The 72,089-nt window shown below is 38.4% G+C and overlaps 1 protein-coding gene across 4 annotated transcripts; it reads left to right on the forward strand.

The window, feature by feature from the left end:
* Window positions 1–2,461: 2,461 nt before the first annotated feature.
* On the forward strand, window positions 2,462–59,492 carry HNRNPR (heterogeneous nuclear ribonucleoprotein R). Of its 4 annotated transcripts, none has more exons than XM_061393574.1 (11): window positions 2,462–2,587; window positions 5,702–5,870; window positions 8,118–8,236; window positions 8,782–8,889; window positions 10,564–10,677; window positions 23,806–23,982; window positions 25,541–25,676; window positions 27,126–27,331; window positions 30,891–31,040; window positions 33,182–33,303; window positions 33,421–59,492. In XM_061393574.1, the coding sequence occupies exons 2-11, from the start codon at window positions 5,714–5,716 to the stop codon at window positions 34,031–34,033; spliced, it is 1,902 nt and encodes a 633-aa protein (XP_061249558.1). In that variant the 5' UTR covers window positions 2,462–2,587; window positions 5,702–5,713; the 3' UTR covers window positions 34,034–59,492. The 4 variants fall into 4 exon arrangements, with proteins under 4 accessions (XP_061249558.1, XP_061249564.1, XP_061249572.1 ...); XM_061393580.1 differs by having other exon boundaries at window positions 5,705–5,870; XM_061393564.1 differs by lacking the exon at window positions 2,462–2,587 and adding an exon at window positions 2,623–3,045 and having other exon boundaries at window positions 5,705–5,870.
* The last annotated feature ends 12,597 nt before the right edge of the window (window positions 59,493–72,089 follow it).

The following is a 72,089-nucleotide window of genomic DNA, read 5'->3' on the forward strand; positions in this document are numbered from 1 at the left end:
AAAATAGGTTAAGAACCCTCGAGCTAGACGCAGATTTATGTGATGCTAATAAAGTTTAAACTTCAAAGTCCCTTTACCATGCCCTTCCAGACTCTGTTCCTAAATTTGTATTCATCATTTTATATTTTTTTTCTTAAGGATCCTAGCATATACATTTTAATTTACATTATAAAATTATTTATAATTTATATACAAAATTATATAATATATATATTATAAAATTACATAATTACAAAATTAATCATTTCAAATTATAAAATTAGCATTTTAATTTGCATTATAATTTGAATGAAATGGCCTTCCCTGGTAGCTTAGCTGGTTAAAGAGTCTGCCTGCAACGCAGGACGGAGAAGGCAATGGCACCCCACTCCAGTACTCTTGCCTGGAAAATCCCATGGATGGAGGAGCCTGGTAGGCTGCAGTTCATGGGGTCTCGAAGAGTCGGACACGACTGAGCGACTTCACTTTCACTTTTCACTTTCACGCATTGGAGAAGGAAATGGCAACCCACTCCAGTGTTCTTGCCTGGAGAATCCCAGGGATGGGGAGCCTAGTGGGCTGCCGTCTATGGGGTCGCACAGAGTCGGACACGACTGAAGTGACTTAGCAGCAGCAGCAGCAACGCAGGAGACCCTGGTTCGATTCTTGGGTTGGGAAGATCCCCTGGAGGAGGGCATGGCAATCCACTCCAGTATTCTTGCCTGGAGAATCCCCATGGACTGTATAGCCCGCCAGGCTCCTCTGTCCATGGGGTTGCAAAGAGTTGGACACGACTGAGCAATTAAGCACAAAAGATGCTTGCTCCTTGGAAGAAAAGCTATGACAAACCTAGACAGTGTATTATAAAGCCGAGACATCACTTTGCTGACAGAGATGTCTACAGTCAAAGCTCTGGTTTTTCCAGTAGTCATGTATGGATGTGAGAGCTGAACCGTAAAGAAGGTTGAGTACTGAAGAACTGACGCTTTTGCAACGTGGTGCTGGAGAAGACTTGAGAGTCCCTTGGACAGCAAGGAGATCCAACCAGTCGATCCTAAAGGAAATCAACCCTGAATATTCATCGGAAGGACTGATGCTGAAGCTCCAACATTTTGGCCACCGGATGCGAAGAACCCATTCTGTGGAAAAGACCCTGATGTTTAGTAACAGTGAAGGCAGGAGAAGGGGGCAACAGAGGATGAGATGGTTGGATGGCCCCACGGACTCAATGTATACGAGTCTGAGCAAATTCTGGGAGATGGTGGAGAGGGAAGCCTGGCTGTGTTGTAGTCCACGGGGTACACAAACAGTCGGACACGGCTTAGCTACTAAACAATAGAATTATTTGCATAAATTTCACACCCCAGGCTGCAAAAGTTGGGTTCTCCATGACGTTCAGCCCAGTACCAAATGCATAGGTTTTCAACAGCTAATTTTTGGTTGATAGTTTCCAGGAAATTTAAATTATCCTTGAAGTGTATCTGGAAATTTTTCAGGCCACTGCTTGGCTGCCTTTTCGCCTGGAGAGGGACAGGGCATTGGAGATGGGGAAAGAAGGGCCGTGGGATGAGAGAGATTCGGACTAAGGCGAGCAACAGGGGACAAACCAGTAGGGGTGGAGGGTGAGAAACGTTTAGGAAAAACGGGATTTAGCCTCCTTTGGGAATTAGCTCTTTTCCTTGCACGGTTCCTTTGGCTTCGTAGATGCATACACCTGCCCAATGTTCTTTTGTGAATATGAATTAGCTCCAAACCCCACGCAGAAAGGTCTCAGCTCTGTCATTTGTAGCTAACATGACTCTTGAGTAAATGCCCACTTGAGCGATTTCCCTCACATCCTGAGCTGCTCCCAACCATGTGTGGAAGGGAGCCAAGGAGGGAGTTTTCTGAGTGCTCCAAGGGATGATTTTTCTCCGCGAAGAAATTCTCCAGCAAAACACACGAGCCAAACTCCTACAGCGTGCTCTAACTGGAGCAGAGAACGACCTAGAGCAGGCCCGGCCGCGTGGCGGTGGGCGTGTCCGGGGCGAACGCGGTGGCGGCGGCTGCTCCAGGGAGGCGGATTACCGGCGCTAAGGCGCCGGTGAAGGAGCGTAAGGGCCCGGCGGCGGATGGAGCCGATGCGGGTCGTAGGGGGCGGGGTTCCGGGGCGGCCTCGCGCGGGCGGCAGACTAGAAGGGACGGGGGAGGGGGCGGGCCTCGGCCACTCTGGGCCTGCGGCCCCACAGCCTCGCCTACCACTCACGGCTTCACCACAGACCCCTTTGTGTTCCTGCCCCCGCCCCGGAGGCGCCCCAGCCGGCGGCGCTGAATTTCCTCATTGGCTCAGCCGACGGCTTCCGCGATTGGCTTCTGAGCCGTCCGGCGTGGGGCGCCTCTTCTCGCTGCTATTGGTTGTCTGGGCTGCTCGTCAGACCGCCGCGCGAGGTGATTGCCCAGCCGCTCAGAGTCCCTGGAAGCAGTTCCGGGAAACCCCGCGTGCTGCCGGGATCGCGTCTCCGTCCGTGACGGGGGGGGGAGGGGGTGGTGCGCGCGCCATTTCTAGTCGTTTTCAAAGCGCCTCGCGCTGGTTCTCACGGGCCCGGCCACCGGCCCCAGCTCTGTCCTGGTGAGTCTCGCGCCGGCCCGCGGGGGGAGGGGCCGGGAGCCCCGATCCGACCCTACCGGGCCCGGCCCGGGCTCGGCGCCTGCTCCCCAGTGTCGTTTTCGCTACGAGGCCCCCGGGGTGGGGGTGGGGATGGGCTGGGGGCGGCTTCGGCCTCGTCCGGCGGCTCAGCGGAGGGCCTAGCAGCCGCAGAGGCGCTTCCTCGCCCTCGCTCATCCTCCACGCTCCCTCCGCTACCCGCCGCCTCCCCTCCAAGCCCAGGCCCGAGGTCCGGCCCGCTGGGCGCCCTCCGCGCGGCCTGCCGGGTCCGCCGCGCTTTTCCCGCCTCCGCCCGACGCTCCACGCGGCCGAGTCGGCCGCTTTCAGTCCCCGCTTTAGATAGACCCCATCGCCTCTCCCTGCCGGAGCCCCGCCTTGCTCCCTGTCTCAGCCGGCCTAGCCGCGCGTGGGGTTTGTTGATGGTCAGGACCGGCATGGGCTGGGGTGGGCTGAGGGCGGGATGCCAACCCGGGCGAGCCGAGCCGGGAGAAAACTTGTGTGTGAAGCAGAGGCCGAGAGGCCGGTGTGTGTAGGAAAAAGCCTCCGTTTCCCCTCCCCAGCCGCCCCCCACCCCCAGTTCTGCATGCTGCAAGTCGAGATTTGAAGGAAAAAATGACTACTAGAGGCCATGAAACTTAGGCTTCGAGCGGCGCCTAAGATACCGAAGTCTAAATGTCATAGGCGCACTCTTTTGGAAAGGCGATTCTCTTTTTCTTCTGCGATAGAAACCGTATTGCCAAAATTTTAAGACTCGAAGAAGGCACGGGGATCTTGAAGAGTTCAGCCCCTTCCACACTACCTGTTTCAGATTTTTTGCTGTCCTCCGGAGTCTAAATTTATGTCTCATGAGTCAGTCGTAGGATAAGGGCTTGACACTCCTAAGCCATGAGAGAACCGTTAGTTTTCATTTCATTGGATCTTTGAAAGCCGGTCTCTTAAAATGAGAAGAATTTTCACGAGATGTTCAGGGAAAAAAAAAAAAAGTCAGGGAGGGGCTAGTGCCAGATTTCCCAAATCTCCCAGCAACCCTGATTTTAAATTTCTCCGTTTTGCAAAAAAAGTTTAGATCAAATAACATCAATCACATTAGTATATTTGCTGCATCCAGAAATATGGTTTGGCTGTGTGGCATTGAATTGACACGAGTTTTAAATGGTCTCATATGACATGAAAGTCTTTTTTTAAAATGAGCACATTATATTTGGTTTGAAGAGAGCTTTTTCCTTGATCTGGAAGGTTTTATTTTCTGGACTCCCTTAATAGTTGTACTTTTTTGTTAAAGTTTACAGACATTTTTTGAAAATTTCAACCAATTTCAGAGTCAACTTGTGGAGAGCCTTTACAATGAATGGTAGTCATAAATATTTCTGTCTTGTACTTAATACACAACTTGTCTTTTGGCTTTACACATACTTTAAAAAAATACCACCTTAACAGATTTTCATTGAACTTTTCTGTTAAAAATTTGCTTTCTTTCCGTGATTGATAGTATTCCCAGGTGCATACCGCAAGGGTCTTGTGATACTGAGAACTTTTTGAGTTCTAGTGATCTATCTTATGGTCGTATTTGAGGGTGGGCGAGCCTGGAAAACAACTGTATGTTCCCAAAAATATTTTGGACTTGAATGCATCTTTATAGAAGAAGGTTGTACTAATCAGTAAACTATTCATCTTGCACTATAAGTAGTTTCTTTATCAAAAATGCCAGTTTTGACCGTTTTTGTCAGTTCATCAGAATTTGAGTTTTGCCTTGAGAAACATTTATCCACCCAGAGATTAACCACGGAGTCTGCCTCTATAAACATTAGTGGGTTACTAAGTCTTAATGTTTTGTAATCATAAGAAGTTATAATACTGTTTATCTCATTTTCAGAGTAACAGTTTGTGCATTTTCCTCTCTTCCTGCTTTCTATTACCTGCTTCTCAGTCTTCCTTTTTCATTAACTTCAACTAAATATCAGTGGACTTTGAAGTTGTTTTAGGTCAGAAAAACTGCACCTGGTGCGTTTGCACAGTGTTTTGATAAGCAGTCTGGAAGTGTGGTTATCTTATGTATGGCTTTTAGTGCTTTTTAGGAAACTTGTATTTTCTTTATAGCTGTCTAGGTATCTTCAGTTTCATCAGGAAAAGTAGGCTTTTCCTTGAAATCCACCTTCATGTCTTTTATTTCAGTATTTGTTGCAATGTCTTTATTCTGCTGCTTATGATCTTCATCACATTATAATTTCACCACAGACAAATGCACTTTAATTCCCTATCTTTTGAGGAGCTAGTATAGAGACTGGCCTTGTATGGTTTTATTATTTAATCTCTCTTCAGGGATTTGATCCATTTCAGCATTACATAAAAGTTGAACACCCAAAATGATTTGGGTAGGTAAATCTGAGACATCTGACCTAAGTTTAAAAAGAAGCAACCTTAACTATAGCTCACTTTTTATTTTATGTGGACTTCAAGCAATCATTAGCTTTTAAACCTGGTCATTTTTTCTTTTAAATCTGTGAATGGGAATAGCAAATTAATTTTAGAACAAAAATTAATGTCAAGCTGTGTTTTTTAAGTTAGGTGGAGAAAACCCAAACCAGCAGCATGTTGAACTAGAGACAACAGGGCCTTTATTTCACACCTATGTTGGATTTGAAGCAGAGCTAGTAAAGTTTGAAAGTCCTTGAACCTTAAGTTGTCTGTGGGTGTTCATTCTGTTTTTAAATCAGACTTTTTAAAGTGTTTAAGAATTGAGAGCTGAGGGGCTTTTTAGGGTTTTGTGGTGATCTGTTGATAAGCTCATCAGGACACAACTGCTGCTTTTGTTAATTAGTGATTCTACCTTAAATAAATTCAAGCTTTTATCTAACCTAGTGTACATGAAGTTCCTTAAAGATGTAACACTTCCATGTACATTTCCCATGGTTTTACAGAATTATCTCAAATTTAGGTCAGATACATCAGAAAAGCCATCAGAAATAATATTTTGATAGAGGTTATTAGCAGCATGTATACAAATTAGATAAATCATGCATTGTCCTACAAACTAGTTATTTCTGGCTTAATGTAATATAGCTCCTGAATTTTTTCCAGCAGCATAATAAAATGGCTAATCAGGTGAATGGTAATGCGGTACAGTTAAAAGAAGAGGAAGAGCCAATGGATACTTCCAGTGTAAATCACACAGAGCACTACAAGACACTGATAGAGGCAGGCCTCCCTCAGAAGGTGGCAGAGAGACTTGATGAAATATTTCAGACAGGTATAATATACGTTTCTTGTTTCTGACTGGTTATGAAAGTGAGGGCAAACCACTTTGAATTTTACAGATTTTTTTAAGGTTAAATATTACTTATTGTTGCTGATCTATGTAGAGCCGAATGTTACTTTCCCTTCATTGAGGGCATATTGGGTTTGAGTTTGATATTCTTATTTCATTATTTTGAAGCCTTAGTGTTGAATATGCAGTCTGAGTTGTTTCAGAACAGTACATCAATTTGTCTTAGATTTACCATCAATTTAAAATGTGTTTCAGCATATCAAATTTTACATTTTTTTCTTAATCTAAATCAGTCGTCATTTTGCTTTTACTTTTCTACCTTTAGCTTCTTAAAGTGATTGTTAAAATAGCTTAGGTCTTATTAGGTGGCATAAAAGAGGACTAGTTTAGATGGTATTGTCTGCAACGATAATAAAATGTCAGACTCCTTGAGAGTTTGTGGCCTGTCCAGTTTGTGACAGACAGAGATCTACAACTCTCAGTAATTTGGAAGTGTTTGGTTTGTAACAGCTGTGTTTTTTTTTTTTAATCTAGAATCCCATGGTTAAGTGCTTAAGCAAATTTGAACATTTTAATATGGTGGTTGTAAGTGGTTTGAGGTTCTAAAGAGGGAGAGAAATATGTATACCATTAGAGAGCATTGTTCATAAATAAATATGTCCTCCCCCTTTGGGCCCATTAGATGGAAACGTTCTTCCTCTGTGTTTTGTGTGCCTGTCCAGATTCTGGGAGAGAAAATGGAATTGTCTCACAAACTGTGTCTTAAGTACTGTAGTAACAAATACCTGTTTTTTTGTCCTTATTTATTTATTTATTTTTAAATCCGAGAAGCTCAAGCTAAAGCTCATTTAGACACTAAAATGACTTCTCAGACTGACTCCTGGGTGATGGTCCCTCTGAAAATCAGTGCTCAGAAACTTTCTTTGATGTTCTGCCATAGAGAATTGGCAGTGATCTGCTTAGAGATGCTCTCTTGTAGAGTGTTTTGTTATTGATAAGAGGTTGATGGCTTGGGTGTAGGGTTGGATTGACAGAATGGATTGATGGGTATCTCTGAGTTGTGACTTTGGGTGGTGATATGGAATAGTCAAGTAAGGAAATGCCAGTTATTTTGGCATGCTCATTTTGAGCTCTTAAATCATGGCATCTTTTTTTTTTTTTAAGTAACTTTGCAAGTGATACTATGGAATAAAGTTCTTTTTGGCTTTACCAAAATGGAGTCACTTTTGATGTTAGTTCATATGGACTTGGGGCTTTTAATCTGCCAAATATTTCCATTTTACTTTGGATCAATTCTGAAATATATTCAGAAATATAAAATTTAACAGACTTAAATTATATTTAAACATAGTAGATGTTCTGTGTGCAGTTAAATATACTATATGTATATATAGAATGCAGTGCATATATTTTCTATATACTTTGCTTGTAAGTCCATAGTAAAGTCCTTTTAATGCCATTTGAAAAAAAAAATTGTCATTGTTGACAGTGTTGTTAATGCTACAGCATCTTTTAAAATCTCAGAGTGACACTTGTGAAGAACAAAAAATGCCTTAAAATGTGACTTTTCAGAATTGATTAATCAAGCTGCACTTGCATTTATAGGAAAAATTTAAAATTTAATGTAAAATATGCCTTTCCACATTCTGACTGCAGCAAAGTAGATGCTCAAAACAAATGAAATTTCATTTTATCTTTGGTGCTAAGGAGGGAAAGCTTTTGACACTTTTTGAAGAGTGGGAAGAATTATTTAGCAAAAATAATTCATTTTTTCCCCCACTTCTTGGGTGGTTAGCAACAACTCCAGCAGTCCATATAATTTGCAGGTTGATTCTTGGGAAATACAGTGTTTTTTTGTTTTTTTTTTAACCACTCTAACATAATCAGAACTTACTATTTTAATGCTTAATCTGTAGTACAGTGTGTATGTACATCAGATTTAACTTCCAAGATTTAAACGTTTTGGAGAGTGGGAAATGGGGTTAGAATTTTTGTGTGAAATGTGGGGATTGAAATTTATGTTTATAGGTATTAACATTGTGTCTTTTGTTTTCATATTTGTACTCTTGATCTTTCTATATAGTATTTGTATAGCTGACCTATATGCGTATAGTTGAATGAAAATGTAGTTAGTATTTGAATAGAGCAATTCTTGATGAACATTGATAGCACAGTTTAGACTATCCTCTTTGTTGCAATAATGTTACCCGTTTTCAATTTAATTTTTAGGATTGGTAGCTTATGTCGATCTTGATGAAAGAGCAATTGATGCTCTCAGGGAATTTAATGAAGAAGGAGCTCTGTCTGTACTACAGCAGTTCAAGGAAAGTGACTTATCACATGTTCAGGTAAGGACATTATCCAGAAAAGTCTTTGAACAACTAATGATCTGAAATTATTTTACTATTACTTTTTTTCTGTGGATAAGTGGTATTTTTTATTTGTGACTACTACTGCTTCTTTAAAAAAAAGTTAGCGTAAAAAAATCTACATGGCAAAAAGTTTTCAGAAACACAAGTGTAAAGTAAAAGTCTCCCACTTCTTGTGACGTTTTTGGATTATGTGAAACTGTTTTGTTATCTTGGAGGAAAATAGATAGGAGGAATAGTTTCAGGACATCTGGCAAAAATAGCCCAGATACATTTAAACATCAGCAAATGGAAGACTATTTTGCCAGTGCTGAGGGTAAGCTCCCCGGAGGTCTTCTGTGTCTTAAGTGCTGTCAGTTCCAGTCTCTGGCACATAGCAACCACTCATCAAGTATTTGTTGAGTTAATAAATGAGTAAATATTTTGTTTAAATTCTGTTCTTCTGAAATTTAAATTTAATTGTATATTTGACCCTTCAACAATTCCTGGTAATTCTTTTTTATTGAATTACTTGGCTGTTCTAGAACAAAAGTGCATTTTTATGTGGAGTTATGAAGACCTACAGGCAAAGGGAGAAACAGGGGAGCAAGGTGCAAGAGTCCACGAAGGGACCTGATGAAGCAAAGATCAAGGTAAAACTTGACTGGGGTAGTTGTAATGAAATTAAATGTAATCATGAGATCAGATGCTCTAGAAATATTTATTTCTTTGGATGGGTCAGGTCTTGGTGGTCCACGAGGGATCTTCCTTGCAGGATGTGGGGTCTTACGTTGCGGCGCACGGGCTTCTCCGCAGTTGCAGTGCTCTGACATAGAGTGCATAATGCCTGGAGTGTAGGGGGATCAGTATAACTGTGAGCCATTATTGTTACTGTTGTTATTATTTAGATAAACTGAAAAGAAAATACAGGGCTTTTACTAAAAGACTAGTGAACCTCATATTTAGTTAAATGGATATTGGTGTTTTGCTGTAGTGATAGACTTTTCAATTTGAAATAATGTTGAAGTTTGTACAATTCTATCATGTTTTAGATAAGAACTACAACTTACAGTTTTTATTCCTTTGTACCTTTTTTTCCTCATGTGGAAAATGGCACACTCCCATTCTTAATATCTTAAATAATAGGTGAGAACTTTATTTGCTATAATGGTTATTTTTTTTTTTAAACTTACTGCTGTTCATAGAATAGGTCTATGTTATTTCCCTAAAACTGGCTATCTGCTCTTGAGAAGGTGCATATTGTATATGTAATATGTGTATACTACATATTATACAAGTAATGGATAATATACATGTTTTGTGTCAATGGTAGAAGAATGGAGGATCTAAGATAACTGCTATCTCAGGGTTATCCAGTGATATTTTTTAAAACTTGAATTTGATGTCATCTAAAGTTTCTTGTTGCTCTAACATTCTGTGGTTTTTAAAAACCTGGAGTGTAAAATCCTGCCATTCCTAGATGGATCGCCTTTCTTTTTTCCATTGTGTCCTTGTTCTGTAGGCCTTTCATATGAACACAAACCCTTAAGGGCAGGGACAGTATCTTCTTTTCTATGATTCCTCTTAATACCTCATATAGTGTTGTGAGGAAGGTTGGAAATCAGGAAACAGTTTATTTTTTGAAACCTGAGAGTATATTCATTTGGTAATTGCCAAGTATTTTGAGTCTGTGCTATATGAGAAATGGTCTGGTTCTTATGAAGCTTCTGGTGTAGGAGTACAAAACAACAGGATCAAACAAAATAAAATTTAAATGATTTGAGTACAATAGAAAGTCAGAATAGGATGATGTGAGAAACAGTAAATGAAAGAAGCTGCCTAAGAGAGCTAGGACTTGTGAGTTCTTCCTGTTTTTAAGGATAGAGAACATTTTATTTGAAAAGAATCACTTGTGGATGTAAGCATGGTATGTAAAGGGAACAAATAAGGAAAAAATCTGATGTAGAGGGGATATAAAAGGAGGCATACTATGGTATGTAAGTATGAACAGATAGCTTGGGGTCAGCTTACATCGAAGTGTTAGTAATCCTTCCACCTTTTTTCTTTTCTCATTAAAAATAGATGACGTGTGCTCAGAGACTTAATTTGCCTACAACTCTTTCCATGCTTGGAAAGGAGAAGTAAAAGTCTATGTATGTGAGAAGAACTAGTGTGAATGCTGTGATTTTTTTTTTCTTTTTTCTCCCTTGACTAAAATACCTAAAATGTTGGGGTACCTTTTGGAAAAGATTTCTATTTTGATTTGTGTGTGTGTTTGTATGATATTTCCCATTCAGCAACTGACAATCATGTCTGATTATCTTTAGGCCTTGCTTGAAAGGACCGGTTATACCTTGGATGTAACCACAGGACAGAGGAAGTATGGCGGCCCTCCCCCGGACAGTGTGTACTCTGGTGTGCAGCCTGGAATCGGAACCGAAGTGAGTGTTCTTCAGGCGTTTGCTGAAATCCTTCCAGTTTGTGAATATTTCTATCTATTGTATGATGGGGAAAATAACTTGGATTTTTTTCAAAGAGTAGCCATAACTTTTGTTTTGCTATTCATCTGTATTCTGCTGCCATCGTAAGCAGGGATAATCCTGTGAATGGTAGATACCTAAACACTTTGTAAAGGAATGTGTAGAGTTCTTGGAACTGGTAGCTAGAACTATGCAACTAGCGACACACCATTTTAGGTCCTTGGGATGAGGTTGTTAAGGAGAAGCAATTGCTTTATTCTGTTTTTCTTTTATGTCAAAATGGTGCTTGTCATCTCTCCTAACCCTCTCCTCCATCACATAGAAGATACTCAGTGTTTACAGAGAGATTTAGTGAAGGGAATGGGTTGCACAAAGGAAGGGTGTAGAATCAAAGGATGTAGGAAGGATTCTACATCAAAGGATGTAGAATCAAAAGGTTGAGCACATTGGTCTATACTTGAAAGAAGAGGGAGTCCCTTCTGCATCTGTGTGTTGATGAGGGTTTCTTCATATGCCTTTATGTTAGACTATTCTGACCCTTTAAATGGAGAGCACTGAATGCCAAGAGACAAGTCCCGTCATTGCAGGTCCCCTTTCTGATTTGATGCCTCCGTTGTCTTTTTAGTGCCTAGCAGGATGCCGGGAGTATAGGAGGACAGATAATTGGTGGTTATGGTTTTTTTTTTTGAATACTGTAATCATGACCTCATAACTTAAAATCAGATTAAATGATAATCTTACAGGATTTTCTTTAAAACAAAGTGAAGGGGGTAGATCCTTAAATGATAGTGTCAGTTAAAATATTTAGGTGGTATTATTATGTATCTCCTACTTATTAGAATTTTAAGAAATTCTGAAACTTTACTCAAACATTATCAGTGACACCCTTCTGAGTGCTGAAATTTAACTTTTGAGGCAGTCCAAAGCACAGATTGTTATTTCTAGTTTATGAGTATGTAAATAAAGACATCACCATTTAATGTAACTTTTTAGATCTATATCAGAGCTAATTTTAATTATGTTCTCTGTATGTAAATGTACATTTATTGGTTGTTGTTCCCTGAGCTTCTTTTATGCATTATTATAGTTAATTATTATAGTTATTCTGTTTCTTAATATTTAACATTATTAAAAGGACTCTAGGCCTTTTTATTTTTTGATACCTGAATCAGGTACATATATTTGTTTTTGAATTTCAAAAAACTACTGTAAATTACTTACTGCTCTATAATTATTGATAGAGTTGGGATTGGGACTCTAAGCCGTCTACATTCCTTATAGGAGAAAGTATCATTGAAACATAATATACTCACTGTTGTCCTCTCATTAATTCCCTGACACCATACTTAATGTTCTACTTATGTTGTGAACCCTTTCAAATCTACATTTATATTTTATTTTTAAAGAATATGGAGGGACTTCCCTGGTACTCCAGTGTAAGTTAAGGCTGTGCTCCCAGTGCAGGGGGCACGGGTTCAATCCCTGGTTGGGGAACTGAGATCTTCATGCCACATGGTGTGGCCAAAAGAATAATAAACAATATGGAAATATAACTCAGCTTTCTTACAGGGACTCCTGTACTATATGTATTTTTTTTCCTAATGGTTTTAAATTTGCACCTAAGCCCTCATGTAAACTGAATGAAAAATGGAATTGTTCCTTTGCCATTTTCTTGTTCCTGAGACAAGTTGAAACACCTCCAAGAGGGGAATACATTTTGAAAAAGTTATCAGTAGTATACCATTCATCATATGATATCCTTATCAGTTATTATTACACTTTCTTAGTTTCGTTTCTTTGACTGATTATAAAATCCTTAGAAATAAAAGTTATATCATACAGTTTTGTTCTTCACAGTGCCCAATATAGCCTACTGTAAAATTGGTTGTATCTATTTTGTAATTAATCGAAATATTTTTTTTTAGCCTGTTAGGTAGCTTCATTAATGAGCTCTTTAATGGAGACTTGTTTTATCTTTGCTCTGTGTAGATAAGGGACTGTGTGCTGCAGTCCATGGGGTCGCAAAGAGTCGGACACTACTGAGTGACTGAACTGAACTGAACTGATGTAGATAGGGAGGGATTTGCTAGTACTTTAAGATTTCACTGGAAGTTCTTCATTTAATAAACTGTTTTGAGTACCCAGTTAAAAACAAATCCTATGTTAAACGTAAAATTTGTTTCAATTCAGTTCAATACAGTCACTCAGTCAATATCCGACTCTTTGCGACCCCATGGACTGCAGCATGCCAGGCTTCCCTGTCCATCACCAACTTCCGGGAGCTTGCCCAGTCTCATGTCCATTGAGTCAGTGACACCATCCAAACATCTCATCATTTAATTATTTTGTCAAGTGTGTAAACTGAGTATTATGTTTCTAAGCATCACTTCAACCAGCATGTATTTGGCATACCTATATTCTGCCAGACCCTGCCTCAGTGCTGGTATTTATTTCTAGATAATCAACAATACATGGTCCTGCCTTTGAAGAGGAATCAGACACACACAGTCAGTCAGTTCAGTCACTCAGTCGTGTCCGACTCTTTGCGACCCCGTGAACTGCAGCACGCCAGCTCTCTGTCCGTCACCAACTCCCGGAGTTTCCTCAAACTCATGTCCATTGAGTCGGTGATGCCATCCAACCATCTTATCTTTGGTCCTCCCCTTTTCTTCCTGCCTTCAATCTTTCCCAGTATCAGGGTCTTTTCCAATGAGTCAGTTCTTCACATCAGGTGGCCGAAGTATTGGAGTTTCAGCTTCAGCGTCCATAAATAATATTCAGGACTGATTTCCTTTAGGATTGACTGGTTTGATCTCTTGCAGATTTTATATTGCACTCCCTCTGTAGGAGAAGATGTGTTTTTCTGTATGTTATCATTATGTGCAGCAGATATGGTTGCAGCATAAATCCCTATATGAGATCACCAGCCTAAAGCACTCCTGGCAAGCAGTTTGTTGCAACAAAATTGCAGTGTAAAGTTTTAGATTCCTCCCTTAAGTTCAGATTTCATGAGAATTGGCCCATACTTGTTGAAGATTAAAGTTTTGAAAATTAGGAGGGTTTTAATATATTGGGTTGATGATAGATTTAGTAAAGTGATTGGTTTTAATTGATACCACTTTTGATGCTCCAAGGTTTGGGGTTTTGTTCTTTTATGGCTCATTGCAGTTAGTAAAAACTACTACTGGCTCTTGATTGAGGAAGTTGAAATTAGGGTCAGTGCCTGATACTGACAGTATTGAAAGTAAGTTATGAGAAGACAATGAAGTTTTATCTTTGGATAAAATCTACTGTAAATTAACCCTATGGTGAATACTCATTAATGGACCTTGTTGCTAAGCATTGACCTTGAGATGAGAAATAAACAAGAATGTTAATACCAGTTTTGAAATGTATTTTTTTTTAGTGTGCCTTGGCTCTCAGACCTAGTATGGCTATAGTATTTTTGTATCCTTTTTTCCCTTTTTATTCCAGTTTTATTGAGAAATACTTGACATATAGCACTATGTAAGTTTAAGGTGTACAGCATAATGGTTTGACTTAAATACCTCATGAAATGATGACCACAGTAAGTTTAGTAGGCATCCATCACCTCATAAAATTAAAGAAACAGAAAAATAATGGTTTTTCCTTGTGATGAGAACTCAGGATTTACTGTTAGCAACTTTGTTATATAGCATACAGCAGTGTTAATTATATTTATCATGTTGTACATTACATCCCTAGTTATAACTGGAAGTTTGTACCCTTCTTTAACTACTTTCATCCAGATCCTTCTCCTCCCAACCTTACCTCCGGTAACCACAAATTGATCTCTTTTGTGTGAGTTTGTTTCTCTCTTTGGTTTTGAAGTTCAGTTGACCTTGAACACTGCGTTAGTTCAGGTACAGGGCATAGTGATTGATACTTCTCTAGTTTCAAAGTGATCACCGTAAGTGTAGTCACTGTGTGTCACAGCACCTTTCTGTGCTTCAGCTGGTTTTGTAAAACTCTATTTCCTTGACAGAAATGTGATCTCCATGCAGATCATCTCTATATATTGGTAATAAACTCTGTATGTTGGACTTAACTCTCTGTTTTATTAGCTAGTTGAGGTGTTAAAAAGAAACAGGGTGTTTAACAGACCTATAAGTATGTGACTTTGTAACATTTGATTTGCATTATATACAAAGAAAAGCTGCTCTGTTTGCAAAAATAGCAAATAGAAGCCGGATATTGGAACGGCCATTGTAGATAATTGGAAGACACTGTTGATCTGCCTGGTTACTTCTGTCGATTGCTTCCAGAGTCTTCGGGGCTTCCTCTGTTACTGTTGAAGGAATCAGTGGGTAGACAACAGCCAAAACTTGTTCAAAACCTTAAAGTCTAATGAGTAAAGGAAGAACAGGTGTTAGGATATTCACTGGATTCTGTTGGTTCTGGTGGGGAGGGATAACCTGCACATGACCGCGCGTTTACTCTGGACAGCTCATATGGAGCCAGAATGGCTCAGGGATCAACACGGTAATAAAAGGAAAACATTCATATTACGTTTCAGTGCATTAAAAACTGAGCTTAAAAAGCTTTACAAAGAGGGATACTTAGTTTTTGAATACTATCTATTTTAAGCCTTTTAAAGTTCCTTTAAAGTCCTAAGTTAAATTGATCTTGAAATGAGACCATCTTCTGTTTCTCAAGCAAATCATTGTTTTTGGCCTGTTTCTTGATGGACCCCAGTGAATACAGCATTGGGCATAGGTTTGTTGATGTTTCTTTTATTTTTGTTTATATGTTTATTTTTGGCCACGCCATGTGCGGCATATGGGGTCTTAGTTGCCTGACCAAGGGTCAAACCCTTACCCCTTGCAGTAGAAGCGCAGAGTGCTAACCACTGGACTGCCAGGAAATTCCTTGATATTTCTAAAATAGAACAGTATTCTTGTGGAAAAGCTGTAATGTCAGGTGGACTTCTAACATTCATATGATCATGTAGAGTACAAGGAGCTTACTGTTATGAATTCTTTCTAATCAATCAGTTGCTTTTCCTGAAAATACAAGATCTTTTCAAGTATGGTTAGTGAAGTAAACCTGAATGTTTCTGAAAATATATACACGTTAAGAAAGTAGTATAGTAATCTGACACTTAGATTCCTCATTTATTTGTGTTCAACTGTATATTTTTTAAAATATTCGTTTGTTGATTTTTGTCTGCACCGGGTCTTAGTTGCAGCACGCAGTATCTTCCTTGTAGTGTGTAGGCTTTTCTCCAGTTGTGCACAGGCTCCATCCAGAGAGCTGACTCAGTAGTTGCTGCATGTGGTCTTGGGGAGCTTAGTTGCCTGACCAGGGATTGAACCCATGTCCCCTGCACTGGAAGGCGGATTCTTAACCACCAGGGAAGACCCTCGTGGGTGTTCTCACAGTGCCACTGTGTGTGCTGTCTTTGCTGTTGCATGCGTTTGTAATGGGCAGGGAGAGAATACAGATGGTGAATGGTGTAATTACGAAGCATCACTGCATTATAATAGAAACGATAGAAAGCGGAATTTACTTCCCAGGACAGTGTTAAAATATTCAAATAACAAATATTCTCAAATATAAAGATATTCTAACCAGGCTAGACTTAGGTGTGGCCAGAGCCTAGCAACACTAAAAAATATATTTCAGAATTAATACCAATTACTCTTGTGTTCACAACAAACTGTTTAAAATTCTTAAAGAGGTGGGAATACCAGACCACCTGACCTGCCTCCTGAAAAATCTGTATGCATGTCAAGAAGCAACAGTTAGAACTGGACATGGAACAACAGACTGGTTCCAAATAGGGAAAGGAGTATGTCAAGGCTGTATATTGTCACCGTGCTTATTTAACTTACATGCAGAGTACATTGTGAGAAATGCTGGACTGGATGAAGCACAAGCTAGAATCAAGATTGCCAGGAGAAATATCAGTAACCTCAGATATGCAAATGACACCACCTTTATGGCAGAAAGCAAAGAAAAACTAAAGACCCTCTTGAGGAAAGTGAAAGAGGAGAGTGAAAAACTTGGCTTAAAACTCAGCATTCAGAAAGCTTAAGATCATGGCTTCTGGTCCCATCACTTCATGGCAAATAGATGGGGAAACAGTGGAAACAGTGAGAGACTTTATTGTTTTGGGCTCCAAAATCACTCTGGATGCTGACTGCAGGCATGAAATTAAAAGACCGTTGCTCCTTGGAAGAAAAGCTCTGACCAACCTAGACAGCATGTTAAAAAGCAGAGACATTACTTTGCCAACAGAAGTCCGTCTAGTCAAAGCTTTGATTTTTCCAGTAGTCATGTATGGATGTGAGAGTTGGACTATAAAGAAAGCTGAGGGTTGAAGAATTGATGCTTTTGAACTGTGGTGTTGGAGAAGACTCTTGAGAGTCCCTTGTTCTGCAAGGAGATCCAACCAGTCCATCCTCAAGGAAATCAGTTCTGAATATTCATTGAAAGGACGGATGCTAAAGCTCCAATACTTTGGCCACCTGATGTGAAAAAGTGACTCCTTGGAAAAGACCGTGATGCTGGGAAAGATTGAAGGCAGGAAAAGAAGGGGACAACAGCAGATAAGATGGTTGGGTGGTATCACCGACTCAGTGGACTTGAGTTTGAGTAAGCTCTGGGAGTTGGTGATGGACAGGGAGGCCTGGCATGCTGCAGTCCGTGGTGTCTCAAAGAGTCGAACACAGCTGAGCGACTGAACTAAACTACTCTTGTGTATTTTTTGTCTCAGGATGCCTTTTATCAGTAGTGTGTGTGTGTGTTTAAGTGCTGTGCCCTGTTAATCAGTGCTAATATATAGAGTTGTGAATGCTATAGGGTGATACAACTGAAACTAATGAGAAGTGGTCAGATTCTGGATAATTTGAGTGCGTATCTTAACAAGATTTATTGATGAAGTGGATACGAAGACATGAGAGAAAGGAGCAGAGGATGGCTTTAAGTCTTAGGACCTGAGCAGTTAGAAGGATGTAGTTGCCACTTACTAAAATGAGGAAGGCTGTAAAGAAGAGCAGATTAGCAGGATTGAAAGGTAGTAGTTCAGCTTTGGACATGTATGAGTTAGAGGTCTCTTTGTCATCCAAATGGAGCTGTTGAGTGAGCCGTTACTTACGTGAGCTTGGAGTTCATAGGAGAGTTTTGACTGGTGATCATAAATATGGGAGGCATAAGTATCTAAGATGATACTTATGTGTTTCAAACCATGTGTTTTCAAACCATGTTTGGATGTGGTCACCATGGAAGTGTATATAGCTAGAGAAAATTTTTAAGATCTGATTCCTTCAGCACTTCAACATTTAGAGAGATGGGGAGATGAGAAGGAACTAGCAAAGGGGACTAAGAAGAAGGAGGCAATGAAGGGGCTTCCCTGGTACTCCAGGGGTTAAGAATCCGCCTTCCAGTGCAGGGGGTTGGGTGTGATCCCTAGTCTCAGAACTAGGATCCCCACATGCTGAGGAGGGCTACTGAGTCTGTGCACTCTGGAGCCTGAGTGCCGAAACAAAGACTCAATGCAGCCAATAAATAAATTTTTAAAAGAGAGCCAATGAGATAAGAAAAACCAGGAGTGTGGTGTCCCAGAGGTCAAGTGAAGAAAGTATTCGCAGAAGGAAGGTCAGTTGTATTAAACTTCCCAAGTAAGATGAGGACTAAGAATTGACATTTGATTATGATAGCATAAATGTTGTTAGTGACTTTGGAGTGGTGACAAAAGCCACATTGGAAAAGATTCAAGAGACTAAGGAGATGAGCAAATTTGAGGCATTAAGAATATTATAGCTCTTCTGAGCAGTTTTGCTACAAAGGGTAGCAGAGAAATGGGACAATACTTAGAAGGTTTATAGTCAGGATATATTTTTGTTTTAATTGAAATTTTAAAGAAAAGGGACTTCCCAGGTGGTCCGGTGCCTAAGACTCTGCATTTCCAGTGCGGGGGGCTTGGGTTCAGTCCCTGGTCAGGGAACTATTAAATCCCACATGCTGCAACTGAGAGTCTGCCTGCCGTAACTAAGACCATGCATAGCCAAATAAATAAATATTAAAAAAAAAATTTAAGGGGGAGATTGTAATATACTATGTGCTGATGGGAATGATCCATGTATAAAGGAGGAAATTGATGATAAAATTGTTGTCAGACCAAGAGTCCTTGAGTAGGACAGAAGGGAGGGCATCTAGCGTATAAGTCACAGTACGAGATAGATGTTCATACATGTATTTACTCAAAGATGAGCAACTGTTATGACCCTGGCACTGCATTCAGTACTGGGAATAAAATGAGCAACACGATGTGGGCTCTCTGCTTACATGGAAGCTGAATGCTTTTGCTGATGTTACTCTCAGATGAGAATCTTGAGACTTGCTGATTTAGAAACTTGTTCACCGTAACTGGAATGTAGATTTGAATCCAACATAGCTTAAAACTCACTGTTCCTCACATTCTGCCTGCCTTTAAGCTTTCACCCTGCTACACCAAGCCACTGTCATCTCTTGCCCTGTTAACCTGACTGGTCAGCCTGTTTTTCTTTACGATCCACTTTCTACCCTGCTGCTTCTACCCTGCTGCCAGTCTTATTTCTTTTAGGACATAAATAATACCTGGTTATTTGTCTGCTCAAGAGTCCTCTTAACATCTTTCTAACATGTTTGGAATAAAACTCTTAAACTTCTAACTGTGGTTTAACTTAATCTGGTCCGCATTTTCTCTTTCTCATCACTGTCTCCTGTGTGGACCTTTTATTTAATCACTGGCCTATTTGCTGTTCGTCAGATATATCAGTTGTACTTGGTATCTTTTTGTACTTGTTCTATCCCCGTGGAATGCCCTTTCCTCATACTTTTGCTTTATTTTCTCTCTCAGGTCTCAGTTCAAATTTGTCTTCTCAGGGAGGCCCTCCTACTTAAAATATAACCTCTTACTCATTTATCCCTTTTCTTTGCTTTTATATTATAATTTCCTCCTGAAATTGTATTGTCTTTTAAATTGTCTGTCTCTTATCAGTAGAATGTAAGCTTCATGAACATCTAGACCTGTCTGTGGTGTTCACTCATCTCTGCTGCTGCTGCTGCTAAGTCGCTTCAGTTGTGGCCGACTCTGTGTGACCCCAGAGACGGCAGCCCACCAGGCTCCCCCGTCCCTGGGATTTTCCAGGCAAGAACACTGGAGTGGGTTGCCATTTCCTTCTCCAATGCATGAAAGCGAAAAGTCAAAGTGAAGTCGCTCAGTCGTGTCCGACCCTTAGCGACCCCATGGACTGCAGCCCACCAGGCTCCTCCGTCCACGGGATTTTCCAGGCAAGGGTACTGGAGTGGGTGCCCTTGCCTTCTCCTCACTCATCTCTAGAATGTAGAAGAAAAATACATGGCCTATGTGAATAGGGAGGGAGCTAGTTACCTGCACTGGAGCGACTTCAGGCTGGCATTTTATTTATTTACTTACGGATTGATGGCTGTGCTGGGTCTTGGTTGCTGCACATGGACTTTGTCTAGTTGCAGAGAGCGGTAGCCGCTCTGTAGTTGCAAGGCCCGGGCTTCTCGTTGTCGGGGCCTCTTCGGTTGTGGAGCAAGGGCTCTAGGTGCACTGGCCTCAGTAGCTGGAGCTCATCGGCTCTAGAGCACTAGCTTCAGCAGTTGCTGTACATGGGCTTAACTGCTCCGTGGCATGTGGGGTCCTCCTGGACCAGGGATAGAACCCATTACTCCTGCACTGCAAAGCAGACTCTTAACCACTGGACCATCAAGGAAGCCCTCGAGCTGATATTTTAAAAATTAATTGGATATGGATGGGAATTGGAGGGATTAAAAATATCTGAGGTTTTTTGTTTATGAGAGTATTTTTCCTCAGTCATTTGCCGGGGGTGGGGCTGGGGTGGAGTGGGGTGGTGGTTAGCAGAAATTATGTTCTCCTAAGAGAAATGTGGGAAAAAATCAGAGGAACTGATTGACAAGGGTCAGTTTTAGTTATTTTGATTTTTGGACAAAGGAAACTTGTTACATATACATTGTACCTTTATTTTAAATAAAGAAAATAAAATTAGAATTTTTTCATGTATCGATAACCACTTTTAACATTCTGATAATAGTCATTCTTATCTGTACATATATTTATACTAAAAAAAATGATAATTGGTATTGCTAAAATTACTGATGATTTGAGGTAAAATCAGGACTACCAAGAGGAAGTGTTTAATAGGTAGTTGGAGATACAGAATTAGATCTTGAGATATATAGGAGGTATTGGGAAATGACTGTAGCATTGTATGTGAATATGGATGTTAATATGATCCTTACAAGGGAAGGAAGTACAGTGAATTATGGGAAATAGGGCTGTAACTTTGGGAAACATGCAGCTTATATTATTAAATGGATAGAAGAATCACCATGGAAAGGATAGAGGAGTAGTTAAAGGTAAGACTAGGTTAGTGGAGGATTCTGAGGTTTTTCCAGTAGTCATGTATGGATGTGAGAGTTGGACTATAAAGAAAGCTGAGCGCCAAAGAATTGATGCTTTGAACTGAGAAGACTTGAGAGTCCCTTGGACTGCAAGGAGATCCAACTAGTCCATCCTAAAGGAGATCAGTCCTGAGTGTTCTTTGGAAGGACTGATGTTGAAGCTGAAACTCCAATACTTTGGCTACCTGATGTGAAGAACTGAGTCATTGGAAAAGACCCTGATGCTGGGAAAAATTGAAGGCAGGAGGAGAAGGGGACGCCAGAGGATGAGATGGTTGGATGGCATCACCAACTTAATGGACGTGAGTTTGGGTAAACTCCAGGAGTTGGTGATGAACAGGGAGGCCTGGCGTGCTGCGGTCCATGGGGTCGCAAAGAGTCAGACACAACTGAGAGACTGAACTGAAAATTTACGGGAAGAGAAGTTTCAGAAGGTAGCATCACTAGTGTTAATGCTTGTTGAGAAGGCAAGGATGATGATGAGATTGAGGAAGGGAAGACTTTTTAATTTGGTCCTTAAAAGTCCATTAGTGACATTTGGGTGTCCAATTTAGTGTTGGAAGAAACTAGTTTTTAGAGAGTTTAAAAGCATATGGGAGGGAAGCTGCAAGAGAGAGCGTGCATATGTGTACTCACAGCTGATTCACATTGTTCCATAGCAGAAATCAACACAACGTTGTAAAGCATTTATCCTCCAATTAAAAAAAAAATGGAAAGAAACTGATACCAAAAAAATGTAGAAAGAAATAGAAATGGAACTTGATCATGACTACATGATAGAACAATTAAAAAAAGCATAGATGCAAGTGCTTTTCAGAGTGAGCTTTCATTAGAAAGATGGTTCTGTAGGGATGTCACTGAGATGATTGCCGATCTGTTACTTATGCCTTTCTTAGCTGCCCGGTATTAAGCATACAGTAGATGTGTTGAAAAGAATAACTGCATGAGTGAAAGCAAACAGGTAAGGGCCAGATGTTTAAAGCATTTAAAAATGAAAGGAACAAATAACAGGCTAAAGAAGGGGTTTTTGTTATGGGAGATCTGGCATGTTTAAAGATGGAAGAACTGTGGGAAGGAAAGAATGTACTGAACAAGATAGGACAGTTGAAGAGATAAAGGTTTAAAATTATTTCCAGAAGAAGGTAGTAAGAAGAAATGGGCTTATTTATTAGGGTTAAGGAGCTACTCTTGTTTTGGAAAAGAGGTACATTTTTTTCTCTGAGGTATAAAGGAAGGAAGTGAAAAGAGATGTTGAGAAAAGTTTTTAAGGCTAAGAGGAAAGAATGTTAGGAAAACCAATGACTTTTCAGGCGACCCTCTTAGAATGAGATTTCATGAACGAGGATTGGAGATTTTAAGGAATTAGAAAAATTAGAATAACTGTTGTGTAAGAATCTTGCTAGAGATTCAGAAGACCACCTCAGATTTTACCAGATAGCAGTGAAAGTGAACCTGATTATTTTGAAAAGGATTGTCTTAAAATACCACAGCTCTTACAGAATTTAACACCAGAAACTTAATCTCCAATAATTTGGCATCTTTTGGATTGCTGGTATTACTTCATTAGTGTTAGTATTAGTCACTCAGCCATATCCAACTCTTTGTGATCCCATGGTCTATAGCCTGGCAGGCTCCTCTGTCCATAGAATTCTCCAGGCAAGAATACTGGAGTGGGTAACCATTCCCTTCTCCAGGGGATCTTCCCAGCCCAGGGATAGAACCCAGGTGTCCCGCGTTGCAGGCACATTCTCTACTGTCTGAGTTTCAAGGGAAGCTCATTACTTCATTTCAGTTCAGTCACGTCACTCAGTCGTGTCCGACTCTTTGCGACCCCATGGACTGCAGCACGCCAGGCTTCCCTGTCCATCACCAACTCCTGGAGCTTACTCAGACTCATGTCCATCAAGTTGGTGATGCCATCCAACAAAATCTTCAAATTATGATGATTTTTTTTCATATCTTAAAATGTAATATTCTGATAGAGAAAGGAATTCTGATGAAAGAAAAATTAAAGCAGTGGAGTTTTAAGTAGTAAAGATTTTAGAGTTGAGAAAATTTGAAAGAGACCTCATCGATCTTTTATTCAGTTTTTTTTTTTAATTTAACTTTTATTGTAACTTTACTGAATTGGCATGTTACTGTAGTGAAAATGGAAGTGTTACTCGCCTAGTCATGGACGACTCTTTGCGACCCCGTAGGCTGTGGCCCACCAGACTTCTCTGTCCATGGAATTCCCCAGGCAGGAATACTGGAGTGGGTTGCCATTCCCTTCTCCATATTCAAGTATGGTTTTTCTAAAAATGCAGATGTATTTCAACGAATATTTATATAGGCCTTTTATTTTTTGTGAGAAAAGGACAGATTACAAAAATTTAAGATTTAGAGTTATTACTACAAATTTTGAGCGCTTACTGTTAATCAGTTTCCATTTTTCAGTATAGAATATTGTTCTGTATTGATGCCCTGAAAGTCATTATAATGAAAAACTAGGGTTAACTTTGTAAGATTCAACTTGCCCCAATTTTTCCTTAACCATCTTTGTGTCCCCACCCCCTAAAAAAGGCACCTAGGCTTTGTGGCTCTAAAATCAAATGCTTGTTACATTGGGATTCTAACACACAGGTTTTATTTCAGGTCTTTGTAGGTAAAATACCAAGAGATTTATACGAGGATGAATTGGTGCCCCTTTTTGAAAAGGCTGGTCCCATTTGGGATCTGCGTCTTATGATGGATCCACTGTCTGGTCAGAACAGAGGGTATGCATTTATCACCTTCTGTGGAAAGGAAGCTGCACAGGAAGCTGTTAAACTGGTATGTGATAAACAGAACAAATACCCATTGTCTAGCAAGTCATTTGAGAGAAACACGTCAAGTAAAAACATTTGCAGTTAACGTTGTTTCATTTACTTTAAAAGTTTTATATTGACTGAGTTAGTATGTGTCTGGTGGCTATTTTTTCATATTATGAAAGTAAAAAATAAAATACCCCAGAAGTAAGATGATAGTCTCCCATAATTCTAAGAAGTTATTTATTATAGCAGTTAGTATCTAAAGTTTCATTTGAATATTTGGTTTTTGCAGTTCTCCCTTTTGATCTTAGAAATGTCAGTTCTTGCTGTTAAACTTTAGAGTAAAATTCTTAAAGTGTGATGAAGTCTGGAATGGGTTCTGGGGAATATAACTGGGCTCCTTGACTTTTAGGACACAATTTGGGAAATGATTGTGAATCTCTTTGTTTTTATCATAACCTAATCATACAATTTATTTTCTAAGTATATTCTCGTTCTTTTCTTTTTGTTTCCAAACTCTCCAGTTCTCTTTGTCTTTAATCTTTCTCTTTTTCTATTACTTGATAACCAGTCTTCTAGGAATCTCCTTTCTTTAGGGCCTTTTACCCTTTGTACTTATTTCAGAGTAGTACACAAATTAAGTATGGCTTCACTCCTACTGTGTTAAGATACAGTCATCTCAGTAACTCAGAATAGCAGTGTCATTGGTTTCTGGGGATACTCTTGCCAGACAGCTGAAGGCCTCAGTCTAGTTCTAGTTCTTTTAGAATGGTAACCTCTTTCACCAAAGCTTTTCATTTCATTAGTTGCCTCTAAATTTGTTCTACTTCTAACTTGACCCAGATTTTTGTTTTTATTATGGACCTTTTTCCTTCCAGTTTCTTTATTTAGTACTGAGAAGTTTTTAAAGCTTTATTTCCTTGCTTCTGGCAACATATGGATGATTTTTATTTTAATTCCATATTTGTTTTGTAAACTAATTGGTAAGTAATGTTAATGCATAAACAGCTCAAGTTTACCTAGGAAATCATCACCATAACCATTTAAATAAAACACTTTATTCCTATGATTTAATACAATTTTGAAAGTATTATGTTTAATATGAAGTTTAAAATTTTTAAATTCTGTTTTATGTAAAAGGTGAAATTCTTCTACTTTTCTTTGCATTGATTAAACATAGTTGTTATTCTTTACATATTGTTGTTTTCCTGAGACTTATCTATATCTCATTTCATCTCCAAGGGCTCTGAATTACCAGTCTCAGGTATTTTTTCTAAAATTCTCTGGTTAAAAATCTTGAGATTGATAATATTGAAATAAATCAAATCTTTTCAAAGGTAGAGTGAATAACTTTGATTCATTTATATTTGATAGAGCAGTGAAGGTTAATGAAACCAAACTAAAACAGAGGCTGTAAAAGTTTAAAATAACACATTTTATATTATGGCAAGCATGAGGGAACTTGGTGAATTCATGAAGCAGGGAGTGTTTGACCTTGAATTGTTTGGTTTTTTAGACTGAGGTCAGTTGTTCTGAGTTTGGGGTGGTTGTGGGGTGTCTGGTTCTGTTCTTCCTTTCAGTGTGACAGCTATGAAATCCGCCCCGGTAAACACCTTGGAGTGTGCATTTCTGTGGCAAACAACAGGCTTTTTGTTGGATCAATTCCGAAGAATAAGACTAAAGAAAACATTCTGGAAGAATTCAGTAAAGTCACAGGTAAAACAAAAATGTATTTAGAAAGTAGTTTTGGGAAATCTGTGGTATACTATAAGTGCAAAAAAAGAGGTATATCTTAATCTAAGAATTTCCGCATCTACTGAGTGTCTAAATTTCCTCCTTTCTGTTCTTTTAGTGGTTTGGACTAAACAACTTCTCTTGTAGCCTCAAGTTCTTGGAATGTCCTCTTCGCTTCTTTTCCTTAATTGAACCATAACTTTTGACACCACCTTTGCCCTGTAGCTCTCAAGTGAAGGCTTTCTCCCCATCTGGTGTTCAGTGCACTCTAAGACCAAGGGGACGAGAGCGCTTCTCCTCCTCTCCTTCTTCCTCTTACCTTGTCTGCTTCAGATTTTTCCACATTTCCAATCCTAAATCTGTGGAATTGATTGGAGAAGAAAATTTTAGATCACAGATCTATCTATCTATATATATCTATATCTATATCTATATATTTGTATGTAACAAAATTTAGCAGAATTACATTTTCACTTACCAAATATGATTTAATCATACACGTTCCATTTCATTTTTTAAAATGCTGATGGAGACCCACTAATGGTAGCTGCATTGTAAAAGACAACTTTTAGACCATTGCTTCTTCGTCCTGTATAAAAACCACTATTTCTTTACATTTTTGTTGTCCAGACATATTACAGACAAACAGTCCTTTCCCCTTCCTTCAAGCTGTTATCTGTTGCTCTTCTGGTTTCAGTCTTGTGTTAATTGAAGATTGCTTCTGGCTCATAGTCTTTCTCTTCGGTCCTGAATTAACTTGTTGTTAGTACTTTCAACATCTATGTGGATGAACCATCCAATACCGTAATCTCCTAGTTTTATGACTGCCTCATCTCTGGTCCTTTACTTCCGCTCTACCACATCCAAATCACATTCTGGATATTGCTGCTAGAAATAAAATCTAATTACTCTTAAGGATTTGGATAATATGTGGAAAGGTGAGGGTACAGGACTAAGATCAGAGGTACATTTTAACCAGTTACTTATTTATTACTTGGTAAAAATAGTAATTTTTAAAAACTTAAGAGTCAAGGATGATTTTTGGTTATAATTAGTTGTTGGGTGTTCTCTTGAATTTATATTTGGTTTTTAAGTTCCTTGGTAGTAGTTTCATAAGTTTTAGTAAGGTCATGTTAGGTCAAACACTCTTTAAAACATTGTAAAATAGAATGTTATAGGTCAGAATACAGTAGTTGGACTTACTATCTATGACTGTACTTTCAGGGCCCCTAAAATTCAAAGGAACATAACATATCGTCCATAGCTCCATATCTAATAATTCTGATTTAGTTGTCTAGCTGGATAATTAGCAGATCATTATGAGGCTTCTTCAATTACTTTTTGCTCTTCGGCAAGTGGATTTAGGTCTACCTAAGCGCTAAATGTGTGGTGGATGCTTTTGGCTTATATATCTGGCTGTTGGTTTAACAGAGGGTTTGGTGGACGTTATTCTCTATCATCAACCCGATGACAAAAAGAAGAATCGGGGGTTCTGCTTCCTTGAGTATGAGGATCACAAGTCCGCAGCACAAGCCAGACGCCGGCTGATGAGTGGAAAAGTGAAAGTGTGGGGGAATGTAGTTACAGTTGAATGGGCTGACCCTGTGGAAGAACCAGATCCAGAAGTCATGGCGAAGGTAAATGCAGTATCTTGTGTTGGGGGTGCGGTTATCATTTACTTTTTGTACTTAGAATATAAGCTTGAATATTTCAAATTTTACAGTAAATACAAATTGTAGCTCTTGATCTTAACTGTTTAAGCAAAAACCTGCTTTAGCACCAATTTAACAGCCTGTCCTGGTATCCAGGAATTTCCATTGACCATTTCTTTTTCTGCAGATAAATGTGTAAAAAGAACTGACGTTAAATCCCCCTTCAATTATGTGTTTCTATGCCTACTGAGAGTTTGATTAGTGCTTGGCACTGTCAAAGATACAAAGATAAAAATGTTAAGAAAAGAAAAAAAACAAGGTCTTATGGAATAAAGAGAGAAGTAATGTTTTGGAGATTATGGATTATAATTTTCATTGACCATACTATGACTATGAATTAAATTTTATTTAGATTTAGTGTCTTTTTTAATGGATCAAGTTTCCTTATAGTATTGTCTCCATGAAGAAAGGTGAAGGGTTATCATGTTTGCTCTTATGCATGGCAAGTCCTGTAGTGGACTTTCACTTTCTTCCTAAGCCCTATACTTTCATTGCCGGGATCTTGGCCTGGTAAAGGATGGTTCCGTGAGTCCTGGTTCTTAGGCTTTCCTCTGGGTGATTGCTGGGGGTGAAGGGACATATCTGAGTTGCATCTCTGTTGGCTTTTAGTGAATTTTTGATTATTTTGGTGTATGTCTCTTGACCTCTTGGGGGCCACAACTCTGTGGATGACCATAAATGAATGGTTGGGTTATTCTGGATTGAAAAGTCTTTTCTGCAAGCTTCTTCAGAATCTGAGGTGACAGTCCTCACTGTTGATTAATTTGGAGGAGGGACCTGGTTTATACTAACATGATAAAAGCTTTTGTAAGCAAAAACATTTTTGGATTATACAAAGATCCACTGAGAATGAACCAGAGAGACTCAGATGTGTTGCACACTTCTATATTCCTAGAGTAGATAGGAGTCAAGGGAAGGAGCTAGAAATCTGAAGAGCCCTGATTATTTTTGTTTATTACTAGCTTGATTTTAATTCCACTTGTTTCTTCTAATGCAGTTGTGACTTTGAGCAAACTTTCTGAATTTGGATGTTGTCTATTTTATTGGAGTTGGATAAATCTCTTTATAAGATCTCTTACAACTTTGAATCTGTCTTGTAGAAACTGACTATAGCCTGTATTGCATTTTCTAAAATATTTTAAAAATAGTATTACGGATTGAGGGGGCATTTTTTATTTTATATTAGGTTATAGTTGAGTTATAACGTTGTGTTAGTTTCAGTTGTACATACAGGTGTCTTTCTTTTTCCTACTGAGTGCTTTAAACATTATTTCAACTGGTAATTTTTATATAGGATACTTTGGTTTCATCTCAGAAAAGAAAAAAGATCTATGTTGAGTTTCAAAAAAGAAGGTAAATAAAGTAATGGAGGCCTGTCTGATGTAGAAATAGATGTCAGTATGACAACATTGAGGAAATTAAAGGGGTTAAAGATAGAGGTGGAAGACTTTTCCCCCCTTGAATTTGTGTCTTCCCCAAATCCTCTTTACTTAGTCCTTTATCTAAGGCAACAATTTGTTTGGTAGGTATGTTAATTTTTTTGTCTAAACAAGTAATGTATTTCCTTAGTTCACAAATCAAAATTATATAGAAAAGTATAGCCAAGGAATTCCCATTTCTACCTCTAGCTCCAACTACTGTTTCCTCCTTGTCCCTTGTAGATATCCAGTGTTAGTGGTCTCTGGTTTATCCTTGTAGTGCTTAGCAGGCAAATATAATTACATATTCTTTCCTTCCCTACTTCTGACACAAATGGTTACTGGTAGCTATATTAATGAATTATGTTTTTTTATTCACTGTCATATTTCATCTCATCTCGTATTTTAGCTCTAAGGAAGTATACCATTATTTTATGTATCGCTAAGAAATTGTAAAATGCTGCCAATTAAACTATGACAAGTGCTTGTCTGTCACATTGACTTAAATTGGATCCCTATTTTGGAGGTATAAAATGGGGGAAAAAATCTTAACAATGGTGTATCCTCACATTGTTTTGTTTAATATCAGCTCCTAATTTTTTATGATATGTACTTTTTCATTCTGTAGGTGTACCATAGTATATTCAACTAGCTGGACATTGGATGTTTCTAATCTTTTGTTGTTATAATACTGTAATGAGTAAGCTTATATCATTTCAGTTAATATAAGTACAGACATATCTATAGGATAGATTTGTGGGTCAAAGGGAAATGCATCTGTAATTATTAAGATACTGACCATATTTTCTGTAGGAGGTGCACTTGTATTCTGTTCTCCACAAGCAGAATACAGCAGGATGTTCCTTCCTATCCTTGTTAAAAGAGGATAGGCTCAAACTTGGTTTTGCCAAATTTCATAACAAGTGGTATCTCATAGCTCTTTGCCTGAATTTACATTTCTTATGCATCTAAGGACTATTTGTTTCTTTGTATGAACCATGTATTCATGAATTTTGCCTATCTTTCCATTCATTTGTTTTTCTGTTGATCTTTTTCTTATTTTGTAGAGTTCTGATATAAAAGACAGGTTAACTGTTTGTGATGCTTTTTTTTTTTTTTTTATTTTACTTACGGTATTTTCTACCACATGGAAATCTTTTTTTAGTAGTTGAATTTTTTAGTCCTTCATATAGATTTTAAATTAACAAAACCTTCTCCAGTGCAGTGTTACATAATTATTTTCTTATTTTCTTCTAATACTTTAAACATCCCCCTCCTTTTAAATTTTCCATCTATTTGGACTTTATCCTAGTATATAGTATGGGGTATGAGTCCACTTTTCGTCGTTATTCAGATCAACACTGCACTGATTAAATGACTTAAGCAATGAATTGATAGTTTGTTTTATCTAGTAGGACTAGTCTCTAAATTTTATTCTTATTTTTTCCCTGGCTACTACTGCTTGTTTATTTTTTCATATGAACTTTAGAATCATGAGCTCATCCAGTTCTTGGGTTGGGAAGGAGGGACAAAAAAACTTGTTTCGGGGGGACTTATGAACCATGTTGGGCTTGCCAGGTGGCTCAGAGGTAAAGAATCCACCTGCCAGTGCAGGAGACCTGGGTTCGATCCCTGGGTCAGGAATATCCCTTGGAGAAGGAAATGGCAACCCACTCCAGTCTTCTTGCCCGGGAAATCCCATGGACAGGGGAACCTGGTGGGCTTCAGTCCACAGGATCACAAGAGTTGGACAAGACTTAACAGCTAAACAACAACAAAGGGACCCTATTAAATTAGTAAAGTAACTTAGTAATAATTTTATTTTGGTCCTTTGAAGGTCCTGTTCACAGTATTAGGCACTGTAATAACATGGCAGGAAAAGAAACTGATAATTTATATACATTGGTAACAATTATTTTCTCAGTTTTCATACCTTCTATGGTAGCACCTTTAGCACTTAATTGTTTTTGAGAAGAACACCTACGCCATGAAAATAGGAAGAAATACTTTAGGACTTCAGCTAAAATTAAGTAGCCAATGCCAGTTTTGTATGTTTGTTATATTAGGTGAAAGTTTTATTTGTGAGAAACTTGGCTACTACAGTGACAGAAGAAATATTGGAAAAGTCATTTTCTGAATTTGGAAAACTTGAAAGAGTGAAGAAGTTGAAAGATTATGCATTTGTTCATTTCGAAGACAGAGGAGCAGCTGTTAAGGTAGAAATTTTGATATTTTGTTTCTTGATATGTGAATTTTGTTGTTGAAACTTGCTAGAACACACAAAGTGACTTTATAAACAAATGAAATTGGTTTTCAGCTTTTACCGAACTCTGGAGCTTTCTTTTAATAATCTCTGTGAAGTGGTAGTAATGTAACAGGTAAGACTCTATATTTCAAAGCCTGATTATTACTAACTGAGTTTGTGACCTCAGGCAAGTTACTTTTAATCTCTGTATTATTTTTGTAAGCCTAAGCTTTGATAGCATGATACCTTGAAAATGTTAACAAGGAATAGTAATTAGCTTCCATAAATACCAAAATGATAGTGAATACATTGTAACTACTTTAGTTACTTGTTTAAGAACCTATGAGTGGAGCTGAGTAGTGTACATGGCTTCATATCTAGTACAGTGTAATTCAGTGGGTGTGTTCTGAGGGAATGGTTAGTTCTTCATAGTCTTGCCTTTCTTTGGTTCTCACAGTTTCAATAGTTGTTAGAAATATTTCTTGCATATAATAGTTAATTTGCTTGTTGATGATAGTATTTGAAAAGTATGAAAAACAGTATTTTCATATAGTGTCTAGAACATATAACCTGAGTACTCTGCTGCTTTCCGTTGATAGTGGATCAATATCATCTTTAATGGCTGAAATTTTCAGTTTCTTCCTCTTGTCCCTCTCTCCCTTCTGGAGAAAAGGGGAGGGGAGGGGCTGACAAAACAAAACACAGGGCAAAAATAAAAGATTTTTTATATAATTGGGGAGATAGATCTAAAACCCTTGGTGACTCAGGCCTGGTTCTTTTTTTGCATGTTTTGTCAGTAAAGCGCCCCCCTAATTAGGGCAGGTTTTATTTCCTGACCAGGGTACTGCTTTAAAATGTGCCTTATAGAATCTTTGACTAGTAGAATTTATTGGTTTGCTTTTTGATGGAAGCTAATTACTGAGACAGTATTGCTTATAAAATTCATAGCTTAGTACAGAACTTGTTTGGCTTCTGAATTGCGAGTGATAGGAAGGACAGATAACTAATAAATTTATACCTTCTAAATATTCATTTTGATTTACTTGGTATTAAATAACTGATTGTTCATAATTGAAAATAATTTTCAAGGGTGGTTTGCCAAAGCGATTTCTGAAATTGTAAGATTTCTAGCCTAGAAGATAGCCAGAGGAAAGAGTATAGACAGATGCTCTGTTCTTTTGTTTATACCAGGAAGCTTTTATAGATTCATTTAATTGCTTTAGTTGAAGCAGCCAAAAGCTTAGGTGGTAAAGGGGAAAAAACTCGGTAAGAGGAAGATACTGATTTAATCTTTTGTCTGGATACTTGTAAATCACTAAAATGTTCTTTAGGGTTAGAGCATTTTATTATGTATGTCCAGAGAGGGTTGTATTGGGAAACAGAAAAACTGGTGAGGAGGTAATACTTGGTTACTGAGTTACCTGAACCTTGAAGTATGGCAGAAGTTATTAGGTGGAATGATAGAAATAAAAAACTAGAGCCCGGAATACTTTTGATTACTGCTTCCAGATGAGTACTTGAGTCTTAATTAGTTCAAGCCTTTGCTGGGCTCTGTGCTTTTAACCATTCAGGTAAAGTATATACCAGGTTAAGCATTGTTGGGGTGGGGAAGATGCTTTTTTTCTTTTTTTTTTTGGTTAGTATCATGTTGAATTTCACCGATAGTCTCATTTATATTTCAAATTCTTGATATTTTTATTAAAGAACAGTTTAAGACCTACAGGGTGAATGCCATGTTTGTTTAAAAATTTTAATCCTGAAAAGTTTGTTAATACTGGCATGTTCTCCAGATGGGAATTTGCTGTTTGTTTTGGCCTTAGCTTGGAGGAATTAGTTACTTGCAATTAAGGAGCAGTAACAAGCAGCTCTCTGCTTTATCTTTTTAAATATAATAATAGGACATCAGTTTTATTCTCAGTGTAACTTGCACATAAAGTAAGGTTGAGGGGAATAAGTATTTTGTGTATTTTTTAAAATTTGGTGGCTATATTCTTCTTGGAAATTAAAACAGTTGTGAATTAAATTGTTTATGAGGTGTATTAAATGGTACAGACAATGTTATGTTTAAGGTACTGTTACTTGTAAAATAAATTTGTTTCTAATTTTGCATAGGCCATGGATGAAATGAATGGCAAAGAAATAGAAGGAGAAGAAATTGAAATTGTCTTAGCCAAGCCACCAGACAAGAAAAGGAAAGAGCGCCAAGCTGCTAGACAGGCCTCGAGGAGTACTGCGTGAGTCTGCATTTAGTAAATATATCAGAGATCCGGTAGTTTAAAAAGTTAGGAAGAATCTTGAAGTCAGGAAAAATCTAACTTGTTTTTTCTTTTCTCCCTTTCCTCCATTGCTAGGTATGAAGATTATTACTATCACCCTCCTCCTCGCATGCCACCTCCAATTAGAGGTCGGGGTCGTGGTGGGGGGAGAGGTGGATATGGCTACCCTCCAGATTACTATGGCTATGAAGATTACTATGATGATTACTATGGTTATGATTATCACGACTATCGTGGAGGCTATGAAGATCCCTACTACGGCTATGATGATGGCTATGCAGTAAGAGGAAGAGGAGGAGGAAGGGGAGGGCGAGGTGCTCCACCACCACCAAGGGGGCGGGGAGCACCACCTCCAAGAGGTAGAGCTGGCTACTCACAGAGGGGGGCACCTTTGGGACCACCAAGAGGCTCTAGGGGTGGCAGAGGGGGTCCTGCACAACAGCAGAGAGGCTGTGGTTCCCGTGGATCTCGGGGCAACCGTGGGGGCAATGTAGGAGGCAAGAGAAAGGCAGACGGGTACAACCAACCTGACTCCAAGCGCCGTCAGACCAACAACCAACAGAACTGGGGTTCCCAACCCATCGCTCAACAGCCGCTTCAGCAAGGTGGTGACTATTTTGGTAACTATGGTTACAATAATGACAACCAGGAATTTTATCAGGATACTTATGGGCAACAGTGGAAATAGACAAGTGAGGGCTTGAAAATGATATTGACAAGATACGATTGGCTCTAGATCTACATCCTTCAAAAAAATTGGCTTATCTGTTTCATCTTTAAGTAGCAATTTGCTGCCATTTGTATTTGGCTGAAGAAATCACTATTGTGTATATACTCAAGTCTTTTTATTTTTTCCTCTTTTCATAAATGCTCTTGGACATTATTGGGCTTGCAGAGTTCCCTTATTCTGGGAGTTACAATGCTTTTATCGTTTCAGGCTTCACTTTAGCTTCAAAACAAGCTGAGCACACTGTTAAAATCATGATTTTGCAGAACCTTTGGTTTTGGACAGTTTCATTTTTTGGATTTGGGACAGCTTACATAGGGGTATGGAGTATGCTGTAAATAAAAATACAAGCTAGTGCTTTGTCTTAGTAGTTTGAAGAAATTAAAAGCAAACAAATTTAAGTTTTCTTGTATTGAAAATAACCTATGATTGTATGTTTTGCATTCCTAGAAGTAGGTCAACTGTGTTTTTAAATTGTTATAACTTCACACCTTTTTGAAACCTGCCCTACAAAATTTGTTTGGCTTAAACGTCAAAGCCGTGACAATTTGTTCTTTGATGTGATTGTATTTCCAATTTCTTGTTCATGTAAGATTTCAATAAAACTCAAAAATCTATTCAAAACATTACCTATTTCAAATTCAATTGTGTCCTAAAACATTATTTTATTCGTAATCCTTGCAAGGAATATTGTTTTCAAACTATAACTGCCTATGTGAGTGATCAAATTCATGCAAAATTTCTTGTCTATTCTAATATGTATCGTGGATATCAGACTGAGGATTAGTCTAAATTCTAATACTTATTCCAAATAGCACTTCATTGATTGATGTTCTTTCATAGTCATCTAATTTGGCAATTTTATCCTTTATTTTTATAAAAACAAGCTCAGGCTTTTGAACATTCTTGCAGGCATTGGATAATTTGCATTAAATAAAATGGGGTTGGGGAAGCAGACTGCTATTTATTTTGACCCACATTCTTTCTATAAAGGATAATTTGTTGTCTGAAGACCTTATTTGCTGGAGTGAATGTATATAGCAGGAAAAAATGTTAGTACTGTGGCGTCAATTGCTCTGCGGACTAAACTTCATGTAAACTTTCAGTATACATCATTGTAACTATCACTTCAGTTACTAATTAGGAATATAATTTCCTATTACTATGTAAATTTGCTTTGAGAAACACTCAGGCCTTGTAAGAGAGGCTTACAAATGCCCAGTAGTCCTACTTCTGACTTCCTGTTACTACCTCTTATTTTTATTTATTTATTTATTTATTTATTTACTCAAATGGCTAAAAATTTTGTGGGCCAAATCATAACATCTACTTCCATTTCCTGTAGAAATTCTCCCTTTATCGTGAGAATTTTTTTTTTTTTTTGCTTGAGAATAAGAGGAACAAAAGAATCTATAAACAGCGCAGAAAAGTCTGGATCACTTTCAAATAACCAATAAAAATTTTCCCTTCCATTTTATTCTTAGGCGGATCTAAAATGTTTTTAAATTATAAAAATAAGCCATTGGAGAAGAATTAAAATGGGCACACCTTTATTTTGTGTTTTGTTCCTGTTTGGTGTCTTTTATGAGTGGTATTAGATTTCAAAATTATAAGCTATCTACTTCCTTCAAAGCTCAGTCAGAGCATATTTTGGTTTTCATGACTTCTCTTTTGGCTTTGAGGAGAAAAATGAGTATTTGCTGATGAAAGTCAGTATATCATTTCTTATAAAAAATACATTTATTACATAGTTCAGTAAGTTAACAGGCCTTGTTAATATTCCTTTTATGTTTTTGGAAACCAGTAGAGGAATTATATATAATTCCTGTGTATAACAGATTGACGTTAACGTGGGTATCTATTTAATAAAGCTTGGATCCAGTTGTTTTTCTTATGCCCATGTATGCAGGTATAGACACCAAACATTCTTTAAATGCTGTATTTTCAACTTTGAAAATACAATTTGAAGCTCTAACTATAAATCTAAATTAGATTTAAGTAAAACCCACGATTTTTCTTGGAAAGAAGAGAGGCTGTAGAAATAAAATTTAAATTATTTGTATTTCTTAGATGTTACCAGCAAACAAGTTCTTATGAACAAAATTAGGAATCGGAATAGAAGTAATTCTGAAAAAGTAATTTATGAGCTTTCCCCACCTATCCTAAAATGTAAATCTGGCAAAAACATATGAATCAAACCTAGGTTCCATGTCAAAATCTTTTTCTTTAATTGCAAATTATATTTTACTCTCACCAGTTAAAAATATACTATAAAGATATTCCTCAAATAGCACTTTATAGGTTTTTTGTGGCTATTTAACAGACAGACAAAACGTTATAAGCATTCAGTCTACTGTGGAGCTTTTCCCTTACTGATGTAAGCTATTGTAAGCTATTGCTGTAAGCGGCATTCCGAGAAAACAGATTCAGAGCTTAACTACTCATAGAAGTAAATCTAACAGTCTGATAAACAAACCTGAAAAATGTCACCTGAAGAGGCTTTTATTCTAGATTTGCATTAGGTTTTTTCTTAAATAGGCGCATATTATGAGTTCTAGGAAATCCGATTGCCTACTCTCCTGCCATCTTTTTTGTTCTCCCACCTACTTCCTTTGTTTTTATTTCTGAGCCTGCTACAGTAACATGCGTGCTGGGAAATATTTTTACTTTATATTGAGAATGACCTCTTCTTTGTAGATACTCTCTGGAGAATTATATAAATATGCCCCCTCCCCATAGTGAAATCCTAATTTTTATTTGATCACTCATTTATAGCAGTTGCTTAAACGTATGTATTTATATGACGGTGTTTTGATTTTCTTAAAGCAAAAAAGTTTTAATTAGCCAGATTTCTAATAATTTCAAGTTTATTGGATCAATTGATGTGGAAATTGAGTTACTGTGGTTCTGTAGCTAATTTTTTTTAAAGAGTTCAGCATAATTGTTTTTCAGTTTTTCTAGTTACTGGGGTTATTCTGCATAAGAAAGCCCAATGCTTTCTGTTAGATCATTTTTCTCATTTGGCTTTGAAATCTGAGTTAGGTGAACCCTCTTTTTAAAAAGGTCAGCATACATGAAAATACATTTGTTAAATTCCAAAAGAGAAGGGACATTAAATTCCATTCCTAGCATAAAGCCATATAATATTCTTGAAACTCATTGCATCATTTGCCTCCTGCCCATTTGGATAATCATACCTATGTTTTATTAATTGTGTATTATTTGTAAAACCAAACCCTTCCAGTAAATACTTGCTATAAGGCTATCATTTATCAGTTTAAAAGACTTCTAAATATGTTAGTTTACCATTTTGATTTTTCCAAGGAGATTTTATTATATTGAACTATCCAGTATTCTTAAAACCAACCAGAGTATGTAGAAGAATTGTTAATGTTAGTGTTGTCTTTTATTATGTGAAGCCTCTTAAGTGAGCGTCTAAGAAAAAGCCTTATAGAAAGAGTGCACTGGATTTATAAGTGTGTTTATGTTTTTCTAAGAATGGGAGCTTCTGTTAACTTAGTTGTTCTGAGTAAGACCGTGGATTTGGGTGACTGACTAGAGAATCCAGAATGACAAGTTCATTGACCAGGCATTTTTACTTTTGCATTAGAAGTTTGTTGATTAGTTTTTATTTTTGAAATGCAAATACTGAACTTTAAAAATAATGTTTATTTCATGTATTGGTCATTTAAATATTTACTTGGGAGTGGTCATTATTAATTGTTTTAGGAAAGTTTTTTTTTCTTTTACCTATATACATGTATATATATATATTTTATTTAGAGGTTACCAGAAGCTCTGGGTTTTTTGTTTTGTTTTGTTTCTGTTTTTTAATCATTTTCAGATGTTATCCAGAAATCTGCAAGTGTACTTTTCCTGTTTTAACTCCTTCCTTTTATCACCTGACTATCAGGGAAGCGAGGTTGAGGCTGCCCTGACCTGACATGTCATGATGTCGACTTGCTAGGTGGGGTTCGCTGGGGACGATAACCAGTGGAATTATTGGTAAGAACTTTTTTTTCCTATTTTTTTTTTTTTTTAATCAGTAGCGGGGCATTAAGTGTGGGAGAATGCCCATGTTCTATAAGTGGGCATTTATGTCAGCCTTGTAGAAGAATAAAACTTTAACACAAGATAATTCTGTTCATAGTAGGAACATATAAACATATAAAAAGTATTTCATACCCTTTATTCTCAAATTCTTAGCTTAGCAGGAAAGGCCTGCAAGTTTGAAGTAAAGTAATGAAATACTCAGGGTATATTATAAGTGGTCAAGATAGACTAAATCTCTTGGAGAAACAGTAAATTTGCTTTATTTTATGTGATTTTCAGTCCCTCTGATATCTTCAGTATATTTACATTTTATTGAATAGATTATCTTAAAAGTTTTAGCAATTTGACAAATAAGAGTGGGCTCAGTTTATAGATACATTTGATATGATGACTTTAGGTCAAGAGGAAATTATGTAGCTGAAATATTAGGACCTTTTTATATAGGAGAAACAGAAATCTAAGTCTATCAACCTGTATTTTGTCTAAACCCCAGGAGAGCTGATGGGATAAGTAGATATTGATAGAATTACAGTCGATTTTTAGGTCATTACTAAAGAGCAAAATCTCATACTCAGGGGATTCCATGATGCTACAGTATAAATTGAGGGAATTAATAATGAGGTATTTCTGAATACCACATAAAAAATAATGTTAAGCACTGGTTAAAAGTAATTATGAATTTTTATGCCTAGAACCTCCTCAGTATTCTCATGCCTTCTTTGTTGGTTGGGTGTATCAGTCTAGAAAGACTCTCCTAGGTAATAAACATGGACTAGTCAGTGTCATGAATATTAACCCGAATCTGTAAGCTTGCTGTAGACCAGAGGTATATGACTACCATGAAATTATACTTTAAGAACTGCAGTGATTGCATCATTGTGTTAAGTGTTTCTCTTCTGACACATTTTATGCATGTATAAGTGGCAGAACAGATGGGAGTGTAGAACTTTTAGATTGTACTTAATAATGTATCATCCTAGGGAAGTTTTACAATTAGCAATAGGAACACTCTAGTAGAGCTGAAAGTTCATATAAGTTAAGGAAAATGCAGTGCAAACTTGTTGGCTTTTATACACTAACAGTAAAATACATTTCATGGGAGGAGGCATTATGGGGGAAAACTTAAATTTCTCAAATATAAAAAAGGGCTTTCAGTTTCTGTAGTAACTTTGTCAGGATCCCATTGCTTATCTTGATGTCTCATTTTTGATGGCTGGACAAAGGTGACCTATCTAGCCTGTTCAGTAACATAGATAGAAATGTACTTTAATGAGTTCTGTTACGTTTAGTATGTTATAAGCCTATTTCTATAATTGAGTTGAAAGCTCCTGCAAACATTACATTGCTGATAGCATACAATAATATGAGAATATTGAAATAGGTACATTTGCAAGACCATTTAATCAATAGTTTAATAAAAATCATGCTTTTGGTACAGTGTTCAGGTACTATAACTGTGTTGGAATATTTGTACAATGTTAAATATTTTTAATAAAATCTAACATGTTCAAAGTGTTGTGTTGGTGATTTTGGGTGGGGTGTGGTGGGTTCAATTGTGCAACAAAGATTCAGTAGTACTGTAATGGAGACTTTTGTAGTCAAATGGAGTTCTTTTCCTCACATTTAGTACTAGATATTGGGCACCTGTCCATGTGAATGTAGTGAAGGATTGGGATAGTACAAATAAAAATACTGAATTCCAGTGGCTTATTACAGTATCAGGAAGTAGCTTTACTGGGGTTAGAACTGGGTTTCCTGGTGTCAGATGGAATTGTTGTCTTTGGCATAACAGGCTACCTATAAAGCTTCTATGATGAAAATCTGGCATATTCACATTGGAAATGATCCTGGAAAACGTACAGAGGTGAGCAAAGGGAAACACTTGTACAGTGCTTTGAGTAAGCATTTTATTCTCCAGTGTCCTTGACCCCTTGACATGACGTGTCTGCAAGTGAAGGAAAGGTGAGGGGATATTTGAGGAAGGCTATGTTGGAGGGTTGAGGTGCACCACTGAGGAATGTCTCTAGTGTATAAGAAACATATCAAGAGCTCTATTTCTTAAACTTTATAAGGGTTTCTATTGTACTGATCCCATTCTCTTGAAGATAGCCCTAATCTAGTCATTTTTCTTGTGGCTTGTCTTCCTTGAAGGCATACTTAATTCTTTACCAAGTCAATAAGGTAGAAGTTCCGCAAGTCAGAGTGGAAATTTGCTTGAAATAAAAGTTCGTTCCTCTGAATACTGTACTGTTACGGATTTAGAAGGAAAGTGACCTGATGATTTGTAAACAAATCAAGTAAGAAACCATTCAGAGGAGTAGTAATACACTCTACCCTCTTTTAATGAAGATTGTTAAATAAACATGAGCTGCGGGGAAGAAGAAATGTACCCTATTTCAAGAAAGACAATTCTTTGGTCCGTATTTTCCGGGAAGATTTTACTGTTTCTTATTTCCCCCAAATCAAAAAGTCACTCACTGAGACAGTAAGGAATATTCTGACAGCAGAAGTATCTAAACTTGGGCCCCTTTAAGTACTGGCAGGGCTGGGGCTGAGGGGCGGCTTGGGGTGGGGATGCAGCTCACTGGTTTGTGGTGTATTTTTTCCAGGAATAAAAAGAGGTTGTTTTATGATCATTTTAAGCTTAGGCTCTATAGGTGTCTTTTTTCTCTACCTAAAGCTCTGAATTTACTAGTTTATTTTTAGAAATAAGATTTTTATTAAGTATTTTCTTGTGGAGTATATTTTATTCACATAGGGGAATATCTTCCTAGTGATGAGAAAGAAATCACAGTTCTTTTTAGACTTGGAAATTATGACTAAAATCACAATCCTGCGTTGCAGGCGGATTCTTTACCAGCTGAGCCACAAGGGAAGCCCCCAAAACACTTTAAATGCACTGTTGCATGGGTGCTGAGTAGGTTCAGTCATGTCCAATTCTTTGCAACCCTATGAACCGTAGCCCTCCAGGCTCCCCTGTCCACGGGGACTGTCCAGACAAGAATACTGGAGTGGGTTGCCAAGCCCTTCTCCAGGAGATCTTTCCTACCCAGGGATCCAACCTGAGTCTCTTATGGTTTCTGCACTGGCAAGGAGATTCTTTACCACTGGAGTCTGCCTGGGAAACTCCCATATTTTACTCACATAAGGGAATATCTTCCTATTGATGTGAAAGAAATCACATTGCTATTTATTTAGACTTGGAATTTATGACTAAAATCACAATCATTTATAGACATTTCCTCAAAAAACTTATAAGCAGGACTGCTGTTCTATTCCATTACTAAAATCCCCCAAGGGTAAATTTTAGGCCTAGCTGTCCATTTTTTAAGAGGACAAGAGGTTAAATTAGTCATAAAGTTGTGCGACTTAGTCATGCCTTTTAAAATAATGTGAGGTTTGATCACTTAAAAATTACCTCTATAGGATTAAAGATGAGGATCAGTAGTTCAGTAACATTGGTAAAAGAGCTCGGCCTTAGACATGTAGAGAGAAAGATTCCTTCAATATGAAAATATTGCATTATTAAAGGTCTCATATACTGAGCAATTTTTAGTCAAATTGGCAACAGATATTCCTGTACACATGTTCTTGGAGTATTCATGCTTCGGCCAGGAATTCTTTAAATCTGCAAATTTCCGTTACCTGGGTTTTTAAGTAGATTAAGCAGAGGTTAATATATTTTAAAAGGCTGTTACTGTTTACCACCTAAGTCACTATTTTGAAAATTCTGTGGGGGAAAATTTTTAGGTGAAAAACATTATCAAGACAAATCTTGATAATAAGTGATGATACTCTTATTATTTGAATGATTGATTCAAATAATGATTATAATGGTGTATGTTTATATACTGTCATTCAGGTACCTTAGTTGCATTGGTCATACTTTTTGGTTAGATGGTATATGTTTAGCATTTGCTTATCATATTGAAACTTTATTTTCCATGCTTCCCATGAAGTATAACCTTAACAGATTAATAATATTTAAGTATAATCTCTGTAGAGTTGGTGTGGAAAATAGTTTGGTCTATTTAAATTTAAATACAACCAGCAATATTGTTACTGAAATGTCTTTTTAAATCGTGAAGATAAGTTTGCTTGTTAGTTGTCATATCATTTTTACTTGAGTTTTCAAATGTGGGGAAAATGATAAATGAGATCGTTTGTTGCATTTATCAAAGTAATTTTTTTTTTTATCAAAGTTTGAAAGACCTTCTGGTGATTATTTTAACTTTTTAGTTGAACTGTTTAGGTCACAGTTTCACCATTCATCAGTGTTTCTCAAAATTCAATGTGGATAGGAATCCCTGGGGTTTTTTAAAAATGCAGATTCTAATTCAGTAATTTGAGATGGAGCAAGAGACTTCTAATATGCTTCTCGGTGATGCCAGTGTCCCTAAATACACCTTAAATACATAGCAAGGTTATAGGTCATTTTACATTTGGGTTGGGAGTGTTAGAGAGTAGACCTTAGTAGAAAAAGATAGCAACAGGAGATGTTTATAATGATTCATAGACTAGTTGGTCTCAGTGGATCTAGTTGGAGATTAAAAACGTTTAACAGTCACCACAAATGTTAATAGTGTTTAGGATCCCAAGAAAATGTTAGTTTGCAAGAAAATGAAATGAGTTTAGAAAATCAGGCGTTAATAGTTTTAGGAAATTGATGGACGATAATAAGGAAAAAGCAAAAAAAGACAGTCTCTGAGGAAATGTCATGGCATGTTTATTTAGGAATTAGATCAGAAAACAGTTACAAGTCATAAAAGATAAAAATAACTTCAGAAAGCTCAGGAAGGAAAGGCTAACAGGTCACAAAGAACACCCATTTGGTGGTGGTATTTTTTTTTTAATTTCTGACTTTAAAAAATTAACATTAATTAATCAGATCAAAGTAAACCTTTGATGATAAAAAAGCAGATTAAGGGAGAAAATCTTTACAGATGACTTGAAAAAATTTATTTTTCAAATGGATTAAGATCAACACATGGGAAATTCAAAGATAGAAATGACAGGTGTATCCATTTTTAGATAAAGAGAGACTTGGAGGTAGTAGTCCTTGATAACTGATAACATATCTTACTTTGAACTCCAGACCTTTATTTTAAAAATGAAAAAAATATTATAGATGAAGTATGGAAAAGAATATTCTGCTGTTTCTTTTTTGCCAAGCATGTATTTATGGTATGTTAATTATAAGCTACTAACAAGGTATACCTTGTTACCAGGCATTGTGCTAATGAATCATTTTGTGTATCATGTAATCAACAACCCTTAAAGGTAGGTGATATTGTCCCTACTTTACCTATGAGGAAGTCCGAGACTAAGATTAAGTATATTTTATGGATAGCTAGTGGTCACTACCTATAAAGTGGCAAAGCCAGGATTCAAACCCTGTTGTGCCTGAACTCCGAGTATACACTAGGTTAGGAATAGACCTAATAATGTCAGGTTAGACTTAAATGTTTAGTTCTGTGTTTACTTTAAAGGTCTTTAACCTGTTCCTAAAATGAAACCAACCTAATTTGAATTCAAAGTAGCATTGATACTTGAACAACACAGGTTAGGGCAACCAGCCCTCCTTGTGGTGGAAAATTCACTTATACAGGGTTCCTCCATATATGGCCATTCCATGTTCTCGGATTCAACCAACCACAGATCATATAGTACTGTCTAGTATTACTATTAAAAAAAATTAATGTGTAAGTACACCAGTGCAGTTCAAATGTGTGTGGGTTCAATGGTCAACTGTGATTTTGTTCTAGATTGAAATAGATTACTCATATTTTGTGTGTGAGTGATATTGGTAGTTCAGTTGCCATTTGTTTTGTTTTACTTCATCATTTACAAAAATTTAGGCCAAAATATCATACTGAATTTTGGTCTCCAGAAAAGCCAGTTTTTATTAAGCAGACGTAACACAGTTGATTTGAAAAGGAAGTGTCACATTCTGATTGACTTCAAATTTTAAGATTTCACTTTTTTTATTCACAAAATTCAAGCTAATCTTCATCACTGAGTTTGATTTATACTAGTATTTAAGTGTTTTTAAAGTGTTAATATTAAGCCATCCCCATTGTTTAACATTTGATTTTTAGTCCTTCTGTGTTTTTCAAGGACATAGTGGAAAAGTTTGTTAAAGGCCTTCACTTTCCAGACCTCAATGAGTGTGTATGTGTGAGCGCAGGCGTGTGTGCAAAATACAGAATTAACACATAAAAGAAGCCAGTATGCTCAGCTCTAAGATTGGTCATATTTTCCTTATGCAGTCTTGCATAAAATGTTATCTTCCCTGAATAAAAAAGAAAAATGGTCTTTAAAAAAATTTTTTTAATAAAATAATGGCTTTAGATTATTCAGGCTTTTCTGCTGTTGTGTTTCATGAAAATCTGAGCCATATTAAAAAAAACAGTAGAGGTAAACAGATACCAGTATTTGTGTTAAAATCCTATTAAGGACTGCAGTGTCTTGCTTCTAGAATTCTGTGTATCCTGCTTCTAGAATTCTGTGTAATTTGGTTCATTGCTTAAAAATAATTGGGTATTTCAGATTAGAATCAGGGATTCTCAGTACCCACCAGTCCTGAATTTAAGGTCACTGTGACAGTAACATGACACTATATAAGAAACCAGCTGAAGGCTTTATATTTATCATACCTGAGCTTATAACTGATCAGGTGATCTGGCTCTAAGATAACTAGCTGTCTTTAACTGAATTTCACATGATCAGTTTTGCTTGGTTTAGACTATTCCCCAGAAGATTATTAATGATTTGAAATATTACCTAATATTTGTATATCAGTTTTTGTGTTGCTTTACATTTAAGTCTGCAAAGCAGGTCAAAGTAGTGATCAGGCTTCTTAAAATTTACCCAGAGATTCTGTCTAGGGCAGTGTATTTCAGTCTATAAATGTACAGTGTAGTAGCCTTGAAGAAAGAAGTTTGAGTAACTATTCCAGGAGCTGAATGCTTGTATCAGTTCTCAGTATGTAATTTATGTGATCTCGTTTACCAATAGGTATTTGGGGGAAATGTTTAATAGCAAACCCAAATTGAAACTTCATCATGACATGTGGTATTGAAAATTAACTTTAGTCTTATTTTTATTAAAGTTATATGATGTTTTTTTGCCTTAAAAAAACTGCAAAATATACAACTGCTTTCTCCGTAGTATGGGCTTTCAGTATTAAAGTAGGAATGACCAAAAATTCCCCATACTGGAATTTGTCTTTGGGAAATATTATAAAAGTAATTAACTTTTCTTTTTCTTTTCAGAAAGTACAGTAACATCTTGATCAACCTGTTAATAAGGAAGGGATATAATTAAGTAGATTCATCTCATACATTATCAACCAAATCTAGGTAATTAGCTAGAAATCAACTGTTTGTTGAAAAGATTGAGTCTAGTCTGTCCCTTACGTTGATAATTGATGTGTTTTCCATTCATTTTACAACCACTGAATGTTTTATGTTTCAGAAGTTAGAAATACAATATAGTAAGTCATCATTATCCTCAGAGAATTTAGAGAGGATTCCAAGAGGCAGTAATAAATTTATAAATGGTGATGGTGGTGTTCAGTCGCCAAGTCATGTCCGACTCTGCAACCCCATGGACTGCAGCACACCAGGCTCTTCTGTTCTCTACTATCTCCCGGAGTTTGCTCAGATTCATGTCTGTTGAGTCGGTGATGCTGTCCAACCGCCTCATCCTCTGTCACCTCCTTCTCCTGTTGCCTTCAGTCTTTCCCACCATCAGGGTCTTTTCCAGTGAGTTGGCTGTTTGCCTCAAGTCGCCAAAGTATTTGGAACTTCAGCATCAGACCCTCCAGTGAATACTCAGGGTTGATTTTACTATTTACAAATAGTAATAATCAAACCAAATCTTCCAGAAAAAACCCCTTTGAAAGTTTGAAAGGTATTCTTTCCTGGTAACACAATACTCAGCTTATAATTGGAATACATGAACAATGTGTATAATTTAGATTTCTCCTAGAGAGAAAAGCTTGTAAAATGTATATATCATGAATTTTTTAAACTAAAATTAAGTTTAGTATCCACTGGGTATGGTCAGAGTAACTGGATTTTAAGAATTTTCATCATACAGTTCAAACTTTAAAACATAAAGATGGAGTGACCGTATGAATCTGACAGAACAAATGTGAAGGTAGGTCTCCTTATATTTTTATTTCTTTTTCCCCTTACTGACAACTAAGCCTTTAGGTGAGAAATTCCTGGTCAAGGTTGAAATAATGAGCAGTTCTTTGAAATATTTCTTACTCCCTGAAGATAGACATACACATGTTGCTTTGTTCAAATGGGATGGATTTATTGAAAATAACTTTTCTCCGTTGCCTGTAACTCATAAGACCCTTCATGAGGTTAAGCTGTTTCAAACTCCGTTATATCTTAACAAAACTGCTTAATTTAGTGTCTGATAATACACTCTTACTATCTCTATTTTTCCCCTATAAACATTTTCTTTTTTTAAGTTCCAAGACCTATAATTGCTAGCCAGAACTTTTTAGTAAGAGAGAACTGAGGTTAACACACAGAACTGGTTGTAATTTTGGTCAGAGGCAAACCTGACAGAAAAGCTAACATTGACTATTTCCAACTGACTGTCATTGTCTTAAATTTAAACTTATTAACCCTGTAAGGGGCTTCCCTGATGGCTCTATGGTAAAGAATCCACTTGACAATGCAGGAGAGGTGGATTCGATTCCTGGATTGGAAAGATCTCCTGGAGAAGGAAATGACAACCCACTCCAGTATCTTTGCCTGGTGGGCTACAATCCATGGGGTCACAGAAGAGTTGGACATAACTTAGCGACTAAACAAAATCAAATTAACCCTGTAAAGTAAGTATAAATGTGAATTTTGGTCCAAGGCTACCTCCTGACAAGAAGTGACCAGTCTCAAGTTGAACCCAGGTCGGTCTGGTACCAGAGCTCACATTTTAACCACCTCTGTGTGTGTATTGCTTCCTGGCTTTTACTCACTATATGCAATCTTTATACAATTATGTACCCATTAATTGTAATTGGGCTTCTTTGAAATGTTGAATAATAGGGAGTGTTAGTTTTCCCAGCTCAGAACTATGGGTAGGGTGGAAGACTATTTTCATAGAAATAGCAGTGTAAGAATTACTTTGGGTTGTGATAGTAAGATTAATGATAGCCTTGGAATAACTGAGAAGCTTCTCTTCTGTAAATATTGCTGTTAGTGTAGCCTTCATCAATTGAACCTTCTTAAACCTATTTACAATTAACTTTTTTTTTTTTGTACTTGTGGTTTTGTCACAAGTTTACTAAACATTTTGTGATACGAGATTTCTTTTTACCAGTTTTAAAACATTTCCTAGGGAATGTTTTAGGATTTAAGTTACTTTGAATAAAATGGAGCCAGACTGTGGTATTTTATCTGTAATCACTGTGATTTTACATGGAACTCAATTTTATCATCTTAACTTTCTTTCCAGATTGGAGTTCTTACTCTTTGAAGGTAAAAGCCACTTTATTTTTGTGAACACTTCTTAACTGCCCTGTTTTGTACCTTCCCTGGCTTTCTTTTATGTCTTTGAAGTGGCTGCTGGAAGGTCATGAAGTATGCTGGGTGCATATATAACCATGGCTTTGTGTACTATTGATTATCCTTTTTCCCTAACATCATTCTGATTATCTGCAGTTGTTATTTTTCTGTTTGTGTGTGTGTGTTTTAGACAAACATTGTTTCCCTTTTACTTTGTAACTCGTGATTTGCCTAGGCTAGGTGATAGATTAAAGATAGAGGAACCAGAATTTACTGCCTTATTGTTTTCCACATACCTTGATTCCTGGAGAAAGAAGCCTGTGTGTAGCATGCATAAGCAAAGCTGAATGGCATTCTGATTGCCTGTTAACTTTGGAGAAATCGGTTCACTGATAGTAACAGCCCATGTATGTATATATGGCTGGTGAATAAACAGTTCTGCAGTATCAGAGCTGGGACTTAGGACGTGGAAGGTATTAATCAAAGTCACCGTGGCTCTAGTTGTTGTTAGCACCAAGACCAAGTTCAGAATTCCAAATAGACATCTGACAAACCAGAGTGCCCACAGTTGCTTTGGGGTTCCATCCAGCTGTGTTCTGCCTACAAGATTCATAATTATAGATCATTTTAATTGCTGCTCAGTCAAAACCAGTGTTGCTAATGACAGCAATGATCTAAAGGCCATTTCAGTTGCCCTTGTCTCCTCATATCATTATTCTTGATCATCTTGTTACTTTTGACACAATTTGAGAAACTTTCAACACTTTTCTGTCTTTCTCTGGCTCTGATCCACTATGCGTGTTATTTCCTTGTTCCTTGTAATGCCCTCTTCCTTTGTCTTTTGTCCCTTTTTAGGGACTTTAACCACTGTTAGCGCCACTGGATTTTATATCTCTAATTCCACTCGCAGCCTCTAATCTCATATGTGTCTCCAGATCACATGAAACTTGATAATGCTGAAACAGTTGTCAGTCATTTAACAAACATCTAGTGAGTACATGTGTTCCTGGCACTCAGCTGGCGCTGGGGATAACAAGAGGCAGCATCTGGCAAAGGGAACAAAACCTTACATAGTGAGTGAGAGTTGCTCAGTCATGTCCAACTCTCTGCCACCCCATGGACTATAAAGCCTGCCAGGCTCCTCTGTCCATGGAATTCTCCAGGCAAGAACAATAGGGGGGTTGCCATTTCCTTCTTACATAACCATAAAAGAATTATGTGTTTGGGGAGCACATTTTGATCTTCCGGGTTGCAATCTTAATAGTTGTTCTGTTGGATTTTCTGTTGATTAGGTCATACTGATTCTTCTATGAGGTCTTCTACTTACTTTCTCTATTATCCTAGGATTGTAGTTCTTAATCTTGCAGGATTAAATGTAGAAAAAGACATTTATCAGACTAGCCATGAGAACTAATGATTGTACTTGACTATGTTAATTGATTGGAAATTTTGTGTTAAAAGATTGTGGGAATTCAGCAATACTTTTTAAGTGAATTATTTAATTAATAACAATAGCATTTACACTCAGATTTAGACTATACTTTTATTAGAGAGCCACCTTTATGCTAAATAATGTTCTAAAGAATAAAAGTATGCAGTGGGCACAAGGCAGTCTTCTCCCATTATGGAGCTAATCTCTTAAGGGAGGAAATTCACATTTGGTTGGCTTGATGCACCCCTAAATCTAAGACTCGCAGGTTGGGAGGCATTGCTGTGTGTCTAAGTCTGTTTCTCATTTGTTACAACTCTCTTCCTAATTTTCCTACTTCATGTCTCTCACTACTCTGTCCTATACATTTGCCATAATAATTACCACACAGATACCCACATTCCCATTACATCATGGTGTCAAATCTAAATTCTTGAAATTTTGAGACCTTTTATATGCTTCCCAAGCATCTTAATCTTTCCTTTCAAACCTTTTATTCCTTTCCCGTTCTGACACTGATTCTGCTCAAGCCTTACACTGCCTTTGTCCATCTTGCTCTAATTCACTACTACTTAGCAATTACTTTGGAGATTATTCCATTTTCTAAAGAGACATGGATTGGAATGTGATATATCATTCATGAAAATAACAGGGATATATGGTTGAACTATGAAGGTTGCCATATATAATGATTTATAGATTTCAACCAGTGGCCCACTTCAAGGAATACTTGGAGTCACTTAAGTGGCAATTTGACAGCGAAGTTGTACTGAAACTTACTATCTAGATGCAGTGGGTAACAATCTGTAAGTAGAAAATGCGGAAGGCTTAGATTTAGTCATATGGATTTAGGAGTTTGCATCAGGTTTTGAGGCTGAACCAAGTGACTCAAAGGGAATTTAAAATTCTCTGCTCTTGACTATTAAAGAGCAATCTTTTGCTTTAAAGTTTTCAGAATTCCACTTCTTGAAAGTACACAGACAACCAGTAGAAAAACAGCCTAGTTGGCCAGTCTCAGCCTAAAAGTTGAACAGGTGGATGCATAGATTTTTCACATACTCTTGTATTTTCTGAAAACAAAGATACTATTGTATTATTGCAGTACGTGTCCATATTGCAATAGTCATCCATACTTGTGAGACTGTCTAAATCTGCACTTCAATCATGGTGATAGCCTCCGTTAGACCAAGTTTGTCAGACCTGCTTCCTACGTTGGATGCTCTGTCTCTTCTGGGGAAACTAAAGTACAAAAAGACTTCTTGATATTTTGAATTTTTGACCTGATATCCAACACCTCTCATACTGGTCAAGCAGTAGCTCCTATTCATTGAGTTCCTACTGTGCACCAGTTACATGCAGCTAGGTACTTTATATCATCTTTAACATTCACAGGAGCCTCTGTGTTAGGCACTAGTATCCCTGTTTCCAGTGGGAGAACTCAGGCCCAGAGAGATTGAATGACATAGCCAGGGTTGTACAGCTAGTTTGTAATAAAGCAAGTATTAGTGCTGAAAACGTATTTTCACTTTTATCTTTCTGTAGAAATTTATTTTGCTTTTTAGAGTGAGAGACAAAGCATTTTCTTCAGGTTAGATTTATTGTGGGGAGTTGTGAATTACAAGCTAAAAACAGATGGTATTCTACAATGTAAGGTTTAAATTTGTGAAATTTTTATTTGCTGTTGTATGCTTCTGTTTCCCTGTCCTTAGCATCATTGAATATTTTCTACATTTTGTGATTGATACATGTTTGCTTCTTTATATACAAAATCTTTAATTTTGTAGAGGAATGGGATAAAAGAGATTAAGTTGGTTTTGTACTTCCCAGTAGAGTCTGACCATTTTGATTATCCCCACAGCAAACCTGAAAAGTCAGTTCACCACATTTAACATATACATAACACTGTGTGTGTATAAATATATATCGTATACTGCCTTCCATCTCCTATTATTAAGAGTAATAATTGATGCCAGGCAGGAAGAGTGCTACCTCATATTTGGATCAGCTACTTCTACATAAAGAACATTTGAAAAAGTTTGCCTGAAGCTGTTCTGAAAGTTAAGTATCATTAAATACATAGGCAAAGTCTGGCTCAAATTCCAGCCTTTCACAGAGCGCATCAGGGAGATCCTTGCTTTTTGCCTTGCAAAAATAAAAAATAATAGCCATTGAGGAAGTAAAATTTAAGTAAACATGTACTCTGTTTAATGCCACTGGCTGGTGTTTGTTAAGTGCTTCCCGTGTGTCAGCTGCTGTTGAAAGTGCTTTTCAGCCGTTCTCAGCCGTTCTCTTAATCTACGCAGCTTCGCGTCTACAGATGAGGAAATGGAGAGGCAGGAACATTTGTAGTGGAGTCATGATTCATTCAAATACTAAAGATCTGGTCTGTTCAGAAATAGAGTCGTGGATCTCACTAAACTAGAAGAGAAAAAAATAGAGCTCCAGAGTAAAGTAGAGAAAGGTTTTTAATTTTGGTGGTTTCGCTCTCCCTTTCCTCCCTGCAGCATACCCCTACCACATGTTCCCTGTAGATTCCCCCCTCACACACACGCATTTAAGTTGTGCTGTTTTTCCCCCTTTTCAAAATATTTCAACATCCTCACGAGCAGTAATTGGAAGTTTATTCGTAAGTGTAGAAATTGTATCAGAGGCTTCAAAATAATTGTATTTTATTGACGTATGTTTTGTCTTGAAATTTTTCATTTTGAACTGTTATTCAGGGGGAGGGCTGTTAAAGTGTTTTCTCTGCCTGTTTACGATACATTTTAGATCTCTCACATTTTTTTCTCTGGATATTTATCAGGAGGTGGTGTAGAGGTTTGGTAAGTAATGCAGTTTGATTTTGTATGTCTCAAGGGTTTCTCATTAAGTTACATATTTGAGTTTTCTTTATTCTGACCTTTTTTCCCCTGGTGCTTCTATTTGCAATATTGACTGAAAATCCTTACGTAAATGCTAATTTTGATCTTTTTTTTCACTAGCATGTTTTGGAGCCCTCAGACTTGAAGAAGGACATAGGTAAAGAGTATAATATGAAACATTTTCTGACATTAGGGTTATGAAGTCCTTTCCTTTAGTTGCCTACTTGCTGTGTTCAGTCTGAAAATTAAAACAATTTAAGTGGTTTGGTTTTGCCCAATTACGGATATTTCAGTTCTCTTATATTTATAAATGTAACATCAATCCTTCACATTATAAAAAAGGTGGTTTCATATTAGATTAGGAAGTACTTAGAACTTTAAAATATTTCCCCTATGTAAAATTTTATGCAGTACTTGAGTTACTTAATTGTAAAGTGGATAACAAATATTAATCTAAAACACATTTTAGATTTATCAGAATCAGGCTCTACTGCTGCTGTGTCTGAAATGCTTTCCAACTTCCCCAGAGCCGTCACTGAATATAAACTCCATATTGTGTCTCTCATATATCTGACCCATCCTGCATGTTTTTATAAAGTTCTTTTCTGTGACTGGACGTGTTAGAAGACAAAGCCTAGGAAGTGCCATATTCCTTTGTCTGCTCATGAAGTTGTTTTAAAACATTCTTTAATTTAGAAACATAAATGCCACACTTTTAAAAATTTTAGTGACACCAAAAAATTGAATACATTTTCCTGTCAAACAAATGTTCTTTGAAAACTAAATGTCTGCATTATCTCTTTTTTTACTTGAAGCTACTTGATGTTTGCTTAAACTCCATTTACTTGGAGTAGAACTTTGTAGTGAATGAAAATGACTAGGTTCTTCTGCCAAGTAAGTTGAGAACATGAGTTTCTGTGTATGGATAATATATATTCTCTCTTTTCCTATTTCGTTTTGATAATCCTATCTCTGAGAACAAGCTCTGATGTCAGTCTTTTAAAAAGATATAGCAAAAAATCTTTTTTTTTTGGCCATGCCATGCAGCTTCCAGGGTCTCAGTTCCCCAACCAGGGATTGAACCCAGATTATGGCAGTGAAAACCCAGAATCTTAACCACTAGGCTACCAGGGAACTCCCAAGATTACTTTTTTTTTGGTAAGACTTCACTGTCATCTATAAAATAGCACAGTTTAACTGCTTCCTCAGTTTAAAATTCCATAGACTATAACAGTGTCTACATCATAGAGATGATTTCTTCTTATCCAAAAATATATTTTTCTTTAAATTCCACAGTTTATATCTTTTTTATAGTAACCTAATTTAGCAAGATCAAATTGAGAATTTCACCCAGGGTATCAGGTAGAACCATTAGACTGTTGGAGAATTTACTTGGAAAAAGAAAAACTAGAGGGAAAGAGAAGGTGCTGGTTGATAGCAACCAGAAATAAAGATTGTGAAGCATCTTTGGAATTAGTTTGTTGTATGTAGGAAATTCATCTGGTATATAAAAATAAGTGTGGCTCTTGACATTTGCAAATGTTACTTCACAGTCATTGGCAAAAGTTCACTCAAATCCAGGTTTTCTCTAAGAGAAACATGGAGTCAAGAGTCCCCACACTTACGAGTAAAGCATGCATTCACTTTGTCCCTGACAGTCTGCCAGTGACCATGATTTCTGAGGTTCATTGTTGGAACCAGAGACAAGAAGAAAGGGGAGAGGGTGCTAATCAGATCAGTTGCGGCCTTTTAAATTTGACCCTTTGGGTAATGTACATGGAAAGTAGTATTTACTCTTTGAGTAGTAGTAGCAAAAGTGTCAGAGAAGGCAATGGCACCCCACTCCCGTACTCTTGCTTGTAAAATCCCATGGACAGAGGAGCCTGGAAGGCTGCAGTCCATGGTGTCGCTGAGGGTCGGACACGACTGAGCGACTTCACTTTCACTTTTCACTTTCAGGCATTGGAGAAGGAAATGGTAACCCACTCCAGTGTTCTTGCCTGGAGAATCCCAGGGACGGGGGAGCCTGGTGGGCTGCCGTCTATGGGGTCACACAGAGTCGGACACGACTGAAGTGACTTGGCAGCAACAAAAGTGTTAGTCGCTCATTTGTGTCCGACTCTGAGACCCCATGGACTGTAACCTGCCAGGCTCCTCTGTCCATGGAATTCTCAAGGCAAGAATACTGGAGTGGGTAGCCGTTCCCTTCTCCAGGGGATCTTCCCAACCCAGGGATCACACCCAGGTCTCCTGCATTGCAGGTGAATTCTTTTCCATCTGAGCTCCCAGGGAAGTTCTGCCTTTAGTTTCAACACCGATTTTTTTTCCCCTGAAATTTCCAGGAGCTTAGTTTGATATCTTTTTCAAAGGGTAGAGGATTGGGTGGGCAAAGCCCACAAATGTTGGGAGAAGAGAATTATGCAGGGAAATGTTTTCTTGAAAATAGCTGCAGGAAATGGAGTAGGGTCAGCATCAGGAAGGCAGGAGATACTAAGTAATCTGTGGTCTGATTTGCTTCCAGTGTGGTTTACTCACAGCTAACATGAAATGAGTATTTCATTCCTCAAGTATGCACTTGGGGAAAAATAGGAAGCCAGGCTGGAGACACAGGTTTGCAGCAGATGCTCTGTATCCAGGTCGTAATGGCTTTGATGGCATTCAGTCCAAGAGCAACAGCATCTGCAAAGGAAAAATCTGTAAATATTCCCGAATCTGATCACCTTCACCATCATCAGCCAATGGATTGGATGAGACTTCTTGAAGGGCCCTTTGATGACTTTTGATTATTGGGGAATTTTATATAAAAATTGAAATTCCATTCAAGAACTCTTTTTCTGGCTTCCTTTTTTTTGTTTGCTGCCCTGGGGTGTAGCTGGAGCACTCTTGGTTGCCTCACATCTTGTGAGGTCCTGTTCCCGGACCAGGGATCAGACCTGCACCCTCTACACTGGAAGGTGGACACTTAACTGCTGGGCCACCAGGGAAGTTCCCTGGTATCTTACTCCCTTGGTATTATTTCACATTTCACAACTAAAGTAATCACACCTTGTTATCTTTTAAAATGAATTTCCTGAGCTAAGACGACAGGAGTCTGCATTTTGTGGACATCGTTTGCACTTGACCCTTTGTTCACTGTTTCATCCAGGGTGTCCTGGATGGGGAGAGCGTTCCGCGTCACAGCTGGCGACCAGTGCTAGCCAGGCCTAGTCTGCAGGTTCAGTTTTACCCTTGGCTTTGTCCCTGGCTGGAGAACCAAGTTGGAACTAAGTGAAAGTGTTGGGAAAAGCATGATTCAAAATATAATGAATCAAGGGTATCGTTTTTGAAAGGTTATTGAGCCCACCTCACTTAGGGACACTGGATATTTGGTTTAAATAAAATAAGAATGTTACTTATTTTATGTGTTTGAAATTACTAAAGAACCTTGTAAGCTCTTAAAAGTGTAGCTGGATTTGGTGTAGGCCAGAAAAATATGGCTATTATCATTAGGGTATGACTCATGGGATTCTTGATTATTTACACTATTATGGACACAAATGTATGTGGGTTCAATAGCCAGTATCCTTAGTATTTACTTCAAATGAGTGATGAAAATACCTGTGAAAACTTGGTGTGGGGACCTCCATTTTTTATGTCCAGTGGTCGCCTTATAACCAGGCATGAAGAGAAACAAAATAATTAACTCTTTATATCTTGAGGTTTATTCTCTTCAGCTGGTCTAATGGAATGGGTATAATGATAATCATTTCTCAGTTTATCCCTACCCTTTCTCTTTTTAAATCTGTCAGTAAAGCTGTGGTTAAGTATGTTATGTTAGAGGATTTAAAATACAAACAGAAGTACTGACTTAAAAGGTAAGATTTACCTTGAAAATTCATAAAGTAAGATGAGTAATCAGCTTCAAGATATTAATACAGACCTTGAAACTTAATAATTGCTGGCTGGTACAAGAACAAAATACTATAATACAAACTAGAATGTCTTCAAGAACAGAAGTCTGCTCTTGCCAGCTCATGGCTCTTAGGTTAACAAATCTAATCCAGGATGCATCTTAACCCTGCAGCAAATAGTATTTTATTTTTGCCTTATTTCCAGATTCCAGCTTAACACAAGTGCTCTACACTATTGCCTGGCTTTGAGCAGTGTTCTGCTTTGAAAAGAAAGTTATACGTATGTTTTATCTTCCCTTTGAATACTACTTCTTTACTGCAAACTAAGAAGCATTGAACCCAGTATTCACACAGCTTGCTCTGTTCTATAAAATTTCTCGGCTCTCTTCAGATCGTTCTAAATGGTGATTCCTTTTCTTTTTCTTAAACTCAACTTTGCATTTTCTTCATTAAGTTAAGGGTAGGTAACATGAGTCCCTCTTGCCCTTTGCTATTAGAATCTGGCATCAGGAGCAACTGTTGCTGTTTCTGGTTTTCGTCCAAAACTTCCCTTTTCTGGGATGGAAGTCATATTGATTCCAGGGTGTGTTATTTAGTTGAACAGTATCAGTAAATTCACTGACTCACCTTCCTGTTCAATGAATACCTAACCATGTTATTTTATATTCGTGTCTGGAATGCCAGTCCTAAAACAGATTGAGGGGAGGAAAGAGGGTACTTAGACCATACTTTGAATAAAAGACATTTTGAGGGTTGTCCCCCCCACCCTTAAAAACAAAAGCCAGCTACTTAGTACCGGATGTTTTCATTGTACTTTTTGAAAAATTGCTTTGGTCATTGTGTTCATTATTCCTGAAATATATTCTGTCCTAGTCCCTAAAGATAGTTTTATGTGCTAACTTTTGTTTTACCTTTCTAGCTACTAAAGTAGATAATGGTTATTACACACGGCACGTTTTTAAATGGTCTCCAGTGTGGACTGTTCAGCCAGTGATGGAGTGAGTACATTGAGGAAGAAGGTGTCATTTGGAATCCAGAACCATTCCACAAGGATGACTGATACATGGTCAGAATGCTCAAACTGATGGCATACCGATGGCTTTCTCTTCCAGTCCCCTAAAAAAGTGTTGCCAGCCTGAGTTCCCCTGATCTGCCTACTCTCATTTCCATTCCCAAAGTCGTGACCTGATTCTCTCACTTGGCTATCACAGGGAGTTGAGGTGTCAGTATGTGAGTACAACAAACCTATTCAATGATGTATAGGAAGCAAAGAAAAATAGTTTTGTTTGCTGACTACTTGAAGTATAGAATGTTTTGGTTTTCAGTTGATTTTGCAAAGCAGTAAAGACATTTCTTGGTTGTTAATTCCACATGTATTTTTTCCTCCTCTCTTACTAAGTGAATTTCAATGCTAATTTCCTAAGAAAGCAATTGAATAAGTCTTAATTTAAAGCTTGTACTAATGATAATCATATAAGGTTCACTTCCTACCCCTGCCCCCCGCCCCCAACTTTTAAGTGATAACGTAAGTAAAATACCCATTTCAAATTTGTCTGGCAAATTAGAGAATCAGTAGTTTGCCAGTATTTTTCATTACTTTTCTTAGAATTGTTTTTCCTTTACACATTTATAGTGCAAAATAGCTCAGTGGTGCAGACTCATACTAAGCTGATCAACTTGCATTTTGGTCTTCATGGGATTTACACATTTTTTCACTCAACATTTATTAAAGGAACAAACAACATTTTGGGCTATACCAAACATACCTTTAGCTTGACTAAGGGCTGAATTTCATAAAGGAACAAAATATAGAATTCATTTTCACATACTTTAAAGTGTGACTCATCCCTGTTGAACTTGTGAGACTCAAAGCTACGCCCATGTCACTTAATTTTATGTCCTTCCCTGTTTACTGTGTCTGACCTTCAAGATTTCGTGACTGATGCTGAAATGGAAGCCAGCCATGCAGAAATGTGGGGGAAAATGAATCTGAAGAATGCACGGGGAAGTAGGAATTCATTTCTAGCGTTCCCAAACCTGCTTTGTCACGTCAGCTTCACTGCAGTCAGAGGAAAAGAACTGAGTTCATGGAGATTACCAACTAAACCTTACGTCTGTCCTTAATGTTTTTAGGAAATGTGCTGAAAAGGTAAGTGAGATACCTGATTTGAAGGAAGACTGTATTAGGTATTTTTAGATGTGTTAGTAAAAATGGATGGCTTCTTTATTCGGAGCTTCAGGAACCTTGCCCCCGTTTGGTGCGGTTCTCAGTGGTTGTGGAGAAGGTGGAGTTGTTCCAGCCAGCGTGAAGCTTTCCTCTACTTCCTGGCAGTCACGCTGGAACTGGCACTGAAGTGTACAGAATGCCGGTTTTTGTTGCTTTGTCCTCAACTCCTCTCAAAATATTTTCAGTCGAGTTTTAATTTTACCCCTTAAACTATATAGAAAAATCTTTAAAATGCTTCTAAGTTCCTACCAGAACTATATTTGCATTGTATATAGTCAAACAAGAATAAAATAATGGGTTTTATAGGTCTCTGTTAACCTCACCTACATTGATTTTATAGATAATTTTTAAATTACTGAGGTTACGTTGTTCCACGTTTATTAAATCTCTGTGTAATAGGCCTTATGCCAGACCCGGAGTAAAACAATGGAATTGCACACAGTTCAAGTACTCAGTAAATTCATCTTTATTGATAAAATAGTTAGAATTTTAGTTTTGGGAATCCGAATCTAATAAAATGAGACTAATTCCATTTCCCAATCAAAAATCATCTGTAGCTTGCAATTTAAATATGACAAATTGTATTTGAAAGATCCAGCGTTTATGTTTGAGAGAGACATTTACTAAATACTTTCTATGTTCCAGGTACTGTTCTAAGCTCTTTACATATTTATTTTTTAATCCTTATAATTGTCCTGTAAAATGGGTGCTATTACTAAAATCCGTTTTAAGTCATTAAGGCAGAAAAGCTAATTACCTTATTCAGCTTTGTACAGCTACGACCTAAAACCAGTATGTGAACCCAGACAAGCTGATTGTGCCTGGACTCTCAATATGGGCATGATATTTATATGCGGTACCTGGCTAGGAGTACCTGCAAGATAGTCCAGATTCTGAATAAAACTTGGGTAGTTTTAAAAGGGAAAGTTTCAGTAGCATAGAAAGACTATAGATGATAGTTACCAAACTTTTCGGAGAGCCAAAAATTCCCTGTTTTTAACTCTTGGCTCCAGGACAGCCATTTAGCGTGATGACTTCGCCGCTGCCTTCTTCCCCTTCTGCCACTCCGTGCAGTAGTGTGCTTGCGCACACACAGTTTCAAGGGCTGCAGAGGAGAAGCAGAGCTTATCAACAGTTACCTGTTAGGTTCACGACCTATTTTTGCTTACGTCCAGTCCTCTTTTCTTTTGGGAATGTGGACATTTTTCTTTAGCTGCCAGATCATGAGAAAATATGACTGCTGAGATTTTTTGCTAGGATTCTTTTAAAAAATAGATCAGGCTCTGTACATAGTAAAGAAAAACTCATGAGGACTCCAGGTAGGTAATTTACTTCTATTGTATGTATAGTTTCTTTGAAGCCTCTGCACCTCTATCCTGTTTTACATTTCTGTAAATCTGATTTGACCGTTAATAAACTATTTTCTGAAGTGAGTGGGTTTTTTTGGTCTCATTTCCCATTTGGAGGTGTATCTCCTTTGGTCACTTTATGTTATTGCTACCCTTTTCAAAACTGGTGGTTTACTTAAAGTAGGAGTGCCTCCTGTCCACTGAGTATTGTTGCGGGTTTAAAAAGTATGTATGCCAAGGCTTTGCTCTTAGCTCAATAAAGGTGCCACCCAGTACTAAAACTTTGCAGATTTTCAAAGGAAAAACCAGAAGTTATAAAAATCACTGTACATGGTGATTGATTGTGTATCTCAAGCAATTGTGACAAAAATCTGCCCTGGTGAAATCAAGTTAACTGTCCCATAATAGTTAATGATGAACTGGAGAAACAATTTTGACTATATTTCTTCTAAATCAGTGCTTCTCAAGCTTGAATGCAGATGAGGATCACCTGGGGATCTTGTTAAGATGCAGACTCTGATTCAGTAGGTCTGGGGTCAGCCTGAGAACCTACAGTCTTGTTTTTTTTTTTTTAATAACATTGAAATACAATTGATATAAAATTATATCCTTAAAAAGTGTACGATCCAGTGGGTTGGTTGGTTTGTTTTTAGCGTAACAGTCGTGCAACTATCACCACTGTCTTTCATTCAGGACATTTTTCGTCATGCCAAGAAAGAAGCCGTATGTCCATTCACAATTACTCCCATTCATCACCTCCACCCAAGTTCCACCCTGAAATCTCCAGCAGCCACTAATCTACTTTCTGTCTCTATGGACGTGCCTTTTATGGATATTTCATATAAATGGATTCATACATTATGTGCAATTCTATAACTGGCTTCTTAGGATATTTTTAGGATTCATTCATGTTGTAAAATATCAAGTACTTAATTTCTTTTTATGGCCAAATAATATTCCATTGTATGGACATGCCACATTTTGTTTATGTATTCATCAGTTGATGGAACATTTGGGTCGTTTATACCTTATATGCCTTTTGGCTTATGAATAATGCTGTGAACATTTTGTGTGCAAGATTTTGTGGACACGTTTTCATCTCAGTTAAGATGTGTCTTCATTTCTGTTAAAATAACTAGGAGTGGAATTTCTGGGTCATGATACCTTTTTAAGAAATGAGAGCGACACGGCGACACCTAGCCGTGTAGATCTTCAAGTGCACCATACAGCATTGTTAACTGGGCACAGCGTTGTACAGTCCATCTTGGTCATATGTTAACTTCCACATTTCGAGGGACTTCTGAACTGTTTCTAAAGTGGTTGTACTTTGCGAGTCTGCATTTCTGATAAGCTCCCAGGTGATGATGGGTAACAGGCTCTAGATTCTGTTCGGACACCTACAAAATAAACAGGACATGAGCTTTAACTTGATTGAACTGGCAGTGTCCAACCAGCAGCAAACAAGGTGTTTTGCTTTCTCAAGGTCATAGTGCCTCATTTAACACTGGTCTTACTGTGCCTGGGCTTTTTCATCTAGTCTAAACTCTTCATGTAAGGATGTCTAAAGGAGAAGAGAATATACATTGTGAGGTGAAAGAGGCAGCTCTAGGTTGAGAATACTTACGTAAATAGAATGCTAATAGCGATCGTTCTGTGGTAGTGTTCTACAAAAGTACTACAAAAGTTTATGCTGATTAAATTGAACGAACATCAGAATGAGAGGATGTGGACATTTTCTCCCAGTTGAGTTAAACATTTTGATCCTTTGTAGGTGTCTTCAGGGAATGAAGGGTACAGTGGTGGAAGTGTCTGAGTAAATGGTATAATACACCAGTGAACAGTAGGATAGACTAAAAGACAGCAGGCACACAGGAGACTCGGGAGGCTGGGACGCCTAGGCTCGAGTCTTTCATCATCCAGCTGTGACCTAATTGTGGGAAACGTGGGTTCTGAGCTTTGGTTCATAGTTTGGTGGGGAGGACTAGGTGAGCAGAAGGCAAATATGATGTCAGGACATGAGAGAAGTATAGGTTAATGGTCTGTGAGGTTTCCAGTGAATAGCAATTACCTATCTTGGGTGAGGTCAGGTAACAATTTGCCAGTAGGAAGTGGTAAAATATTAGAAAAGATAGGGGATGATACTTGAAGTAAGCCAGAATTTTAGGAGTAGAGGTGTATGAGAAGGGTGTATTCCAAAATGATAGACCAAAAAGCACTAAAATATTGAGGTCATAAATGGTAACATGCTTTAAATGGTAGCACTTAAAGTTATCCTTTATGGAACAGCAACCATGTGTGCTATGAAAAGGAACAAAACTAGACCTTTATTCTCATAATTCGCAATCAAGAGATTTTGTGTGTAGCACAACCGTGATCTATATAAAGAGTGGTGGAGGTATAATGGCCAGTCCAAGAAGGTATAATTTCTCTGGACTGGCTATTGTGGTACCTGAAGTGAAAGGAGTAGGAAATACGAATGTAAAAATAAATTGGGATGTTATTGTTGCCTGTTCTTTTGACAGAAATGGTCTAGAAAACCAAATATGTGGCTAGTACTAGGAGAGAGAGAGACATAGGAAGTCTGAGTTGGGGTCTTCAGTTCTTGTATGACTGTCAGCTACAGTCATAAGTTGACGCCTTTAGGGTACTTGGTCTGGTTGTCGGTTTCTATACTGGAGGACTTCTGACCACCCCCCCCAGTTGGAAATCATCAACTCTCCCTCAGGGATTGATTTATGGAGTACTCCTCAAACTTCTTAGGTACTTTCAACCTCTTCTTGGCTGCTCACAACCAAGAGTGTGTTTTCCCCTTTCCAACAGGTAAAGTCGGAGGACAAAATTTTCATGCATAGTTGAGCAGGTTTTCACATGTCTTGGGAACTCTCTGTGGTATTATCTATTGTGGCATAACAAATTACCCCCAAAGCTTAGTAGTTTATTTTGTATTTTTTTAAGAATGTGATTTAAGGTTTATTTTAGAGGATGGCTATAGACATCAATGTTTATCTTGGAATGACCTAGTGGCCCAGACTAAGAATGGGATATCGATAAAGTTAATCCTGTACTTAACAATATTTGTACATTTTGTTCTCAGTATATTTTGTGACCATTCTGCAGAACCGAGGCTGAGACTGCACCACATCAATTGCATTCCTAGGGTCCCCTCCAGTATGAGTTCTCACGTGTCAGTGAAGACAGGAATAACTGACAATTTTTCCAATGCTGATACATTTAGAGATTTTGCATCCAGACAGGGTTTTTGTGTATTTCCTAATGTAAGAGACATCGTTAAAGGCTGTCCCTCATTCTTTATACTCACAAGTTCCTTTGCAGTGTGAGTTCTCAAATTTTTTAAGGCATGTGGAAAAAATGGAAGACTTTCCAATACTGATATCATTCAGAATGAATTCTCTCCAGAATGAATTCTCATATCTGTAAAAGTTGAGAGAACTTTCAGAACTTTCCCATAGCCATTACATTCAGAGTATCTTCATTTGGTCAGTAATGTGAACGCTTGTGCTGCAGGGCTTTCCACGTTTCTTATATGAGGGTCAACATGTAGCCATTTAAAACAAACATTAATCTTCATACAGTTAAACTAGGTCGAGAATTCGAGAGTGGCTTAGTGATCTGGTTCAAGTCTCAGAAGATTGGTCACTGGGAACCCTGACTGAGGCTGGAGAATCTGCTTCTGTTGTGGCTCACTCACACACCTGGGAATTAGTGCTGGTGGTTGGCAGGAAAGCTCAGTCCCAGCTCTTCGTAGCTCCGCACGCACCCAGGGAATAATGTAGCAAGACTCCATCATTTCCGCAATATGCTGTTGATCACTCCAGTCAGCCCTGTGCAGTGGAAGAGACTACGCAAGAGTAAGCCTACTAGGAGGCGAGACAGAGGGGCCGCCTTGGGAGCCGGCTGCCACAGCTTGGGGTGAATTTGAGCTATTTGTTATCCTATTTTAAGCCAAATGCAGAAAAGCTGGCCCTTGTCAACTTAGAAATGCCTTTTTTTGATTCCTGGTACATTTTTAGTTACCTGCAGTGATTTCTCCAAGTGTTTTGACCTATCCAAATAAATTGGTAAGTGTTCAGCATTTTCTAAGATTTGTAGGCTACTTAATTTGTACACTGAGTTCTAATTCATTTTAAGTGTGTTTGAAGTGCTCAATATTTGCTTAACTGAACTGTCAAGAAAGAATTCTCTTCTCCTTTGAGCTTGTTTGATGGGCTACCAGCAGGAATTAGGGACTTGATTTGGAGGGAGGGGAAAGAAGGGTCAGGTGTGACCACTAGGTTTCTAGTTAAGATTATTTGGTAGGTAGCAGTGATTTCCTGAGAGAATTCAGGAGCAGGCCTGGGATCAAAAGGAGAGACTAAGCAGTTTGAAGACAGATGGATGTGTCTTTGGAGAAGCCAGAAACTTGAATTTGGAATATGCCTGCATGTAGTGTGAAGCTCAAGTGAGATCACGTCTGCAGACAAACCTCCAAGAGCACTGGGAAACAGGAGCAGCAATAAGCCAAGGGAGAGGAGCCTCAAGGAGGGGAATGGTCAACAGCACCAAGCAGAGCAGAGGAAGAGAGAGAGGACCGAGATGTGTCCCCAGAAGTCGGCCGTCCCATGCCAGAGGAACACGGGGATGGTAAGTTGCTAGTGCTTCGAGGATAAGTAGGAGGTGAGAAGACGGCATGGGGTAGACGACTCAGGCCTCTGAAAAGGTAAAGAGGAACACGGGTGACGAGAGGGAATGAAGGGAGGAGGCCCTCCCTGCCTTTTGAAGGTTGGAAGGGTCAATTGAAAGCAAGGTTAAAAATGTGAAAGGGGGCCTTCCCTGGTGGTCCAGTGATTAAGAATCCACCTGCTAATACAGGAGACCCGGGTTTGATTCCCGGTCCCTGAAGATCCCACATGCCAAGAGGCAGCCAAGCCTGAGCATCACAGCTCCTGAAACCCGCACACCCTAGGGCCTGTGCTCCGCAACGAGAGAAGCCACCACAATGAGAAGCCCGCACTCTGCAGCTGGAGAGTAGTCCCCACTCTGCGACTAGAGAAGACCCTTGTGTGGCCACAGAGACCCAGTGCAGCCAAAAATAAAAAATTTTAAATTTTTAAAAGTATGAAAGGGGATGATGACTGAAACCAAGGCCCCAGAGAAGATGGGAGGGAGGGAGTGAAATGGTCATCCCCAATGAAGCAGTGGACCTTGGACAGAAAGTCAATCTCACCCGCCAAGGCTGGAGGCAAGAGCTTTGCAAGCTTGCAAAGTGGAAAGGGAGATGTGAGTCTACGTTATTTAACCTTGTTTGCTTCAAATATTGAATTTTTCAGAAATAGCAGTTTCACATTGCTTTACAAGTCCATGAGGAGTGCCGTGTTGATTGTTGGTATCTGTATCAGGAAGCTTGGTTATAGTTCAGCAGACTAAAATGAATGCCTTCAGCTCTTCCCGAGTGACTAGCTCTGAGGCCCTGGGCGTGCACTTTGACCTCTCTGGACAGAGTCCTTGCCTCTGAAAAGTGTGTGTGCACTCGGGCTCTGATTTGTGTTAGTGTGACTAATCCATCTAAATCACGTTTCCCAGTGAGTGTGCTGCAGGCATTCAGTCTGGCTCACTAATATAACTACTTTTAAGTGTGCTTCATTGATATCTTTAAGTGACTGTAGTTACCGCTTATGCTTTAATATACCATGTATGTGTTGTGTAAGATACACTAATTTCAAGAAACACGAATCTCAGCTCTGCTGTGTGGACTAGGCATATTAACCAGTCTGAGCCTCTGGTGTCTCCTGTGTAAAATAAGGTAGGTTTGTAACTTCCTTATCTAATCTTCCCAACAGGTCTATTATGTATGTAAGGCATCTACTTATCCATGGTGCTAGAAATATTGCAGGGATTCAATAAATGGCAGGTCCAGAATCCTGTATTTGAGATCTTTGTGGCCAGATGTGTTAAGAATTCAGGAATTTTCAGATTTTAGGAAGCTGTTCTGGAACATAAGTAATTAACATTGTATTTTGTCTGACAGCAGTCTATGGACAGCCACCATAGTTAACTTAATATTTCTGCAGGAAACATGAGTAAAAGCTCTAATTAGCCTTGTGTCATCAGGTTTTGCCTCCAGAGGAACACTGTACCAAACTTAAGAGACCTTTGCTTTTCACAAGTCTGTGTTTGGGGGTTGCCAGTAAGGATTATGTACTTGTCAGGCAGCAGGTTTCCTCAGCCCTGCCTTGTGGCCAGCTCCATGCAGCACTCTTGAGTATCGCAGAGAGTAAGCTCTGGTGCTTGTCTTGCCTCTGCACATTGCCGGTTGGACACACCTACAACCTCTTCGAAGGCTCAGAGCCGAACAAGGAGCACAGCATAACTCTGGACGAGACTGGGCAAGAGGCAAGTCACGAGTCAGCACATCTTAAAGGAGATATTTGGGAGACCTTTCTTGTTTGTCCAGAGATTTAAGAATCCACCTTGCAATGCAGTTCAATCCCTGGTCGGGAAACTAAGATCCCACGTGCTGTTTGGCAACTGAGCCCACGTGCCCCGATGAAGATCTTAAGTGCCGCGACTTAAGACCCAGTGCGGCCAAATAAAGATATTTCTGTGATAGCATGAATAAGCGCTCAGCCTCATTAGCAGGGAAGTGTCTGCCAAGAGCAAGTAAGGACATGAAGCCGTGAGAACTCTCATTCCGGTGGTGGCAGAGTCCATCAGAACAACCACTTGATAAATGGTTAGGCTTTACCTAGTAAATCTGAAGATCCATAGACATATACAGTGTGATACAGTATTACCACTCCTTAAAGCTGTACCTTAGAGAAACTGAGGTACCCATGCACCAGGCTTCATGTACAAGAATGTTGTGGAAGAAACACAAGAGACTTGTAGAGTTCTATTTCTTGCTTTGCATGGTGTCTCCATGGGTGTTGGCTTTATAATTACTCACTAATCTCATTTGTTTAATGCACTTGTCTGTTATTGGTGTCATGTTTCACAATCAAAAAGTTAAAAAAAAAAGGTATGGGCTTTGGAGCCAGACCTGTATCTAAACTTATTAACTTTAATCTTGAGCAAAATAATTAGCATCCTCGCAGTATTGTTCCTGCCCCAACTCCCTCCTGCTATAGCTGCTGCTGTACCCTAAAGGCAGTTGAAACAGGGGAGCAGACGCTCCCTCTCTGCTCAGGGAAGAAGGGAGGAGAGTCATTCTAGGCCTTGGCTGCTAATTCCAGACATGGATGTTACAAAGAAGACATCAGATTTAAGATCCATTAACTCTGAAGTAGGGTGGGCAAAAGACATCTAAATAAAGCAGACTCGGCCTTCCCTGGTGGTCCACTGGTTAAGACTCCCATGTTCTGAATGCAAGGGGCCCAAGTTTGATTCCTGGTCAGGGAACTTGATCCCACATGCTGCAAATATAAGATCGCGCATGCTGCAATGAAGAGCGAAGATCCCATGTGCCAGCCCAATAAGTAAATCATAAACAAGTATCTTTTTAAACAGTGGATTCAAAGGGAGTCATTTCCCCAAACCACACAGTAACTTGATAGCAGAACCCAGGCCTTTTCATGTGAAGTGTTATTCTACCCGTGGCCAGTCTTAATTAGAAAACGAGAATTTTCCAGACCCTCAGAAAGGAATTGTTTAAAGGCGGGGTTTTGCATGGCATGACCAAGGTGACTGCAATCATCTTAAGTATATGAAGATGTATATGGGCTTCCCAGGTGGAGCAGTGGTAAAGAATCTGCCTATCAATGCAGGAGAGCCAGGTTCCAGCTCTGGGTTGGGAAGATCCCCTGGAGTATTAAATGGCACCAGCTCTTGGGGTCGCAGAGTCGGACGCAACTGAGTGAGCACACCACACGGAAGGCAGTTGGATCTCTGGGCTTCCCATTCCCCCACCTTCTGGCCCCCGGCTGTTTTGAGATACAATTGACATATAACATTGTGTAAATGTAAGGTGTGCAGTGTCTTGATTGGATACACTAATATATTGTGAAAAGATGATCACCTCACATTAGCTAATACCACAATCCATCATATAAATACCATTTTGTGGGCCATTTTATAATTAATGAGCAAATCCTTGTGAGAAATTATATTCAAAACTAACGCTGGAAACAGGAATATAAAGAAATAGAAATACAGGAACACATCATTCTGGTTCCACGTCCTGTGTTCTTTCTCGTATTCCAGAGGTTCTTTTTATACCAAATTCTATATGTAATTTGTTGAGCAATTAAGAATAATGGAAAAAATAAAGAACTAGTAGGCAATCTTGGGCTTCCCTGGTGGCGCAGTGGTAAAGAATCAACCTGCCAATGTAGGAGACACGGGTTCAATCCCTGGGTCAGGAAGATATCCTGGAGAAGGAAATGGCAGCCCGCTCCAATATTCTTGCCTGAAAAATCTCATGGGCAGAGGAGTCTGGCAGGCTACAATCCATGGGGTCAAAAGAATTGGAGATGACTTGGCGACTAAACAATCTTTCCCTAAAGAAGAAAACTAGTTGGTAAGAAAGACATTGTTACACTAGTCTCAGCTCTGTCCACTAGGTGGCACTACTTTCACAGGTAATAGGTCTTCGTCTACAGCCTTTTATGAGTAGAGCATGTTTATGAAACAGCTCACAGAAAATTTTCTTTAAATATCAAAGACTTTAAGTTTGGTTTTTACCTTGACAGTCACTGTTTTGAACTCTGTGTATAAAGGAATGAGCATGAGCCTTGAAGTTTTTCCATTGTATATTCCACTAGCCCTTAGGACTTGAGTAATAAACCCTACATTCAAAAGCTGTCAGCTTTAGCTTCTCTTTTGGGGATATTGGGCTTCCTGGCTTAAAAAAAAAACACTTGTTTAATTCTACCCCACACTTATTTTATTTTGCATAAACATCTCAGAATAACAGCAGCCAATTTCAAAACATCAAAAGACATTAGTGAATTGATGTTTTTCAAAAATTCGTTTGGGTTCCTGGGACTTCCCTGGCAATCCAGCGGTTAAGACTCTGTGCTGCTTATGCAGGGGGTGCAGATTCAATCCCCTAATCAGGGAACTGAGATCCCACATGCTGTGCAGTACACTCAAAAAAAAAAAAAAATCCTTTGGTTTCTTTTAACACCAAGATATATTTCAATAATTTCAGCCCAATTTAACCAAAATCTGCCTCAATAAACGCAAGGACAGAAATGAGAAAGGGAATCAGCTTAGGAAGAACACTGAAGATTCTTTTCCTTTTTTATCTTTTTCTCTTTTCCCAACCATCTTTTCTCTCACACTTTTTTTTTTTTCTTTGCTGGTCTCATGATACACATTTAAGTTTAATCCAACATTTTATTATGAAAATTTCAAACGTAGGGAAAAGTTGAAAGACTTTACAGTGACTACGCCTATACCAACCACTAGGCTTCTACAATTATTTTACTATGCTCGCTTTAGTACGTATCTGTCCATTCCTCCATTGATCCATCTTATTTCTGTGATCCATTTCAAAGTTGCAGACATCAGTAAACAACCTCCCAAATAATTCTGTGTGTGATAGACCTTTCAGTTCATCTGCCAACATGAATCTTCCGGGTTTGCGACAGCTTGTCTATGAAAAATGCTGTGTACTTTTAATGAAGTTTAGTGGAAGTTTTTTTTTTTTTTTTTTTTCCTTGATGGAGCTTAGGTTCTTAATTTTTTGCCTTGGTCCTGCCAAGCATTGTAACATTTCTTGCAATATGAAATAGATACTTTCTTGGCAGACATCTCTCCCTGGGCCCCATGGAGAATGGTCAAGGATTGGTTAGTCATTCAGTGGTGACCGTGTTAGGTTCATTGTCTGGCTGGACAAAGTCCTTAGTAACAATCCCCACCCTTCACACCCCCATGACGTGGCTTCTCCCACCTGCTGTGTTTTCTGGGAGAAGCTTCTTGTTCCTTCCCACATGGATTAGGGAACAATGTCAGTTTCCAGAGCAAGAATGTGTTGCTATGGGAACCTAAAGTTATTTGGAGTTGCAAAATGGCAGCAAGCAATCAGTGACACAACCTGAAACACGCCATAATTGTCCCTGGGGAATAATAGGGCGACCTGTTTTATTCTTAGAAGAGGGAGCTTCTGTGCGTTTGTCCTTGGGGCTGCTTGTGGGTAAGTGGTGGGTTGTGAGAAGGTCGCTTCAGGTAGCTTAGATAGACTCCCAGTTTTCCCTGGTATGTGTCCCTTAGGTAGGTTGTCTACTGTGAGCTCCAATTGTCTCTTCTGGAAAATGGGGTGTCCGTCTAGAGTTAGGAGGGAGCTTGGCAATAACCGGAAATTGTTTGATTCTCTGAAGCAGAGGATGCAGGCACATTTTGGGGAAAACCCTGTACTTGAGGGACCAGCAGCGGGGGGGATGTCTGCACACACAGTTTTGGACTTCCTGTGCCTTTCTTTTACGTGACTCACACATCCACATGTTACACTTTGACACACCTTAACGTTTTAATCTACATGCAATACTCAGGATAACCTGTGACTTGTGCTATTACAATACAGTATAATTATTAACCTACAGTCCAAAAAAGGTGAGGCTTGCATTTCAAAAGATAATGCGTTTTTAAGAAGACAGTTTTATTCTAATATATTAATAGTTTAAAACAAAAACATTTTATGAACTCAGACCCTTTTTTTGTCCATATCCCGAAGTATACAGGATCTTAGTCCCTGACCAGGGACTGAACCCTCACCCCCTGCAATGAAAGTGCAGAGTCTTAACCACTGGACTGCCAGGGAAGTCCCAAAGATGTTTGTGAACTTAAAGTAGGAGATGAAATCAGAAAGATAAGAAGTGTGAAGTCCATAGGCACTTTAAGGGGGTTGCAAGGATGTTTGAGAGAAATGGAAAGTCAGAAGAGAATTTTCAGCAGAAATAGAACTTTCTTACTCCACTACAGCCACGGGTTGTTTCTGTTCCTTGAAAACAAGCAGCTTGTGCCAAAAAGCAAAAACAAAATGGGAATTCCCTGGTGGTCCAGTGGTGAGGACTCTGTGCATTCACTGTTCCTTCCTGACTTGCTCTTTCCACAGATGCCTGCAAACTTGTCTCTATCAAGCCTGTGCTTCTCCACAATAAGGCCGTTTGTAACACTATTTATGGGTTTCCCAGGTGGGAAGAACCTGCCTTCCAATGCAGGAGACCTAAGAGACGGGTTCCCTCCCTGGGTTGAGAAGATCCCCCTGGAGGAGGGCATGGCAACCCACGTCAGTATTCTTGTCTGGAGGAGCCTATGGACAAAGGAGGCTGATGGGGTCCTTAGGGTCACAAAGAGTCGGACACAACTAAGCAACTAACACAAGTTCAGTTCAGTTCAGTTGCTCAGTCATCTCTGACTCTGCCACCCCGTGGACTGCAGTACACCAGGCTTCCCTGTCCATCCCCAACTCCTGGAGCTGGCTCAAACTCTAACACAAGTGACGGTATTTAACATGGCAGCCTGGCCTGATTCACTCTGCCTTTGCGCTTCTGATCCCCCATGCCCTGTCTACTCTTTCTACCGCACTTATCACCACTTAACGCATAAGATATCATTTACTTCTTAATTATGAACATCGCTTATTGTCTGTCTCCTGCTAGACCATAAGCTTCCTGAAGGCAGGGACCTTGGTCTCTTTGGCCCACTGAACATCTAGAATGTGTCTGGCACAAAGGTTCCCACATATATGCTGAAAGATAGACATTTATTTTTACCTGACTTGAATAAATTTTGATTACATGGAAAATTAGTTTTTTTCTCAGCAATGATGAATAAATGGCTATTGAAGATTTAGGATCTTGAAGAACCTCTGAATTATTTCATAGAGTTTCAGTTATGTTGCTTAGAGGTGTTTACCAAGCCAAGAAAGTGGCCTTAAATCCTAGGGATATTTTTAGCACTGGGCAGTGAAATAAAAGGTTTCTGGTCAACTCTGCTTGTTATAGTTTATTTTCATATAATTTTGAACTTACAGAAAAATTTTAAGTTAGTACAAGGAACTCCTTGTAGCCTTATCCAAATTTATCACTTGTTTACATTTTATCTCATTTGCTTTATCTTTCCCTCTCTCTGAATGTGTGGTTTCTAAAACTTAAGAGTATATTGAATGTTATGCAACGGCCTGGATGGGAGGGGAATTTTGGAGAGAAGGGATACACATATATGGATGGCTAAGTCCCTTTGCTGTCCACCTGATCCCATCACAACATTGTTAACCAGCTACATATTCCAATATAAAATGAAAAGCTTTTTATTTTAGAGTTCAGTCGCTCAGTCGTGTCCAACTCTTTGCGACCCCATGAACCACAGCATGCTAGGCCTCTCTGTCCATCACCAACTCCTGGAGTCCACCCAAACCCATGTCCATTGAGTCGTTCTCTTCTCCTCCTGCCCTCAATCTTTCCCAGCATCAGGGTCTTTTCCAATGATTCAGCTCTCTGCATCAGGTGGTCAAAGTATTGGAGTTTCAGCCTCAACATCAGTCTTTCCGATGAACTGAGGACTGATCTCCTTTAGGATTGACTGGTTGGATCTCCTTGCAGTCCAAGGGACTCTCAAGAGTCTTCTCCAACACCACAGTTCAAAAGCATCAATTCTGCACTCAGCTTTCTTTATAGTCCAACTCTCACATCCATACATGACCACTGGAAAAACCATAGCCTTGACTAGACGGACCTTTGTTGG

The sequence above is a fragment of the Bos javanicus genome, chromosome 2 (assembly GCF_032452875.1).
Source record: "Bos javanicus breed banteng chromosome 2, ARS-OSU_banteng_1.0, whole genome shotgun sequence".
Classification (NCBI taxonomy): domain Eukaryota; kingdom Metazoa; phylum Chordata; class Mammalia; order Artiodactyla; family Bovidae; genus Bos; species Bos javanicus.

Bases quoted from the DNA above. Each gene is read 5' to 3' on its own strand.
- HNRNPR (XM_061393564.1), top strand. The intron at 8,890-10,563 runs GTAAAACTTGAC...GATTATCTTTAG, and splicing joins CTGATGAAGCAAAGATCAAG to GCCTTGCTTGAAAGGACCGG. The intron at 25,677-27,125 runs GTAAAACAAAAA...TTGGTTTAACAG, and splicing joins AGAATTCAGTAAAGTCACAG to AGGGTTTGGTGGACGTTATT.